The 72,089-nt window shown below is 35.6% G+C and overlaps 4 protein-coding genes and 1 pseudogene across 4 annotated transcripts; 3 read left to right on the plus strand and 2 right to left on the minus strand.

Moving 5' to 3' along the window:
* Positions 1 to 2,207: 2,207 nt before the first annotated feature.
* On the plus strand, positions 2,208 to 12,134 carry LOC143601800 (protein DETOXIFICATION 29-like). The gene is made up of 8 exons (XM_077079108.1): positions 2,208 to 2,680; positions 9,571 to 10,112; positions 10,725 to 10,811; positions 10,886 to 10,942; positions 11,020 to 11,258; positions 11,347 to 11,465; positions 11,700 to 11,786; positions 11,892 to 12,134. Exons 2-8 carry the CDS (start codon positions 9,577 to 9,579, stop codon positions 11,988 to 11,990), a joined length of 1,224 nt encoding a protein of 407 aa, XP_076935223.1. The 5' UTR covers positions 2,208 to 2,680; positions 9,571 to 9,576; the 3' UTR covers positions 11,991 to 12,134.
* A 3,833-nt stretch (positions 12,135 to 15,967) lies between these two features.
* LOC143601801 (RAF-like serine/threonine-protein kinase PRAF) lies at positions 15,968 to 17,556 on the plus strand. Its single transcript, XM_077079109.1, has 2 exons — positions 15,968 to 16,350; positions 17,098 to 17,556. The coding sequence occupies exons 1-2, from the start codon at positions 16,128 to 16,130 to the stop codon at positions 17,478 to 17,480; spliced, it is 606 nt and encodes a 201-aa protein (XP_076935224.1). The 5' UTR covers positions 15,968 to 16,127; the 3' UTR covers positions 17,481 to 17,556.
* A 3,665-nt stretch (positions 17,557 to 21,221) lies between these two features.
* Positions 21,222 to 22,858, plus strand: LOC143601796 (subtilisin-like protease pseudogene; annotated as a pseudogene).
* Positions 22,859 to 26,370: 3,512 nt separating this feature from the next.
* LOC143601799 (uncharacterized) lies at positions 26,371 to 27,186 on the minus strand. The gene has a single exon (XM_077079107.1). It carries the CDS (start codon positions 27,184 to 27,186, stop codon positions 26,371 to 26,373), a length of 816 nt encoding a protein of 271 aa, XP_076935222.1.
* A 5,190-nt stretch (positions 27,187 to 32,376) lies between these two features.
* Positions 32,377 to 34,450, minus strand: LOC143601797 (BTB/POZ domain-containing protein At1g67900-like). Its single transcript, XM_077079106.1, has 2 exons — positions 33,560 to 34,450; positions 32,377 to 32,978 (listed from the first exon to the last, which is right to left on the minus strand). The coding sequence occupies exons 1-2, from the start codon at positions 34,358 to 34,360 to the stop codon at positions 32,505 to 32,507; spliced, it is 1,275 nt and encodes a 424-aa protein (XP_076935221.1). The 5' UTR covers positions 34,361 to 34,450; the 3' UTR covers positions 32,377 to 32,504.
* Positions 34,451 to 72,089: the final 37,639 nt, after the last annotated feature.

The raw sequence follows: 72,089 nt of genomic DNA on the forward strand, positions 1-72,089 counted from the left end.
AACTTTGAGTATAAAAATAGACTTAAAAATGTCTCAAGTAGGACTATAACTTGCAACATTTTGATTGAAAATCATACCCCTTTACCACTAGACCAACCTAGTTATTGCATAATTAGAGTAAAACATTAAATATACATATTTCTTTTTCATATATATATATATATATATATATATATATATATATATATTTTGTGCCCTCGAAAATTAAGTGCCCCGGTCGGTCGCCCACGTCGCCCTATGCCCGAGCCGCCCCTGTTTTGATAATTGGATCAGACGGACAATCAATTCACCAGTTTAACCCGTCGAACTGACCGAACCCTTCTATCTAAAAATTGACGGTTAGGGCTGAAAAAAGTTTTAAAAAATATATTTTTTTCCATAACCTGTTCAACCAGTCCGATTTTCTGGTCGGACCGATTGGTTTTCTAGGAGCCGAGAGAACTACATAAAACCGAACCAGTCATTGGACCGAATCCCGGTTGGACTGGATCGATCGTCTGGTCCGATCTTAACAACGTTGTTAAAAACTCAGTGACTTGCCACTACGCTTATCATTTCTTTTCAGGAAAATGGACACAACTGATTAGTCATCTGGTAAAACTTCAATGTTCATGAACACAATTCTTTTTCCCAAATTCACTCACTATTGTTCCTAAACTACCGATAGAGTTTGCCAAATATTCCTCCTTAACCTAAAAGCATACAAATACATTCGGTAAAGTTTTGTATGGTTATCATAAATACGTGGCATCCTCTACCGCTCCAGGTGTAGCCCTATCACTCTTTCACGGGGCTTCAAATTCCAAACACGGGGATTCTCTGTTCATAATAATAACATTATTTATTTGTGGAACACGAGAAAATTATTCCAACTAAAAACTTCTCAAAATTAATGCACTCTCAACTCCACCCAATAAAATGCAATACGTGCCCACCATTGAGTATTTGTAGGGTATTGTCATAGCATTATTTGTGATACACGAGAAAGTTGGCTTGTAAATTATTATTATTATCTTCTAAACAGTAATTTTCATTCCCCGAGTAATCAGAGATCTGGAAAAAATACACCATATGTGAGAAACTCATTTGTTCAACTTGGAACCCTCTAAAATCACGAAGAATAAAATCACATATTTATTTTTAAACGACTTTCTTATGTGTTAGGCCACTCCACTCTTAAATTTGGAGTGTCTTGTTGCCTCACTCTGACCAGACTATGTTGTCTTAGCCGGACATACGCTGGTTTTAGAGTTTGGCTTGGATGTTTCATCGGGAACCATACCGCTGGTTGCCACTTGATAGCTGTTGTATCACTACAAGAGTAGAACTCTTTGGCGTAACACAAGGTATGACGAAACCCAGGTCGGCTCTGTATATGAACTAACAACCTCGCAATGCCTGGCTCAAATATTTCTTACCATAATCCACCAATATTGACACGAGGGAGGATCGAAATAAGGATTAAAAAAACCGTATTTAACTCTTATCATAATTCCTTTACAATTAAAATGAAATAAAGTCGTTTATTTTTCATAGTTTACTACCTTTCGAAAGTCCTTGTCCTTGTCCTTTCATTTTCAATATTTATTGTTTTTAATGTTGCAATTAATGACAAGTAATTTATTTTTCCTACTTATATACTTATATTAAACATTATTTTTTGGTTTTTATGTCCTTACCATAACCGGTTTTAATGTATGTGTAATTGATCTAGATGGTGATGGTTAAAGCGTGGAGGGTGGGTGTTTGTGTTTGAATTTGATAGTGGCCGATTTCCACTTTTTTATTTGGGATTTTTTCTAACCCTGATTATATAATGAAATCACTATTTCACTTTCCTAAGTTTGATAATTTACTTGAACCTTCACAAATAATTAACTTCAATTAACTTTAATTCTTAATTAAATTAATAACGAAACGTTTTCATAAGAATAATAATTAGTTGTAACAAAATGCAAGCATTCCGAGAATAGTTTGAACATAAATTTTATTCAAGTCGCTTTTATTTTCTTGCGCAAATCTATTACTACAGTGAATGAACCGAACTTATTTAATTGTTTTATAATAACAAAATTATTTATAAAATAAAATTTTAGTTATAATATTCTTGAATTGTTAAAGTAGATAAGAACACATCTCGTTTACCACGTAACAAACCGAACCAATACCGAACGAGTTCTAACCGCAATCCCAGACGCAACAAGGATTTTAACCCACCGTCACAATGTCACTTGTTAAAAAATATAATGTGACTTTAACATTTATAGTAAACGTGAAGTACACGTTTGAGGTTGATTAAAAATCACCTCAACCTCAAAGGTTCGCAATTTTCTCACATGTTAAGTTGTTAACTCACAACCCACCACCCACCTTAATGGAGACTGGGAAGCAATAGCCACTTCTCTCCGGTGACACATGTCACAACCACTACACAAACCTTAAACACTTGTCCTTTAATGGTGAAGATACTCAAATAAATGGAGTTGGAGACTTTTGTAGGGAGTTTTATATAGAGTTCAAAAGGCTGTGGTATTTAGCTGCACCGGCTATATTCACCTCCCTTTGCCAGTACACCCTTGGAGCCACAACCCAACTGTTCGCCGGACAACTTGGAACCATCGAACTTGCTGCGGTCTCTGTAGAGAACTCCATCATTGGCAGCTTCTCTTTTGCCATACTGGTATGTATATTATTAATTATATATAAGACTATAACATATAGTGTAAACAAGATCAGCCATTTACTTTTTCGTTCATAAAGTGTTTACATAAATAAAGTAATAAAAGAAAATTAATGGAAATGCAATATTTATTTCCTTTTCTTAAATTTAAAAAAATACATAAAAGAATTTTTATGTGTGTAAAATCTACATCCATAGGATCCAGGGAATTAATTTTTTCATATAAGTAGAAAACCTTTTGGGTTGGTATTCAATTGATTATTGCTATATAATTTCTTTTCTGGTGCGGTTGATTTTCGGGTTCTTTAATCGGTACATAATTATTATTTTTTTTGGTTTGGAATGGTCGTTCTAGTCAGATCGAATTGGGTTGTGTCATATATAAGAAAAAATAATTAAACAAAATATCGTATAACCAAAGGAGTTTAAGACTTTGACTCAAAACTTAGGTATAGATTAAGTGAGTATTTTGGCTTAAACTTGTATTAAAATTGTTTCTACTAAATTCAAATTTACCAAGATAAATCTATACAATTAAATAAATAAAGCTTTCCTCTAGCCACGTGTCATTCGTTTAGCCCACCCTCACTCATCCATTCCCGCCTATGTCCACAATCCATTTAGAAACCATTAACCCGGCCCGATTCTAATTGTTACCACCAGATCTTTCAAACAAACCCTAATTCATCCTTCATGTCCTCCTCACTGGTGTAATCAGGCTGTAGAATGCCTTCATCTCCGTTCGTCTCCTCTCCTGTGTTGCAGCCGCACCCACACCCGCCACCGCCATCGCCAACCCCGTTTTCTCACCGGATTCCACTTCTCCGGTGTTGCAGCACCCGCCACCGCCACCGCACCAGCCACCGCCACCGCCGGTATGCTATAGTTTTTGCTTTCTGATTTGATTCGTTGTTCTTTAACTATTAATATAAACTTTAAATCGATTTGATTATGTATTTAGGCATTAATCGATTCCACTTCTCCGGTGTTGCAGCAGCATGTTCGGACCGCCAGTATGCTATAGTTTTTGCTTTCTGATTTGATTCGTTGTTCTTTAACTATTAATATAAACCCTAAATCGATTTGATTATGTATTTAGGCATTAATCGATTCCACTTCTCCGGTGTTGCAGCAGCATGTTCAGACCGCCGGTATGTTATAGTTGTTGCTTTCTCATTTGATTCGGTCTTCGTTAATTATTTATATAAACACTAAATTGATTTCATTATGTATTTAGGCATTAATCAATTCCACTTCTCCGGTGTTGCAGCAGCATGTTCGGACCGCCGGTATGTTATAGTTGCTTTCTCATTTGATTTGGTGTACGTTAATTATTTATAGAAACACTAAATCGACTTCATTATGTACTTAGGCATTAATTGATTAATAAGTGTCATCTTCGGTGTTCGTTAGTTATTTATATAATTAAGTTAGATCAAGTTATATTACTCTGTCATCAACTCGATTACATTCGCTGTTCGTTAAATTTATTTTATATAAACACTAAACTGATTTCATTATGTATTTAGGCATTAATCGATTCCACTTCTCCGGTGTTGCAGCAGCATGTTCGGACCGCCGGTATGCTATAGTTTTTGCTTTCTGATTTGATTCGTTGTTCTTTAACTATTAATATAAACCCTAAATCGATTTGATTATGTATTTAGGCATTAATCGATTCCACTTCTCCGGTGTTGCAGCAGCATGTTCAGACCGCCGGTATGTTATGGTTGTTGCTTTCTCATTTGATTCGGTCTTCGTTAATTATTTATATAAACACTAAATTGATTTCATTATGTATTTAGGCATTAATCGATTCCACTTCTCCAGTGTTGCAGCAGCATGTTCGGACCGCCGGTATGTTATAGTTGCTTTCTCATTTGATTTGGTGTTCGTTAATTATTTATATAAACACTAAATCGACTTCATTATCTACTTAGGCATTAATTGATTAATAAGCGTCATCTTCGGTGTTCGTTAGTTATTTATATAATTAAGTTAGATCAAGTTATATTACTCTGTCATCAACTTGAATACATTCGTTGTTCGTTAAATTTATTTTATATATACAATTTGTTAACTTGATTGATTTATGCTCAATCAAATTACTATGTTAAGTCTGGACTTTTAAAAAGAGAATCTTTTTTTGTAACATGAGATACGAAAAATTTATAAAAAATAATAGACATTCAAATAAATTATAATACACATTTTTTTTTCGTAAAGACATTAAATTTATATTAGTCATGACGAAAATTGAATACTTATGCAGCTTAAAATTCGGACTAATATACGCTCATTCAATAATTCTTTAATTAGGTAAATTTATATTAAATATATAATTTTTTAGGTTGACTGATTTATGCTCAATCCATTATCTATGCTAACTTTTGACTTATATAAATATATATTTACCCCAATTTATAATTGCTTTAATTAAGGTCAAAATTTACTAACGTAAATCATGGGCACTGATTAATTTATAACTTTTAAATTTAATGTATTTTTGTTAACGTAAAAGGAATAACTAAATAAAATCATGTGACAGAATAATTTTGATACCTTACGTAAGCCTATATGAAAACGTTTAACTAACTAATTTCAACTTTAAATCTATACTATTTAATAAATAAGACTTTCGTTTGTCATGTGTCCACTCATCAGCCCTCCTCACCCTCAAAATCCCGCCTTCCACCCCACTTATTTTTACAATCAACGCTCATCCCTTACCCGGCCCAATTTTGACATTATAAGTTTATAACCGATTATCATCTACACCTGCCAGCTTTAGATTTTCAGTCTTAAACTGTCCTTTCCATCGATGCCCTAATCCTTGAATCTCTCGCATCTTTTTATTTATTATCGATCGTTTTCAATTTTCTCGCTCCCACATCGTAATTCCATAATCGATCTTTCTATCTGCGATCTGTCCTTCAACAACTTTAATACATGGTTCAACAATTTCAGTTGTGTTGTTCTACATCTTTATTCAGGTTAGGGTTTATTTGCTTTATGTTTCAAGTGTTGATTTGTTAGATATTGTTTTCTTTTTGTAATCTTCTGCAATCTTTTTATCGAAATCAAAATCTTATAAATTTGTTTGTTAATTACAAATGTATTTAGTTTTTCTTTGGCCCTGTTCATCGACCATTATTTAGGATAAAGTTAGTTGTAGATATTTAATAGGTAGAAACATTGATGTATATATGTAATGAACTAACACGGTTGAAAATAATGAATATTTTTTGTGATTTTAGAATTCCAATATGCTGTTGCGAACGGCCTCTCCCATTTTGCTTGCCATTGAACTTATATTGGGTTTAGTTTTTACTGTTTTAATTGTTTATTTTATTAATTTAAATGAAAGTAGTCAAAATTACTTTTTGTGATGCTTGATGACAGTATTATTGAGATTGGTCAATTACTCGTCGTGTGAACATTTGAGTCCATGTTTTAGTTAATATTTTTGGACACATAACTTAATGATTGAAGATTAAAGTATGCGCTATAAAGTGTAAAGTTTCTTCTGATCGAGACCAAACTTTTATACCTCACTCAGTTTGTTATGTTACTTATGTTGGTTGTAAACATTCTTAATATTGATTCATACTTCTTTTATTTGACTGGCTATTTATGCTGGAACTGGTAAATAATGGGTCAGAACTTAAATCATGAAATGGCATGGCTACTATACTTACATGTTGGTTGAAAGCTCGGGGTAAGGCATTATCCCCTGATGCTGAGATGGATACTATTGTCATGCAACCATTGTTTTAGGATGGTTCAGTGAGCATCAAAACCCGTATAGTCATTGTCTTTTTTACTTCTTTTCATACTGTTGTTATGTTAATATCTTCATGGTGATTAGGAATGTTAACTCTCTTCGCAACATGTGAATTTATAATGGCTTTTGATTTTATATTGATCTTCATTACATTTCTTTTGCAGACAAAGATAACAAAAGAATGTACTTCAATAACCTTGTGTGGCGAGGTATTCATACTTTTGATCAAAATATAGATAATACCATTATATTAGATAATTGATCAAAATCTAGAGAATTCCATGATCTTATTTTTGCGAAAACATACACATGAATTGTTATTAATAATCAAATTCATTACCAAATTTGTTTCCTAGAATTAGGGATGGGCAAATAGTACTGGGTATTTTCGTACCAATACATAAAGTTTTTAAGAAAACAGGATCTAATAATTCGGGTTCGGTACCAATCAGTATCGGTGTTGGAGTTTACTGAATTTTTGCCTACGATACCGGTACCAAACCAAGAATTTTCGGTACCCGTACCGATACCAAGTTTTTAGGAAATTCAGGATCCGGTCCGGAATGATACTGAGCTCATCCCCACCTAAAATCATTGCAATTTGCAGTCAGTTGCGTGTTATACTAAAATCATTGCAATTAGCGTTATTACCCTACTTAATTAAAATCATTCTCAAATTCATTTTTATGACTTTCTATATAATTAATATCATATATAAATAGTACAGTTTACACACCAATTATAGATCTCTAACTTTAGCAAGTTGACTCTTTTAATTTCTGTTTGAACTTTAAATGTCAACTTATCTTATTTACGGAGTATATGTTAACTGCAAATTTCGTAACGTTTTATACAAATATTTTATTCCTTGGAAAAACCATTTTCAAAAATAACAAAACTTGTCAAATTATTTAAAGCGTCAAAAGTTTTTGCCTTGTGTGTTATTCAATTAATTGATTTTTCAAATTCAAATAATGTAATCACCATCTAAATAACTGTATCTGATTTAGCAAGTTGACTCTTTTAATTTCTGCTCGAACGTTATATTTCAACTTACTTATATGGCATAGTAATATACAAATTATGAAAATTATATAACTGCAAACTTTCTGTTACAAAATTATTTGTACAAATTTTGTGTCTAAATTACATGTAATCGTTCAATTTTTTTTCAAACTTATTTATGTTTTACAAATTCCGTGACATTTTATACAAATTATGGAAATTTCGGAGAAGACAAATTCCATTTTCAGTTGTCTTACAATGACAATTAATAAATGTCAAGGTCAATTACTATAAAAAAATGGGTTGTATTAAAAACATCAGGTTTTCAGTCTTGGACAACTACATGTGACATTATCAAGACTCAAAAGCATAAAGAGAGTAAAATTATTAATATTACAGATGGTAAAGTTACAAATAGGATTCTAATGTTAGAAATTTATGATTTATATTTAATGTTTGTAAATATAAATGTAACTTGATTTATTATGATTTAATGTTATTCATCGTTTTTTATGTTTAAAAAAAAACCTTTTGACATGATTAGTTTGCATAATTTATAGTGTACATTTTATTGTGCAACAAGCCTATCAATTATTCTTTTCTTATAGCATGACCATTTAATATGATCAAATAAGTTCTCTGGTAAATCAATAATAGTTATTATAAAGTATTTATATCATAGTGTATCTAATGTTATATGGTAAAAAAGGAAATATCTCATGAAATAGTAACAAACTTTCAAAAGTGTTTCAATTATGTCACTCATATATATTTTTTTCAAATCGAGTCTTACTGATTTTTGTGTGTCAAGAAAAAAATAAAGGATAAGATGTGGGGGTTGGTATTTGCAATATATGTAGTTAAAATTTAAAAAATTTAAAAATGTTAATTATATTAAAATTCAAAAATATAAAATAAAATCTACGTCGTCACTCAACGTCAACATAAAAAAAAGATAAAAAGATTTCTTATGTGGAACATAAAAGAAAAACGCTAAAAATACATGTTAAAACATTTAATTTAATAAAATATGAAAATTTAATGACTTAATTGTAACAATTTTTAAAGTTGAGTAACCTTAATTGAAACACTTTTAAAACTTGATTACTATTCTATGAAATTGCCCCGGTAACAAATGCAATTATTTAATCAACATAGTTTTCTTCTTAGGAGTAGTAAATTCCTTACTATTATTATATGTACATATTATATAAACATAGGACATCTATGATCTATTATATGATATTGTCGATTTATGATCAATATAGAAGTCAAAAAGATATTTCAAATGTTTTGAACTTACAAAATTAAATTTGTTAAAGCCGTGTTGTACACGGGTATTTAACCTAGTTATTTTATATACATATATAATTATAATTGTAAACATGTAACTTTGTTTTTTATTAGGGCCGGTTTCGAAAAATTTCATGATATCGTTCTAGAAATTCTACAAGGGTCATTATGTTATGTTGTTCTTGAAATTTCGCTAAAATCGGTCAGGGTTTAAACACATATATACCACTAGTGTTTTTCAACATGATACGCCCGCTCTCCACCCATATGGTAAGTCCATTCCTGCCTACGTCGCAAATCATGTCTTATTCTTTTTTTAAAATATCTAATTTATCAACAAAAAAAAAGAAATTTATAACGATTAAGGTTTTTTTTTCCTTTTAATATATATATAGACACACACGTGCGTGAATGTCACTGTCACATGTAATTTTTCGATTTTTATACTTATAACATTCTTTATAGCATTGAGTATGCAATAAATAAAATATCAAAAACTCGTTCTATTGAAATCTTTGTAATAAAGAAAATTTTGATAATTAAAAACAATAATGACTCTTTACATTTAGAGAACGACAATTCATCAGTCTATATAATATTGTGAGTATATAAAATCCTAAAGAAAATAATAAAATCAGTTTTTGTGAGTAAAATCAAGAGAGATGGATCGAGACTTAGAAGTTCAAATTTTTTTATAAAAATGTGTTATTAAGTTAAATTATATAAATGGAGCAAACAAGATAAAAAATGCGTCCTTTTCTAATTCTAATTCATATCAATAATTAATAATTTATTATGGCATGCATAGTTCGGAATGGGAAGTGCTTTAGAGACACTATGTGGCCAAGCCTACGGTGCCGGCAAGATCGAACTGCTCGGCATCTACCTCCAAAGATCATGGATCGTTCTCCACGCCGCCGCAATGATCCTCATGTTCACCTTCATATTTGGTGTCTCCGTCCTCCGCCTGCTCGGCCAGACGACCACAATAGCCACAGCAGCTGGAACTTTCGCTGTTCGGATGATACCACAGTTATTCGCCTATGCAACCGTCATCCCAGTAGCCAAATTTTTACAAGCACAAAGTAGCATTATGCCTATGGCGTTTATTGCGGCTGTGGCAGCTGTGAGCCATGTGGTTTTGAGCTGGGTGACTATTATGAAGCTCGGGTGGGGACTTGTGGGTGCGGCTATGGTGCTTAATGGGTCGTGGTGGTTCATAACGTTGGCTCAGTTGGCGTATGTTTTGTGGGGCTCGTGTGGACTGGCGTGGTCTGGTTTTTCGTGGAAGGCGTTTAGTAACCTAAAGGGGTTTGTTCGCGTTTCGTTTACCTCGGCGGTAATGTTTTGGTAAGACTCCGTTTTATTGATGTCGTTTTCTGTTTGACATCTGATTCCACAACATTTCAAGACATAGGCCGGACGGCCGTTTTAAACATAAATTTTCAAAGTTGACCGTCTACGGACAGAATGGTGTTCGGATGAAGGTTGGATGGCCGTTCTGACCTATAAATTTCATAACTATGACCTTTGTTTTGTTTTGTTTTTTATTTTATTTTATTTTTTTTATGTCAAAAGACCGTATGAGTGTTTTGTGGATGGTCATTTGATGGTGTAGCGATCACATGACCCTACAAATAAATTTAATTTTTATAAAATTTATTAGCTATATGACTTATATATTTATTTTAATCTTTGTCTGAATTACTAAGTTTGGGTATATATGAGTGTTTATATTTAGGTATTTCAATTGTATAAACTGAATAGCTTTAAAAATGTTATTTTACTTTAAATGGTTTATATTGTGTTTTTAGGATTTTAGACGTTTAATTACATTTCTGAAATAATATTATCTTCCTATAGTTGATTATATTGTTATGAAATAAGATTATCTCGCTATATATAAGTTGATTTTCTGAGTGTGAAATAATAGTATAACACAATGACAATGGTGTTTGGTAGCTTAGGGTCTTGGTACATGTTGGCGCTGGTTCTCTTCGCTGGTTACATGGAAAATCCTGAAACCTCGGTCGATGCATTATCGGTGTGGTGAGATCATTATCTTCAAATATGGTCATTTAGAAACTAACCTATGTTTAACAATTGATCTCGCAATATTGCAGTGTCAACATTTTAGGATGGGTTGGCACAGTTGCCTTGGGACTAAATGTAGCCGTAAGGTTCGCACCTATATATAACCTAGCCCGATAAAACAATCACTCATGCCAAATATATAACATTTTTGTGTATGTTATAGTGTAAGGGTGTCGAATGAACTTGGATACGGAAGACCAAGAACCGCACGATTGGCAGTGATTGTGGTGGTCTTTACTTCCCTACTACTTGAACTGTTTTCCTCAACGGTACTTCTAGTGTACAAGAAACAATACCCGATATATTTTACAAGCAGTCAAGAAGTAATACGACTCGTGGAAGAGCTCACATTGTTGCTAGGAGTTAGTACTATCGGAAACAGTATGCAGTCTGTTCTTTCCGGTAAATTAGCCACCCAAAATGTCATATCTTTAGTGTGGTGTCCATGGCATAATTTTGGTAGATGTTAAATTGGAGATATATGTTTCAGGGGTGGCCATTGGAGCAGGTTGGCAGACCACAGTTGTTTACATGAACATTGCGTCGTATTTCATTGTTGGCATACCATTGGGTCTCTTGCTCGGGTTTAAGTTCAATATGGGAGTCAAGGTTAGATCTTATTTGCGAATATAGATCATAAAAATTAGGGCAAATGTCGTGATATATATGACCACATTAATTACTTTTAATTAAGAGGCTTAACCTACTCGGTTAGACCTCTTGAACGGTTCGAGTCACTCTTGTGGAATAATAGTAAAACTAGGTTACTATTTGCCTAAAACCTACCGCAAATGAAGTGATTTCCGGTTGTACTAATGTTGAAACTCTGCCTACGAAACGCAGGGAATATGGTACGGAATGGTTGTGGGAACAAGTATGCAATGTTGTTTGTTGCTTATGATGGTTGCGCGGACAAATTGGAACAATGAGGTACAAATTACAAAGCGAAGTTTGTTTCTTCATATTTATTGTGTGCTAGTGTAAATGGAATATATCCTAATGACATGAACAACTCTTGATCGCTTTGGACTTCAGGCGAACATTGCCGGAGACCGAATTCAAAATTGGGGCGGTGACACTCGAGGGAAAGTGGATGAAGAAAAAGAACAATTTAGCAAACCGTTGGTTGAATGATATTTGTGTTAATGACATGAACAACTTTAGCGTTCGATGTATAGAAAGTTGTTACTACTAGTCTTGAAGATGTTTACATAGTTAATTTGTTTTTCAAAAATGTAACATCTCGTGTTTAATAGCATATACAAATATACAATGGGCATAAAATCTGAAGTAAAGAGAATGCGGGATCAATGCATTAAAGTGGAATGGGCTTGAGCATGGGCTTATTTTTCCCTGTCAGGCTTAAGTGCTTAACTCAAAAGCTTATGTTTGTAAACGAATTGAATGTACATGGATGATGGATGGGATTTGTTTGTGTTTGTTTGTTTGACTTTAACTGAACAAACAGAAATAAACGAGCTTTTTCTTGTTCGTGTTAGTATGTATATATTTACCTTAGACTGATAATATTCTAAACAAAGATAAACCAATTAAAATGCAAACATTTGAAATTTTGAATATCCAAGTTACATGCATGGTACTTAGATGATGGTACGATTATAGGAGACGCCAACGAAGTGGCTAAAGCCCTGGATATTATTAGGTCCAAGGGGCCAAGTCTGGGGCTTGAGCTTAATATTAAAAAGACCGAAGTATATTGGCCGTCGTGCAATGGGATAAAGGCAAAAGTAGGTTTATTTCCTATCGGGATTGGGAGACCGGAGTTAGGGGTAAAACTCCTTGGAGGTGCGGTTAGCCGAGACGCTGGGTTTATCGGTAGTTTGGCCAGTACCAGAGCTTCAAGAGCTGTGGAACTAATGAGATGTCTTACTCGCCTGCGTGACCCTCAATGTGAGCTTCTCTTGCTTCGCTCATGTATGGAGGTGGCTAAGTTGTTGTTAGAACTCCGAACATGTCAGCCTATGTTTGTTAATGAAGCTGTCTCTGTTTTTGACAAAGGACTTCGAGCGGCGATTGAGGATATTGTGGTATGTGGGGGTCCGTTTTTTGGGGATTTTCAATGGAGACTAGCCTCCCTCCCTATCCATTTAGGTGGTTTAGGGTTATATTCAGTTGAGGATGTTTCCACCTATGCTTTCATAGCCTCGAGAGCACAATCTTGGAAGTTACAAGACCACATTTTGCGTGATTGTGGTGTTGATGGGTTAGATTCCGATTTTGGGTGTGCGATGGATTATTTGCACAACTCTATTCCCGATCTTGATCTTGGCGGGTTCGCTAATAAGGACACCGCCCCCCCTAAAGCCCAAAATGCTTTGACGAGTGCCCTTTATAGTAAAACCGTCCAAAGTTTGGGAGAAAAGTTTGGCATGTCCTCTCGTCAGAGAGCGGTATTAGCATGTCTTCAGGCTCCTCATGCTCAAGACTTTTTGACTGTCACCCCCATCAAAGGGTTAGGGCAGCACATGTCGGCAGTGGAGTACTGAGCCATTCTTAAATATCGTTTAATGATCCCCCTATTCCCAGTTGATGAGCCATGCCCTGTCTGTCGTAAGGCGTGTTTAGATAATTTTGGTGAACATGCGGTTCATTGCAAAGAACTCCCGGGGTTTAAATATAGACATGATCTGGTCAGGGATGTCCTTTGTGATGTGTTAAAACGGGCGGGAATCTCGGCAAGAAAAGAGGCTCTTGTGAATTTCTTGTCAGATCCGCGTGAAGGAAGGTCTACTCTCCGACCAGCGGACATTCTTGTGTTTGGATGGGCTGGGGACACCGGGTTTGTTGCTAGGCAGGCCGTGCTAAAGGCAGAAGCAGGAAAAATTGCTAAGCATGAGAAGACGTGTGCCGAGAATCAACACGCCTTCATTCTATTTGCTTTTGATACATTTGGGTCTCTTGCTCCCGATGCTGCTACATTTCTAAAAAGAGTTCAGCGGGTCGTGCACAGTAACTCAACGACGCCGAAGAACGATAATTTTATTTTCAGTAGGATCGGTTTTGTCATTCAAAAGAGGGTGGCGGCGCAGCTTATTGCCCGCTTACCGGCCTCTTTATTGTAATTAGATCCTTTTATGTGAAATGAATACTTACAATGTTCATTAACTAAAAAAAAAAATCCAAGTTCAAGTCTAAATCCATATTCAGCATATGCTTCAATGATATGATATCCAACATTAAAACGTTTTAAAATAATAAAACTAAACAGCAATGTTCAAAGTAAAGTTTACATGAATCGGGTAGTAAATTTGAAAATCTGATTGGTTCAAAAATATAAGAGGGCTGATAAGTTACGATTCCAAAATATGCAAATCAATTTGGTTCTAAATTTCTATAGCTAGTAACTTCGAATGATAATGTACAGAAACAGACATATATACATGAATGAAACGTATGTATATATTTGTCCATATGATCAAATAAACAAAAAAACAGTTTCTAAAATGCTCGTTTATTAATAATAAGCGAACATAAACAAACTTTTAGTTATATGAATTAGAATATTTGAACAAAAAAGCTCAAGAATAATTTGGTTCTAAATTTTGTTTTGCTAGTTAAATTTGAGTGAACTTGTAAACGTATATATGCACAAAATGAATGAACATAAAAACGAATATGTATAAAATATAAACGTACATGAATTAGTCAAAAATATGCTACTATTCTTGCATTTAATCAAATAAGAAAAGAATATTATTAACAAATATACATAAATAGACGAAGTCAAGAAAATACTTTTAGTTCTATGGATCGAATGTTGAATAAAATATGCGATATTTCTATATTTTCTGGTGGCATAATTTTCACTAAAAATAATTGAAAATAAGAAAAAGAAAAAGAAAAAAAAAAGCATAAAAATATTGGTGGTGTGAATATTAGAAAGAAAACGGGTGGCTCTTGCAAATTTGGAGGTAGAGAACGGCCATGGGGCGTGGAGTAGGTGAAACGTGTGATGTGAATGCCGACAAAGAAGATGACACCTGGACAAAGATGGGTTGTACGTGTGCCATTCTTCATCAGACAGGTGTTGTGTCATGTTCATGAAGAGTCATTTATACCCCAGATTTCAACTTAAAGGTTAGGCAGCCCGATTCACTTTCATGTTTCCGTGTTTCACCTATGTTTTTAGAATGACAAACATACCGGTTGAAAGGGACATTAGAACCGGTTGACCATTATAAAATATATACAACACAAAATTTTACATGTAAAATACAAATAAAATTTGGTGAAACAAATGAAAATCTGATTTGGTCACCATGTTCACCAGTCCGACCAATAATGCAAATGGAGAATGGTTATATAGGTTTAATCAGCCCATTCCAAGCCCGATTCTTATTTCAACAAGTTCATCCGGTCTGACTTGAAAACGTTGTGTTTCACCCAAAAGAAGCTAATCAGAACTAACGTAAAATTGTTAACTTTTGTTATCGATATGTTACATTCAATTATGTGTTAAATCTAGTGAGTGATTAAAGAAAACATTTTATTGTGTCACATTAATAAGCAAATCACATGCATTATAAGATGAGTACTTTTACCTGAGACTTCTTTACAAAACCTTGTTGAAAGACAGCCTCTCGGCAAAATAGAATTCCCGGGCTAACTCAAGATGCCATTGAAGGCTAATCGTATGAGACCCCTCACGTGATGAGATTAATAGTAGTTTTATTCTTAGCAGGCAACCGTTCAAATCCAATTGAAGCGATGACCTACTTGAATTTTGTAATCATTCACCGTTTCACAGCACTTGTAGCAACAAATACAGTTAGTGTTTTGATAGTTAAAATTACAATAAAACACGAGTTAAAATTACATTAATCAAACATTTGGGACTAGACATTTTTTTCTCAAATTCCCTTTATTGTTTTTCTTATTAACTACAATTTAATCCGCTCCTAATAATATTACATCAATGTCCCTGTGTCTATCAACCGAACTCGAATCCTTAACCTTTAAAAAAGAAAACACCTTATAACACATCAAAGTTCCTAAATAAAATCACTAACTCAATTTAATGTAATTAGTGAGTTTAATTTTTAAAAGAGATTCAAATTATAAGTTGATTTCTTGAAATATCAATATTCATGTTCAAAAATGTTTTGGAGTTTTGTGTAAAGCCAAAAGTGAAGGAAGAAGTTAGTTGCACGTTATTTGCATCCAATAGATGGAACAAAAACACGTAGGATACCCCACATGAACTAACTTCCTCCTCGTATTAGCAATTCAAATCTAAAGCAATCCCTATAAATGGCAACTCCATCAACCTTTAGAAAGCAACACAAACACAAACACACCTCTTGCTTTGCATCTACATCTCAAATGGAAGTTGTCACCCCTAAACCCACCGGAACCATCAAATTCCTTTGCAGTTATGGCGGTAAGATCCTCCCGCGCCATCCTGACGGCAAGCTCCGGTACTATGGCGGCGAAACTCGAGTCCTCGCCATTGATCGCTCCATTCCTTTCTCTGGTAGGTCTTTAACTCCGATCGATCGACTTTACCAACATTTTTTGTTTGTATATTGGATCGGAACGGGTAGAGAAGGGTATTAGTAGGTTTTGCATGATTTGGTTTGAGTCGGTTTTGGCTATAACCAAACCAAATACAGAATCTTATGATTTTGAATTTTTGAAAACCGCCTGGTTTAAGTTTTTTCACTTTCGTCATTTAAGTTTGATAAAATAATTTGGCTAAAATAATGAATCCGTGCATAAATCAATTTGTTAATTACTCAATTAATTAATTAAAAACTAATTACTTATTATTATATATTTGGACTAAATTTTTTTAGTTACATGTTTATTATATTTTTTTAGTTTTTTTCAGTTAAAGCTTAAGCTGAAAAAATGAATTTGGGCTTAAATAACTAATTTAAACCTATATGATTTTGGTGATTAATACTACTTAGATTATTATAATTCAAAATTTTTGAGTTGTATATTTATTAAATTTTTATGAATCACTCAACATAATAATAATAATAATAATAATAATAATAATAATAAAAGTCTATAAAATTTAGGTTGGTTTGGTTTTTTCGTTCTTTATTACATACAAAATCAAATTCTAACCGTTATTACGGTTTAGAAAACATAAAACCAAGCCTTCGTTTTTCATTCAGTTTGATTTATTTTTCAATTTTCTCTATTTTTCGGTTTCAAATCGATTTTTACGGTTTCATGCACACATATTGAAACGAGATTTTCTCTTGAACAGAATTACTGATGAAACTCGGTGAACTTTGTGGGACGCCGGTGACTCTGCGTTGTCAATTACCAACGGAAGATCTAGACGCGCTTGTTTCGATCACTTCCGACGAGGATCTAGCAAATCTCATTGAGGAATATGATCGAACACCTTCTGTGCAGTCTTCAAATCTCAAAATCAGAGCGTTTCTTTCGCTTCCAAAGAAACCCTCCCCTGCGACTTCACCTCTTACATTCTTGGCTTCTCATAATTGCACACAACAGATGTTGAAACTGAAACTGCCCGGAAAGGTACAAGTCCGGTATGATAAATCTGGCGGGAATCTGCTGCGTTATGCGTGTGAGAATTCGAGCCAAAGGTACCTTGTTCATAGTGGTGGTTACCGGCAATAGGAGTCTTGTTCGAGGACATCGAATTGGTATATATTAGTAAAATTAATTAAGAACGTATACAGTATATTTGTGTTATGTTAAGATTTGAATGAGACTGTGTTTCGGATCGGTGATTTTAGTGATCCGGTCGGTTTTGATATATGAAACAAAAGAATCCAACAAGGAGCGGAAAACATTACAAACAAATCACATAAAGTGAGAGAGGGTTTTATAACCAATAGTTCAAAGAAAAAGTTTACGGTCTTTACAATGGCGAAGCTTGGGCTTAACCACGGGAGTGACCGAAGTCACAGACTCAAAAACTTTCGGGTTAACGATTCGGTTCGTGTCAGTGATTCGGGTCTGGTCGGGTCGGATCAAACAATATGCCATTTATATATATAATTTTTCTTCATTTATTCAAACAATTGTTCTTACAATAAAAAACAAAATAATTTTTTAACCAACAAAGACCTAAAATATTCATGATGATGCGAGAGTAAGGGTGAGTAGGGATAAGCAAATTCGGTATTGATACCGGTACCGATACCGATACCGAAATCGGTACAGATTTGGTACCGTCGGTATTGAATACATACCAAGGTTTTGAGTTTTGGTACCGGTATATCTCAAATTTTACCTTCAATACCGGTATCCAACCGAATATTTGGTATCGGTACCGACACCGGTATGGTACCGATCTCATCCCTAAGGGTGAATACCTAGAAGAAGAATTGCAAAGACCTATAATATTTAAAAAAAAACAAATTTTTTACTATTCGACTACTATTTTGTAACTTTTCTTTATAAATATTGCGAGGTTTTAGAAAAAAAATTAACAAACGATGGGTTATTATATTTGGAAAAAAAATCAATAGTGACCGGTAGCATTTTGGGAAAATACATCGGGGGTGACCGCGCTTAATACCTATAAAAATTTTCGAGAAAAATCGCGAAATTTAACATGTTAACGGAGAAAACGGCAGTGGCCGGGGCCACCCCTGGTCCCCGCATAGCTTCGCCCTTGGGTCTTTATAAACATACCAAAGATAAAAGTAGTGTAAATAGAATAATAAAACTCTCTATTCCTAATTTTATTCGATTAAAAGATAAAAGTGTTTGTGTCTCCATAGCATCCACCAAGTGCAGAACCAAACTTCCTCGATAAGCTTTTTCTTCGTAGCATTAATTCTAGCACCATCAAGTAATTTCATCAAAGTATTTGGCCGAACTGCAACCATAAAATTAATGTTTAATCAATTTGCGACCAATCTCTAAGATCTCGAAGCAATATAACAAGAGCCTAAAATATGATCATTGTCTTCAACACTCGATTTGCACGGCGACTAAGATTCCATATAGTAGGCAAACGATCTAGAAGTATCCGTCAAACCAAAATGTTAACTTTTCTTGGAATAAAAGAGTTCCATCCAGTTGGAGTCGAATTAAATTGGGTGTATCAAGAGACACTTTATCAATGTATAATTTAAGATCCTTTACTGAAAATTCCGTGTTTACACTAAGAGACCAAATCCAAGCATCGGTTGAGGATAATTCAAAAGATCACCAAGTTGGGATTGTTCATTGTTTGTTGATGATTCTCGGCAAGATTATGACTATGTATGAAGTAGATTATGAATAATAATATTAATTAATTATTTTTTAGAAAAATCAACGTTGTAAGACTATACGTAGTGGGCGGCAATTGTGGGCGATTTGGAGCGATAACGGGGTGGACCCCCCCCCCCTCTCGGGCGATAAAAGGGGGGACAGAGAGAGGGGGGCGACAGGTTTTTGTTGCTGGTGTATGTTTTGTGTTTATTATTATATTATATTATGTGTGTGTAATATAATACATACATACATACAACACCACTACACCCTTAAAACAAAAATTCCTCATTTGCTGACTGGGCGTCACGCCGTCACATGACACAAATCGCATCATTTTATAGCCCTTCCACAACACATAACCTAAATGAAAGGCTACAAAAGTTTCTACCACATGCTAGCCCAGGCCCATTCAATACAAAATAAATTTAAACAAGTTGGAGACCCTGCTATGTGCTCGGGCGGCTCGAACTTGATTTGAAAAAATATCTAATGTCTACACCGATTGCCTCATCAGAAACCTGAAAGGATCTAAACCCTTTAGTTGTAGTTGCTTTGAACCTGCGCGTTGGGCAATTACGCAAAGGTAACTCGTTAGTATTGGTTTAGTTCGTTACACTACCATAAAAAAAGGTTTCTTGCCCAAATTTAAAATGCTAACAGTTTTGTATGCAAAAAGTGTAAAAACGTGAAACTTTTGTAGCTAAAATTTGAAGGAGTAATAACTTTTCAACTTTATCCATTATATTTTAGTGGCCAAAATTTATTTCCAACTTACAGTACATAAATATATCTTTATGGACCAAGTGAGCTACATGATCACATGTTATGACTTATGATCGTCAAATATAATGCAAAAAGTTGAAAGTTTATATGATTCCATAATAATAGTTTGATGCTTTAATATATAAAGGTGTGTGTTTTTCTTTTAAGACTAACTTGCATTACCTCGAATGCTACTTCGAAATCTACATATTTTGTTATTATGAAACCTAAACCTTCACAATTTAGGAATATACATCCTTTGCAACATTGTAATAGTTAGAACTCAGACATGATTATATAGTGGTCAAGTTTATCTGATTTATACATTATGTATTTAATCCACCTAACAATAAGTGTAAGAAGTTTAAATTTCTTATAACTTGGTTCACCATATTTTAATCAATCATTTAGTTTTTTTGTTTTTTGTTTTTCAATATCTAATTAAACCATAATATCCTTGTTAAAGGGTTCGTTAGTTAAAGCTCACTGTCTACATGACAGTAACGTGACGTTTTAACTAACCAAACCACCAAACATAGTCTAATAATACATTGAAACATGCCACTTTGGAGAATATTTATAAAATTTAAATTATGTGAAGGGTTCTAATTACATGATAATTTTATTTATAAATGTTAGTTATAAATGTTAAAGCTTTTCATGTATTAGTTAAGAGTTAATGATGCTAACTCCATTTTTAAAGAGTATATCTCTACGACTCTACTCGATACACATCTAAAAAGTTTCCATTCATTTAATTAATCATCAAAAACCAGCAACATATTTCTTCTAATCAGTGACAAAGCAGACTGTAAGCATTGAGCCACAATGAAGCCTCTCTGGTTCACAATGAGCATGTGACGGCCAACTTTAAGTTTGTGTCATTTTAGTTTGTCACTGACATTCAAGGCCATTTCGGATCAAACTCTAGGCGGATATATTTTGTTCACTAATGTATCATGCACAAAACAAACTCAAAGCGATTGTTTACAGTATACCAAAGCGAGCATAACGACAACTTGCTAATTAATTAAAGATAATCTTGCAAACAATGATAAACGTGATAAATTAATCTTCCTTGTCTTAAAAGCAAGATATATCACTATGAAAACTAAGTGACTTGCAGTGGGTTTAAGCCCTCTTTTAGAAGGAGAGAAACGTATAGAAATGAAGAAAAGAAGGCATTATGGAAACAACTTTCCTAATTCTAGCCAGTTAAGTGAGAGCATGATATACCATATTATGTGTTTGAAAGTAACTATAAAATTAGTGATGTTTTTCGTTAGTCGTATTCACTCGTTGGTAAGTGCAAACTAAACTCCCTCTCACCTTAATGATATATAGATACACATTAGGAATATCACTTGGCGCGCGCACACACACAAAATGTTGCCAAAAATTGGTTTTGTGTTATTTTTCACTTGCACGGCCATTTTCATTGTATTGCCTACCAAAGCCACTGAGCTAAAAACCTACATTGTTCACTTAAGTTCGCCTGAAGGCCAGGTCCTCAACATTGAAGACTGGTATAACTCGTTTTTGTTAAAAGTAGCTTTGCGATCAAATGAGAAACCGGAGATGGTGTTCAAGTATAAGCATGTGATTACAGGATTTGCTGCTAAAATGACAGCAGATGAAGCAAAGATGATGGAGAGTTTCGGTGGAGTTTTATCCGTAAGGCCTGAGTGTATCAGTTACACACAACTCGTTCACCTAACTTTCTGGGCTTGAGCCAAAACTCAAGGTTGTGGAAAGATTCAAACCATGGAAAGGGAATCATAATTGGCCTTTTCGATACTGGAATTACTCCTGGGCATCCTTCTTTTGATGACCATGGGGTCCCTCCTCCACCATCAACATGGAAAGGTAAATGTGAAGTGGCGGGGTGTAATAACAAACTCATCGGAATGAGAAGCTTTGTGAGGGGACTTTCACCGATATATAATTATGGCCACGGGACACACACTTCAAGTACCGCTGCAGGGAACTTTGTAGACAATGCAAACGTTTTCAGACTGGGGAATGGCACTGCCAATGGGATGGCTCCATTAGCGCACGTAGCCATGTATAAACTAGGTTCGTACAACACGACTCTTACGGACGATATCCTCTTGGCGGGCATGGATGCAGCTATTGAAGACGGTGTTAACGTGATGTCTCTTTCGCTAGGTCTAAATTCCTCGTCCTTTCACAATGATAGTGTAGCAATTGGCGCCTTCAGTGCCGTGCAGAAAGGGATCTTCGTGAGTTGTTCAGCAGGTAATTCTGGGCCGAAGAGTGCATCATTATCAAATGCGGCCCCATGGATCCTTACAGTTGGGGCTAGTACAATCGATAAAAGATTCAGGACAACGGTTGTTCTTGGAAACAAGAAGAAATTTCATGGTGAATCCTTGTACCAACCAATGGATTCTGACCAGAAGCTTCGGCCTCTTATTTACGGAGCATGGTGCACTAAAGCATCACTGGACAGCATTGATGTCAAGGGGAAGGTAGTGTTGTGTGATCATGGGGAAGATTTTGATACTGTTTCCAACGGAACGGTAGTTAAGGATGCAGGTGGATTTGCCATGATAATGGCTAATAGCAATGTTTATGGCCAGAGTATAATAGCAGAACCTCATGTTATACTCGCGTCAAATGTGGGTTACAAAGAAGGGGTTGAAATTAAGAAGTATTTGAACTCAACTTCTTCTCCTGTTGCAACTATCCTTCGTGGTGGAACTGTGGTCGGGCTGAAATCAGATCCACAGATGACTTATTTCTCTTCAAGAGGGCCTAACCTTGCAAGTCCTGGAATCCTAAAACCAGACGTTACGGGACCCGGTATGGACATTCTTGCAGCATGGCGTCAATCAGTCGACAACCAAACAGGAACCAAAGCAACATTTCACGTCAGCAAAGGCACATCAATGTCTTGTCCTCACCTTGCAGGCGTAAGCGCGTTGCTCAAAAGTGCGCATCCAGAATGGTCTCCTGCAGCCATCAAGTCTGCAATAATGACCACTGCGAGTCAAGTATGAAGTGTCAAGTGTGTAGAGAGTACAATGAATGAAAAGTGCATACTAGTTTCATTAATCGATTGGCATTAAATAGCCAGAAATACAACTGCTTCAACAACTACCTACTAATAAGGAAATACATAGAAATAAAAGGAAGACTTAAACAAATTAAATAACGTGCCAATTATCCCCTAAGGAACCGGCTTATTTAAAACAAACTAGAACTTGAGCCACAAGGAGAATAACGGCTCCTTTGACCCAGCTGACTTTGACCAAGCAAACCAACAAATCCTCCCCTAAACAAGAATCCTTCAAGTTTCTTGTTTAATCATGCATACTCCCATTGCCTCTCGTACCTCTTTAAATGTTTCTTCCTTGATGGGCTTTGTCATAACATCTGCCATTTGCTATTTTGTACCACAAAACTCTAACTGAATTACCTCCTTTTCAGCCAACTCCCTTAGATAGTGATAACGAACATCTATATGCTTTGTCCGCCTATGCATAACCGGATTCTTCGATAACTTAATAGTAGAAGTATTATCACATTTAATAATCACCATTCCAGTGGCTTCTCCCATTTCCTTTAACAAACCTTTCATCCACACACAATGACATGCACATAAACTTGCAGCTACATATTCCGCCTCGGTCGTTGATAGAGTCACAATCTCCTGCTTTCTAGAACACCAACATACAGCTGCGCCGCTGAACAAACACACATAACCGGATGTACTTCTCCTATCATCGTTGTCTCTCGCATAGTTACTATCCGTGTACACTCTTAGCCCCTTCTCGTCCACCTTGTCATACCTTAAACCAAAATCATATGTGCCGATTACGTACCTTAGAATTCTTTTTGCAGCAATCAAATGATCCTCCCTAGGTTTCCCCATAAACCGAGAAACAAGACTAACAACATACATAATATCGGGCCTAGTAACAGTTAAATACATAAGACTTCCCACCAGACTTTTGTACCACGATCCATCAACCTCTTCCCCTGATCCGGACTTTGTTAAAGCAAAACCGGGTACCATTGGAACTTGAACCGGATTCGCCTCTTCTAACCCGAACCTTTTGACTACCTCCCTAGCATATCTTTCTTGACTCAATGATATAGCATCTTTAGTTTGACTTACTTGCACCCCCAAAAAATACTTCATCCTCCCCAAATCCGACATATCTCACTCTTTTTTCATCGACTCCTTGAACTCGAAACATATCTTTTCATCACTTCCGGCATAGATTAAATCGTCCACATATAAGCTCACCATTAAAGTCTTACTTTGTGCCTTCTTAATAAACAACGTGTGATCATAACTACTTCTTTTGAACCCTTCCCTCTTAAAGTAAGCTTCGATTCTATGATACCATGCCCTCGGAGCTTGCTTTAATCCATATAAGGCCTTTCTTAACTTATACACTTTATCTTCCTCACCTTTTCTTACGAAACCTTCCGGTTGTTGAACGTACACAACTTCCTTCAATTCTCCATGTAAAAAGGCACTTTTTACATCAAGTTGGTACACGGTCCAGTCTCGTTTAGCAGCCACAGAAAGAAACAAACGGATAGTATCCCACCTGGCTACTGGTGCAAAAACTTCACCATAGTAAACTCCTTCCTTTTGTGCATACCCTTTTACAACTAATCTTGCTTTATATTTATCTACTTCACCCCTTTCGTTCAACTTTGTTTTAAACACCCACTTTACCCCAATTGGCTTCACACCAGCTTCAACTTTAACAAGCTCCCAGGTATTGTTTTTCTCTATCGCTTCTATCTCCAATTTCATAGCTTCAACCCATTTTTCTTATTTAACAGCTTCTTCATAAGTGGTAGGGTCTTCAATAATACTCATCATAATCATCACATCATCCTCTGCAAAGTTAGTGTGATAATCCTTTAACCAACTTGGTGCCCGCTTAGTTCTACCCGTTCTTCTTGTAAGTGTAGCAACTTCTTTTTCTTGTGAATCTTCCCCTTCTGACCCGTCTCCATCTTGAGAGTCATCTACCACTTGAGGACTCTCTTCCATTTCTCTTTCTTCATTTTCACTTATAGGATATTCCTCAAACGGCTTTCTCGGAATCTCTTCTTCTTCCACAATCAACTCTTCTTTTTCTTCCTTTCCTAAATTCCAATCCCACTTTCTTTCTTCATCAAACGTAACATCCCGGCTAATTACAATTTTCTTAGAATTAGGATCATAAAGCCGATAGGCTTTTGATTCCGTACTTACACCCACAAAGATACATTTATGACTCTTGTCATCCAACTTACTTCTTAGTTGTTTCGGTATATGAGCGTACCCAATACACCCAAAAACCTTGAAGTAATCTACACTCGGCTTCCTACCCGTCCATAACTCTTGAGGCACCTTCTTGTCAAGACTTCTACTCACACACCGATTAAGAACGTGGCACGCCCAACATATGGCTTCGGCCCAGAAGTGTTTAGGCATCTCTTTTTCGGTTAAGAGACACCTAACCATATTCATGAGTGTCCGATTACGCCTCTCGGCCACCCCATTTTGTTGGGGTGTATAGGCAGCCGTTAGTTGACGTTTAATTCCTTCTTCTTCAAAAAATAACTTAAAATCTTTTGACAAAAATTCTCCCCCTCTGTCACTTCGTAAACACTTAATGTAATTCCCAGTTTCTTTTTCAACCTCTACTTTAAACTTTCTAAACCATTCAAATGCCTCCCTTTTTTTCTCCCAAAGCATAAACCCAATTTTTTCTAGTAAAATCATCAACAAATACAAGCACATACCTCTTATTGCTCAAGGAGTTCGGTTTGACGGGTCCACATATGTCGGTATGAACGAGTTGTAACTTCTCAGATGCATGCCACTTGCTTTTCTTTGGTATTTCAATTCTATCTTGTTTACCGAGGGAACACACTTCACATGCTCGTGTTTTCTCGGTCACCTTTGAAAGGCCTTCAACCATACGGTTAAACTGCATCATTCTTAAAGCTTTATGATTAACATGCCCGAACCTCCTATGCCATAGATCTTCTCCCATGGCAGCATGCATACAATCGGCTGGGGTGTTTACGTTGACAAAGATTGGGAACATCCTGTTCTTTGTCATTGTAGAAGTCATGAACAACCCTCTCTCTTGATGGTAAGCATTCGCCTTCCCATTCTTGAATATGAACGTAACCCCTTTTTCTTGTAACTGACCCACACTAAGTAGATTTGCTGTTAGTTCTGGGGCATAATACACCTTACTCACCACCTGACACACCCCATCTACTTGCAACCGTACGTCACCAACACCTTGTACCTCGAGCCTTTTATCATTCCCTAGCTTCACCGAATGTGAAAAAGTTTCAAGTCTTGTAAATCAAGTTTTATTTCCCGTCATATGATTCGAGCAAGCCGAATCTAGAAACCAAATTCTTTCTCTCCCATTCTTCACTGAACCCGACTCAGCCATTAGAGCCTTATCTTCAAGCTCGAACTTCTCAATATCTATTTCTACCATCAAATTTAATTCTTCATTCTCGTCAAACTCTGCATAGTTTACGGCTTTCTCTCCGATGGACATTCATACTGAAAGTACCCCAGATTGTGGCACTTATAGCACTCCACACCACTCTTATCGAACGACCCGCGGCCTCTTCCTCTTCCTCTACCTCTACCAAATGAAGATCTTCCCCGTCCTCGACCCCTTCCTCCTGAAGCTTCCTGTTCGGCCCGTAGGGCCTGGTCTTCGGGTGACTTTTTCATTAGCTTTTGTTCATGGACTAAGAGAGAACTTTGCAGCTCGTCCACGGACATTGTATCGAGATCTCTGGATTCCTCTATGGAGCACACAATGAAATTGAAGTTTTCAGCGTGTGTCCGAAGAATCTTTTCTACAATCGTAACGTCCGTCATTACGTCACCACAAGACCTCATCTCATTTGCTATGACCATTACCCTTCCCAGATAATCGGTCACCGTCTCCCCCGTTTTCATCTCCAGCACTTCGAAGCTTCGTCGGAGTCGTTGTAACTGTGCTCTCTTGACACGAGCACTACCTTGATATTTAGTCTTCATCGCATCCCAGACTTGTTTAGAGGTTTCTTTTGAGGTAATAGTCTTTAGTATTGATTTATCAATTGACTGGAAAAGATAATTCAATACCTTCAAGTCTTTCAACTTGTTTTCTTCAAAGTTCTTTCTTTGAGTTGCAGTGGCTTGTTCTCCTTCTCTTATCACAGCATACCCAACATTCACATTGTTCCAACATTCTTTCGATTGGATCAAATTCTTCATGACCATACTCCAATGGTCGTAGTCCCCATTGAATTTTGGAACGTAGGTAGATTGATAATTACTTCCTCCTTCCGCCATCGCAACAGCCTTTGTTACACTTATGAATCGAGTTGTGCTCTGATACCACTTGAAGTGTCAAGTGTGTAGAGAGTACAATGAATGAAAAGTGCATACTAGTTTCATTAATCGATTGGCATTAAATAGCCAGAAATACAACTGCTTCAACAACTACCTACTAATAAGGAAATACATAGAAATAAAAGGAAGACTTAAACAAATTAAATAACGTGCCAATTATCCCCTAAGGAACCGGCTTATTTAAAACAAACTAGAACTTGAGCCACAAGGAGAATAACGGCTCCTTTGACCGAGCTGACTTTGACCAAGCAAACCAACAAAGTAAACCAAAAAGGAGAGCCCATTGTAGACGAAAGAGGTCTTCCTGCTGACGTATTCGCCATCGGCTCTGGTCACGTGAACCCACCAAAAGCCCACGATCCAGGCCTAGTATTTGACATCCAACCAGAGGACTACATTCCTTATCTTTGTGGGTTAGGCTATACGCCCAAACAAATTGAAACCATCGTTAGAAAGAAAGCTAATTGCTCAAAGACCATCCCGGAGGCCCAGCTCAATTGTCCTTCTTTCTCGGTAACTCTGAAAAGAGGTGATGGCAAAACATACTCAAGGACAGTGACTAATGTTGGTATGCCAGAGTTGGGTTACAGCATCAGGGACGTTTCTGTACCAGAGGGTGTAAGTATCAAGGTTGTGGTTCATGATGATGAGAGTGTGAGTATTGTTGATTTGCCAGACTCGGGTTACAGCATCGAGGACGTTGCTGTGCCAGAGGTTGTAAGTATTAAGTTTGTGGTTCAAAAAGTAGAGGCTGTCATGAGCTTCACAGAGTTGCATCAAAAGAGAACATATGAGGTGACGTGTACTCGAGATGTTAACGATAAGGAGAAAGGTCTGTACGGGCAAGGGCATATGACGTGGGTAGATGAATCTGGTAAGTATACCGTTAGAACTCCATTTTCATTCAAGTTTGAATGAAGATCCAAATGTTGTAGTGCCTGCGTCTTGTATACCATGATCGTCATAAATATGTAATACGATATGAGGAAAAATTACTGTTTTCATATGATTCGAATCATATTTATGGTTATTATTATAAAAGTTTCTAATTTAATAGGAGAACGGTAGAAAATTCAAAATGAGAACCAGAAACAGTGTATTGACACACTTATTTGGGCCGGATAAACAACACCTAGTATAAAAAACCAGATAAAAGTTTATAAATTTAAATACCCGAAAACAAACCAAAATGAGTCAAACAAGCTGGTCTTAAGTCCTTTTCTTTGGCTTCAAAAACCACTTCAGCTGCCTTCATCTGTGCTATTCCTTTATGCAGTAGTGCAGCCAAAGAAGAAAATTAGTTCTAGTTGGGTTTGCCTTTAGTTGATGGATTTTTGAAATAAAATTGATTCATAATCTCGCACAGGCATTTCATCGAGCAGTTGGTATGCATACATTACATAGCATACAATGAAGAAATGTAAAGTTTGATTCAATTCATTCTCAAAATTAAAAAGTTAAACAATAGTCATCATTATAAGTGATCATTCAAGGTTAAGTGAAAACTTTGCAAATTTGCATATCAAAATCCATAATAATTTCATACCTGCATTCCAGTAACCAAACCATGATGGTTTTATTACGGTTGAACAGTTTTCATGTGGCTACAATTATTGTTATCTATTTAATTGATAGTTAAGTTATTATTTGGCGAGTTAATAGGTTACGGGTTGACGGGTTGAACTATGTAACTCGAACACGACTCATATTATTATTGGTGTCAAAAATTTCAACCATAACCACATACATGAATGCGGGTCGACCGGAACACGACCCGTTCAACTCATTTATCAAAAGTAAATAAATAAATAACAAAATTAATATAATTTAAAGTCGACAGAGTAAAGGAGTAATATGTATTTTAAAAAAAAAGGCATTAAAAATCTTAAAAATAATTGGAAAATACAGGTGTATCTTTAGAAAAATGTAAACAGAAAAACGCAAAGAAAAATATAATTATAAAAGTTTGTTTTAAGTAATAAACGGGTCAACCCGAACCCAACCCGTCTTAAACGGGTTGTGTTAGTCGATCCAAATTTTGTTTTTTCTCTTGTATGGTTCAGGTTATGTCAACAACTGTCGTCCGTATTTTAAACTCATATAATAAATATGTGTGAGTGTAAGATCGTGTTTAGTAGACAACGTCTCTATTGTGTGGTGTCACATCATCATACCATAGGAACACCATACACAAAAGATGTGTGGTGAATAACTCCCTATCAATCATTACCCTATTATTATTTTATTATTATAGTTTTATTAAAAATAAAACATAAAAACACCTTCACCTATTATTCCACACTCAATTACCACCCCATAAATCAACCACCGGTTCTATGTGGGAAGTGGCCCCACATTCAAACCCTCCAAGACGCCCCAAGGGGTGTTCATGACAATTTTTTTTGTTGGGTTGGGTTGGAGGGGGGGGGGGGGGAGGGGAGGGGAGGGGGCACGCTACGCATGGTCTAAAAAAATAACAACGGCAACACCCTCTGGGTGTCTTGGAGGGTTTGGATGTGGGGCGCTCCCCACATAACGCATGTGGTGAAGGTTGTTGACTAGTGAGGTGATGATTCATACATACAATCAAGGTTTTCAAAAAGCGCTAGGCTAATCCTAGGCGGTCGACTGGGGAGTTGGGAGTACTCGGCTTTAGTCGGTGAATACTCGGCCTTGTTCGGGGATGGCTCACTGAGAACTCGGCCTAGGTGGGGATTACTCGTTGAATATCACTCGAAAAAAGCTTAACTAAACACTACAAGTTTATTCAAAAAGCTAGCTGCTCACTCGAAAAAAGCTTGACTCGAAAAAAAACCGTACGTAACAAGCTAAGCCGGCTCAGTTTGTATCGAGCTTATTCTGCCATAGATGAAGGGTTGTTCATAAGCCGAGCTAGAATAAGCTCAGATTCGGCTCGATTTTGAATGCTTTTTATTCAAGGCCTTAATTGATTGATCAATGGGGATGATGAACGGCATGTGGATATATATAAAAAGACATTTTTTAAGAAGAGGAAAGCTCAGCTAGAAAAACTATGAGATTGCTTAAAAAGTTTGTAGCCCGCGGCTCGTTTGAAGCTAGCCCGAAAAAAACTCGGATCGAAGAATACTCATATGTAAAGGAGCCTCGCTAGTGCCAGCTCAGTTTACATTCGATCCAAACACGAGCTTGTCCTTGCTCATGAACATCCCTACATCTATGGCTGAAGAAGCTTGAGATAAACCGAGATGGCTCGACTCGTTTACTTAAGATTTTTTTTTTTACTTCTTGACTAGCTGAGCCTTTTCGAACAATATTCAAATGAGATATTAGTTTTTTAAACAACCTTGTAGTTTTTTTTTCCTCAATATAGGTTTTCTCTTTATTAATTTATAAACTTTTTTATGTAGGATTGTTTCTAAAGGGTTGTTACTGTAGTTATAAAAAAATTATGAAAAACATTTTTTAATAATTAGAGGTTTTAAAACATTTTTCTAAAATTAAGAGAAACGCGAGATTAAAAAAATGATTTTTTTTTCAATTTAATTTTTGGCCCCTCCTAGTTTAGATAAAATTATAATCTGTACAAAATTTGTTTATCCAATAAAATTAGAGGTGAGAAAAATGAGATTTTCAAAAATCACATAATTTGAAAAATACTTTTGAAATCGTCCATTTTAGTAAATAGTTTTTCTATCAACCTCGTTTTAGTAAAAACTCGAAGATTTTTATCTCGAATTTAATGCACCATTAAAATGTAAATAAAAAAAAAATATAAATCAACAATATTAATGCTAAATATTAATGCTAAACAATACATTTTGAAATAATAATGATATCATTATTATTAATTAATAATTTATCATATTTTAGTAATCTTGTTTATCATATTACAATATTCCAATCAGAATGCATATATATTTCAAGCAAAAAACTTGAAACTTCTTATAATTAACCACTAATCGATAATGGTCAAGCAAATATATGCCATTATATTATGCTTATCTTTTCTTACAATGCTCATCCATCTTAATTGTAAGTGTTGACTTTAAAACTCTTTTCAATATATATTATGCCCATGCCCATGCCCATGCCCATGCCCATGTATGGCATTTATATATGAGAACGACAAACACATCCTAGCTTTTAGACTAATATATAGAAAGATTTTTTTTACGTATAGATGTTAACATTACGTGTGCCTGGATTGTCTTTTGAATTATCTCTCTTTATGTGATTCATATGATTGATTGTAAGGTTACACATATCTTGTTACATGAATGCAGGCAGTCGAGTTGCAAACGAAAAGAAATACAAAGATGAAAAGTTGGGATGGCTTATTTGCAATGCCTATGATGCTCATCCAGGATTGAAGTGGTGTTGTTGTAAAGATCAAATAGATTGCTTCAGTAGTCGGGAATTGTGTGCTGAAATGTGTGCAAAGAAGCGTCATGAATGTGATGCATAAATTCATTGTTACGAGTACCATATTATTTAGAAACTTTACTCTATAGATTCGTGTTTCTTTCATCAAAAAATAAGAAATTTATATGCCTTAAAAACTATACAACATGCTTTTTATTTGAAAAACTAATCAAAAGACCATTTCATCCATTTGAGTATCACATATTAAGAAACTTTGTTCTATAGATTGGTGTTTCTTTTATCAAAAATCAAGAAACTCACTAGCTTAAAAATTATATATGATTTTTATTTAGAGAACTAATAAACTTACCATTTTGTGAATAGGGCAACATGACATCTACCATCATCTTTATACTTGGTGCAGTGGTTGGTGTCTCACTACACCCCATCCACTTTAGCGCCCAACTTTGAATTACAACATAGTGCGCCAACAGGGTAACGAGTGCGGGGCGAGCATGGAGCTACAACCAATCCCCAAACAATGAAAATACTTTACTCACATTTTTATATAGGAAAAATTCCCAAAATAAGCGTTTATGAAAACGTTTTTCAGGTTTTAGCTGTTGTTTGCAAGAAATTCCTTAAACACTTATTTAGGCCCCTTTGGTTTTAAATTCTTAACAAACCAACCACTTTCTCTTTTCTACAACTTTAACATTCGATATTAAATCAACCGTACAATAGCTAACAACAACCAATAAAAATTGAACACGTGACAATTACATATACATGTATAAAAACACTATCACCCATGACAATTATTCTCTTCTAGCTACTGTATCAGTTTAATCTTCATATAGCAATAATAATATCTAACATAAAATTGGTGAGAATCATTTTCAACAAAGTGTTAATTACTTTTCATTTTCATTTTCATTTTCGACACGGTTCTTAGACCACAACTTACTGAACATCGTCTTTTTCGGCACAGAAGGAATCAAACAATGTTGTTTCACATTCAAAGACTCGTCCGCTGACTCATCGTGATCAGCATCTACTTTTGTCTTTAAACTAGAAACACTAGGGTTATGTGACTTGAGCCATTGGTCATGTGGTTGTGGTGTGCTCGCGGTGGTGCTTTGTGAACCAGGTGGGCTAGGTTTGGTGCCTTTGGCAGCTAATAATGCTTTGATGTTGCTGGGCAGCCCGGTCACGTGACCACCAGCCATTTCAGCCCGAGCTTGTTCAGAGAAGAGGACTTGTACAACTACCCGTAATGGAAGCAACTCGTTCTGTGCTGCGTGCATGCATGCTTCGAAAGAGAGTTTTTTGCAGTCGAGTGCTCGGCAAAGATCCTTCCTTTCACGCTTGTTTAGCTCCGGGTGCGACTGGTTGATCAAATATTCAAATTTCAAAGTCAAATGCAGACTATGATAAGTGCAAGTTATTGAATCTTATCTTGGCTTTAATAGAACTAGCCAACAGTCTCCCAAAACTACTCTAAATACATAAAACACCCCCTAAATCATTTTATTATAAGTTGAAGTATAAATCATTTTATTATAAGTTGAACTATAATTTGGTAATCATATTTAACACAAGATATTATAAAAATAAAAGGATAACTTTACATAATAGGAACCAAATTTCTCAACTATCTCACTAAAGTCATTTCAAGTTTATTTTGTTTATCTAAAGTCAACAGTCAACTTTCATTAGATGTTCCAATTCTATGTAACTTCTTATAAACTGTTTTGTAAATGTTAGAATTTTTAAAAATAAGTGAGGCAATTGAAACATAGATAAATGCCCTCTTCATTTGTCACTTCTACTAGTGATTTTAAGTTTTTATAACAAGTTTCAAGACAAAGCTAAATGCCCTCTTGCAACTAGTCAAATTCAAGATATGTGGGATAAAAATCAAGTCAAAATAAACAACGATCACTGTAACTATTTGAAACTCAATTACCTTAAGATATATATCAATAGCTCTGTAAAGATCATCATGATTCAGCCTTGCAAGTTCAGGAACAGCTTCGGTCAAAGCAATGAACTTTGACAATGGTACATTCACATCTCTAGCAATCTCTTGCAGATATCCATCTACAAGCTTTGCGACTTTAACCATCGCACCATTTAAACCCGAAGAAGAAGATCTGCAGCCCTCAGACCCACAAACATCATTTTCAGCTGACTGCATTGTCCTTTGACAACTAGTCTGTTGACTTTGACTTTGTAACACAAACTGCTCCAAAATGTTTAAAAATATGTCAACATCGTATATTGTATCGCTATCGTTCGGTACAGACGGAATCATCAAATCACAAACTTTAGCTTCATCCAGTTGAAGTGCAACCCTTCTTGCTAATTCCAATTTGGAAGAACCCGAAGCTTGAAGTATGTTAACCGCTTTTAACAATTTAAGCAGAAAGCTACAAGAAACCGCATTACTTTCAACGGGAAGTAAACTAATTATCGATTCTAAAAGCTTTCTGCTTTGTGAGCCCGAAGGATCCGATTCACTAGTCAAAGTTGACCTCTTTTCAAGATTTCTTGAAACTTTTGGAAGCCATTTTGAAGTGTAGATTTTTAAAGCATCACCAATAAGATTAGGTGGCACTTTCCGACCCGATTTTAGGGCAGCCATTGCTCTCCAATAAAGATCAATCCTTAACTCTGCAAGATCTTCGCCCCACCATCTTTTTGTTGTATGAGTTTCTTCAATTTCCCCCTTTTGACTTGACTGACTATGTGATATACTCACCTTCATAGGGTTAGAATTGACTTTTGACACAAGGGATTCGATGCACCGGCTCGTGATTCCCAACTCTTCTGATAATAACTGGAATGGTTTTGTGCTATGAAGAGTGAGGCACGGTATATATCCTGAAGATGCCACGAAACCGCGCTACGCGACCAGGTGAGGCATCCATGCCCGCGCTATGAGACGTCCCACATGTCCCAAAGGCTGCCAAGAATGTTCAGGAATCAGCTACCCCATCTATTTTGTCTTATAGTGGGCCTTGTGGGCTTGTTTTAACCTATTTTATATTAGGAAGGAGGTGTTAATACATATATATATAAAGGGATAATACCCTATGAACGAATTTAAGATAATATTTTCAGCCACCACACCTGCTCTAGAGGAGAAACCAAGGAGGACAAGCTTAAGGTTCTATATTTTATCATTCGGTTGTCGGTTTTGACTATTTTAACGTTTGTGAGTTTGTTTTTGGTTTTTAATCATTCAAACCTTTTGTAAGCAGATTTATATGAACATGTTTATCATTTATATCTATTTTATCTACTTTTCATTGATTATGATTGGCTAAACCTCTTTGTTCTACATAGGTTAGATGATTATTGTTCGGTTTTGATGAACTAAATGGATTGTTTGATCAATATGACTTGAATTGCTATTAAAAGTTTGGTTTAATGATGAATTATGTTGTTTTTAGTGGCTGTGATTTTGTTGGTTTGATCTCATAATCTCGTGCTTCGGTTAATTGAATTGGTTTTGATTGATAGTTGCATGTTCAATTCTTTACTTTGTGTTTAGAGTTTGTTTGTGGTAGGTACAACCGTAGGATTTTGTTGAGATTGTTAATTATTATAATTCAGCGGGTGAACACCTTCTTAGAGACCGAGAGGTGATAGTAAGTAAAATCGTCTCATAGCTTTTACTTGTTAGAATTAGGATTGCGCGAGAGCGGGTTCGGTTCTTGTCGGGTTTGGGTTTGTAAGTGATTAGTTGGTCTAGTTTAAGTTAAACCAAATTGTTCCTCTATCCTTGGTTGTGTAGTATTCGTTTCCATTAGGGTCGTGTGTCGGTGAGACCGAGAGGAGAGTCGACATTAGAACACCTTAGCATTCGTTTTCCGGTTTGGTCTTAAAATTAATTAAGTGTAAGTTAGGGTTTGTTAGTAAGACCGAGAGGTGATCTAGCTTTCTTGAGCGAATCTTAGTTGTGTCATCTTTAGATACCGGTGTCATGAGATCACTCAATTCATTAGCTTGTTAGACCGTCAATTTGATTCTTACCTAGGTAGACGTCTTCTCCATTGTTTCTAAATTAGGAAAGTTTTGTTTATCAGTTTCGTCAGTCTAGTTAAGTAAGTTAAGTTAATTAATTTAGTTAAAGTAATCTAGGTCATGTAGTTTAGTTTATTAAAAATTAATTAAAAATATTATTCTTAGGAAGGTATCGTCTAGGGTTTAGTGATCATAGGCGTTTTCACGTGTCCTTGTGTTCGATACTCGGACTTCTTAGTTCTATATTACTTACGATCGGTACACTTTCCGGTTGTGTGTGGTTTTATTAGGAAAATCCGTTTTAAAAATTTAAAGCTTAGTTGTGAGTTTCGTAGAATGAAACACCCTTTAGACACACATCAAGTTTTTGGCGTCGTTGCCGGGGACATGGTTGAGGCATATTGAGAACGACTCGAGTTAGGGACTTGCCTATTGTATTTCGTATTTATATTTAGATTAGATTAGTTATTTTAATTAGTTTAGTTTATTTTAGTTTAGTGTAGTTTAAGTTTAGTTTTATTATTATTATTATTATTATTGTTATTCTTAATTATTTTATCTATTTTTATCTGGTGCCCGTGATCCTTTTCTTTTGAGTGTTCTTTACAACAAAGATGTTTAGACTACAAGTTGGAGAACCATGGTGCAAAGTTTGTGGCGGAAATCATAGGGTGCATGATGCTTATGAGAGGAGAAATATAGAAGTCGAGGCACGGAAAGCTCCATGGGAATCACTTTTTGCAAAACCTCCTCCATACCGATTTGCGTATGATCAAATGGGGAACTTCTTAGGGTATAAAGATTTGTCAGGGAATATATTAGAGCCCACCCCATAATTGGAGGCAATAATGGATAATGTATTGTTTGCTATTAGAAATAATTTGGAATATATTCCACCTTTGAATCCACCTTTGTTTGAAATCCTGAGTGAGATTGAAGATACTAGAATGGAGGAGCAGAGAGTAGAGGAGTATGTTCCCTCTTGGGAGGAAGAATTTATGGATGAGTTTGGTGAAGAGTTGATGGACTTTGCCATTACGGATGAAGGCGAGTTTGACCCACTTGGTGATCTAAAGCTGCTTGAAGATTTAATATATAACAAGCCAAGTGTGAGGATCGAGAAGGAGCTTTGTAAGGAAAGCCATGAAGTAGTTAGTGATTCGGTCCTTCCGACACTTCACCTCGATTGTGAAAAACCAAAACACGAACCGCACTCAATCTCCATTCGGGACGTGTTAAGGTTAAAAAACTTGGCTAAAAGAATTAGAAGGAGGAGTTCTAGGCGAAGAAATCGTAGCGTGATGAAGAGATTGACTTCCCCGTTTCATTTCATTGAACCATTTTTGGGGGAATTTAAGAGTTGGTGGGCCGAGTTTAATTCATATGGTCGGGCCCATGAGAGTTGTGCAATTGGTTTCTTCCCGACCAATTGTAAGAGGAGAGTATTGAGGAGCATCGACAGGAAGAGGATAAAGGAGAAGCCTCCTGATTGAGGTTTTAGGAGCGAGTCCTGCTGAAGACTATTCAATAAACTTAGCGCTTCCTGGGAGGCAACCCGGTAATATCTTTCCTTATTATTTTATCTTCATTTTTATTTCCAAGTTTTGCCGGGTTTTTTCTTCTCTTACTTGCAGGTTATTCTTTGGCTGGTTGATGGCGGTTGATGAGCTGGAGTTTTAAACAAGTTTGGTGATGCAATTTGCTTAAGGATTGCCGCTTTCATTCGTTAGTGATAGCTTGATAGAGAGCAATGGAGTTTAAGCTTGCGTTCGAATAGGAGGGCGAGGAACATGTTTCACCGCACACTTGCATGATCACATATACCAGGGGAGTCTGTTCCACTTTATTTTTCTTTATATTTAGTTTTGTCATTTCCTTTTTCTCACATTGAGGACAATGTGAAATTTAAGTGTGGGGATGGGGAACTGACGTTTTCATTTTTATGAAAAATAAAAGAGTATTGAACATCTTGGGAGTTAATATTTTTAAAAAAATATTCTTTCGATGAAAATTATGTCGGTTACTCAAGTTTGATGGACATATACTTGTATATGTTTGGTCCTGTTATCTACCTGTAGACATACGGGATAGCCGTTGACCCAAAAACTGAAAGTGACCGGGATGATTGAATTTGAAAAAATAAATTGATTGCAACCTAAAAGAAAAATGTCCCAAAAATTTAATGAATATTTTTGCAAATAATGAAAGATGATAGTAAAATCAGAAATTGGTTTTTCAAACTACTAATAATATGAGATAATATAAAAGAAAACGCACTTAACTTGGGATGTGTCGGTAGGCTCAGCCTTGAGAATGAAAGGGCAATTTGATAAAATGGTAAACGGAAATCTTTTGTGGGTAAAGCGTTTTGTCCGTGGAAGATAAGTAATGAAAGGCCGGGCCATACTCAAGCCTCAATTTTTGGTATGAAATGTGAATGTTAAAAATATTATGAATTTTAAAGTTGAATACGTTATCATATGATGCTTGGGTAGGTTTAACGTTAGAGTATGTCATGTAGCCGGTGATATAAATCTTAAAGTGCTTAGTTTTAGTGTTTTACACTTCATTGGCGTATGGTTTTATAACCTTAATTCTTGTATTGATGGGATGCTTCGGGTCCGGAGACCATGGGTCTGTATGCAGTCTATTCATCTGGATATTTACAATTCCTAAGTGGGATTGTGAATATTTAAGATAAAGCTAAAAAAGAGCAAACCTGCAGTAATCTGCCACATAAGTCAAAAAACATGATCACTACGTACTAAAAGTACAAATACACTACTGACTTGATCATCCATGCTGTTAGCCATGTGGGGTCCCCTTTCTCGCGTCTCATTACCATTAAGAAAAGGACCACAAAGGACACACTACATGTAAACCCTACAGATGAAATTTTGCATGCTCACATTTGGTGATGGTTTGAGGTATTGCTTGATAACGGGGGTATGCCATGTTGTGGGGAACACTAGCTAATTAATTAATTGTACATTAATCGTATCCAATGGCTGCTTGGTAGACTTTGATGCTCAAGCTTAGGTGGATAAACAATACCCTTGATCGTCTTAACCATTCATGCAAAAAAATAAAAGAGGGCAACAAAAGTTTTAAATCTGCTAATTTTAAGGTTTAAGTCAAGTTGGGGTGGTCTGGTCCGGTAAAAGCTAAAAATAAGCGGGTCTTAATTGTGTAAATGTAACATTCGTTAACTTTCAAACCCGAAAACCCGACCCGTTTTAAATTTTCGGTTATATATATATATATATATATATATATATATTTCAAGTTCTGTTCTATGTATTCCTATTATGTTCGCCAACCGAGACATTTTGATGTCTCGATGTGTTCGTAGTTTTTTTAATTATCTATACAACATTTTCGATAATTTAATTATAATTATGACGTTTTATCATCATTATTCATTCACGTTCTATTTCGTGTAATTTATTAAGAAAGTTTATGGTTTTAACATGTTATTTAATTGAGTCCCGAACTATCCGAGAATAATACGAACATATTTCCAAATCCTTAACCTTTAATTCATTTATATAACATTTAAAAGTATAAGGTTCATTTTGTAAATTATACTTTAACTTCTTTTTTAATATAACTTGAAACATCAGGGGTTAAAATGTAAATAATTAAAAATATATAATAATAATAATAATAATAATAATAATAATAATAATAAATATGTAGGAGCAGCCACCTTATACTCACGTTTTTCGGATGAGTACTCCGGCGGCCGGAAAACGGCGCCAGAGAAAGCCGATAGTCTCGTTTACGCACCAAATCAATCCGTTAATTAACCCAAACAATTTCTCCATTAATCGTAAACATCAATACACGCTTTATTTTGTCATTTAAAAACCCATAACTCGTATTAATTGCCCGACTCATCGGATTAAACTTAAAATTTTAATAACTCGCATTTAACATTATACGCTCCAATTGCTCTTATAAATAAGCTTCTAATCTTCGCCTAAACTCGTTCCTAACATAAAACTAATCTAACTTACCCTCTGTAATCATGTTTTGCCCCTCCAAGTCCGATTCCGGCCAACCCGTGGTTCACCTTCAATCAATAACATTTCCAGATAATTAATACATGATTTGTCATTGTTTTTGGCCGTCTAATAAAACCCCTAATCTAATTTATCAAACTTGGAACATATTAACATATTTGAATCTAGGGTTTATTGAGGAAGAAGATGAACTTTAATAATTTGTATATATTTAATACATTTTCATAAATTAAACAAATATCAAACTGGTCCATTGGTTAGAACATGGTTATTTCAGCCAGAGGACCCGCGTTCGAACCCAGGTCATAGCATTTTTGCTGTTTTGTTTTGTTTTTATTTTTAAACTTTTCTTTTAATATATATATTAACCAAATAAAATTTATAAAAACTATATTAAATCAATAAAATTTTATAAAGTTAAATAAAATTAGTTTTAAACCATATTTATCACATTTCACCTAAAAACCCGACTTTCGTTTTCGTTAAGTTTCATTAGAACCCGATTTATATTATATTGATAATTATTATTTCGTTAGACATTATAACACGCCAACGTAATTATTCTCAAACTAAAATTCCGTTAAAAAAATCCATAACTCAAAAACATTATAAATCTCAAACCCGTCAAGTTCGTTTAAAAACTAGTTTAACTCATATATATAGATATATATATAGATATTAAATTAATAATTTGTTAATAATTCGTTAAAATTCGTTAATGTACAAAATAATATTATAATATCCAACTCTATAATAAAATATACAAAATACTTCAAGATCCCGACAACCCGAGTTATCTACTATTTATAAATCGTTAGTTAATATTAATTTTGTACAGTTAATTCTAGTTCGTTACGTTCAATTGCTTCATTTACGCACTTACGGTTTTATTTCAAGTTTGTCTTCAACTTCAAGGTGAGTTTCTCACACCCCCTTTTTTACCCTTTTTTATAACTATTTTAGGGGTAGCATATATTCTATCAACAATTCAATTTCGTTTATTCATTATTTACAAACTATAATTCGCTACATGGACTTGTGTGTTTACTTGTTACTTGCTACAAATGACTTGCTCATGGATTACTTCAAGATAGCATGATCATACGCCCCCCTTGCGCTCAATACATTTATTGTTATGAGTGAAAAATGGCCTCATTATCCGAGTACGTTGGTGCACAATCCCAACTGGAAAAGACCTCGCTTATCTGAGTACACTTGTGCATAATCCTAGTTGGAAAGGACATTACTTGCTCATTTACACTTGTTCATGGAATTGTATGATTTTTATGTACGTATATCAAAACTTGTGTGAACTCACCAACTATTCATTTAGTTGACTTTATTTTATATATATGTTACAGGTACAATTATTAGAGGATGAAACGGAGAAGACGCTAGAACTTAGGTTATATTAATAAATGAACAAGTTGTTAATTGTTCTTGTATTCTCCATGTATTTCTTGTTACAAACTTGTGTACTTGATGTTTAAATTAATTAATGATAATATTGTCACTTAATAGTGTCACATGTGTTTTGGGCAATCTGTACGTCACACTCGGGCGTATTCCGCTTTAGCCGGGGTGTTACAGATTGGTATAAGAGCCGTGACTATAAGATAGGACATTAGACGTAGTGTTCTAGTTAGTTATAGTTTATTTGCTTAATTGCTTAGGTTGCATAATTAGAAATTATGTGGGCCTTATGTGATTGTTCAAAGAACTTAGTTTTTACTATTATATTGATGTTTCAATTACTTCAATTACACAAGCCCACACAAGTCCAAGGCTTATGCCTAAAAAGCAAAGATTTTTCCAACATTTTAAGTTATTGATTTTCATTGTGGTGTTCCGATATTTATCCTTCTTAAAGATGGTTCTTTATGGCGGGTATGTAGTAACTGTAAGGGGGACGTGCCTGTTTTCCGAAACTCTTGACACCAAGGTTATTGAAACCTAAGGATAAGCAATGCATATAAATCCCAATCAGACGCGGGACCCGGTTGCTTACCTGGAGAGTTAGGAAAGAGCATGAACTTTATTAAGCCAAAGCATACCACTTTTAATGCCATATGAATCGAAACTTTAAGTTTTCAAACGTGACCATGTTCTCTTTGTGAAAAGAATATGGTTGCACTCCTGTATGTTTTTCAATGTGTTTTAACTGGAAGTCTGTACACGAATACCCAGCTTTCGGTTCGATTTAATTGCGCATTTTTATACGAGAATAGTTAAGTTTAAAATTTTTGTGACACGTTTTCTTTATTTATACGTTCATTTACGGCTTAAAATTATAAAAGTTCGAAAAGTAATAACCGAATTTCAAACGATTACTTTATTATTTTACTATTATGTTTTAGAATTGAAAGTTCAAAAAGTTATGGTGATACATAAATGGTTGAATTTCGATTTGATTACTATATTATTTATTCATTTACTACTACGTATTAGAATTGAAAATTCGAAAAGTCATGGTGATACATGAATGGTCAAATTTCAATTCGATTACCCTATTACTATATTCGTTTACTATTATGTTTTAGAATTGAAAAAAAAATCGAAAAATCATGTTCATGAACACTCGATTTTCAATTCGATCACTATTTATTGTTAAGTTTAATATTTTTTGTAACGTCCCGAAATTTCTAGATTAATATTTAATATAATATTTTCGTTAGGTGAATTAAATGAGTTAGTGGAATAATAATAATACTAAATAAAGAAAAGAATTATGGACTTGGGTAATTAAAATGGATCAAGATAGTGGGATGGGCTTAGAGTCCATGGGCCTTAGTAGTATAAATACCCACCCTAAAACCCTAAATCCTCATTTTCTTTCACCCAAATCTCTACACACTCAAAAAACACACACACCTACACCATAAACCTTCGGCCGAGAGAAAGAGAGGTGAGATCCGAGCAAGCACACGCGATTCAAGATAGACACAAGATGTAGAGCCCTTAAGCAAGCTAATCGAGACCGAAGAACGCATCGAGGTAAGCCGTTCGCCTTTAAAGTTTATGTTTTTAATAACGTTTAATCGTGAAACTTAGAACAAGATTAGATCGGGTGTAAATAGAATGAAAAGCTGTAAACTTGATACCAAAACGAAACTAATGAAACCATAATCATGTACGACTCGATTAAAAGAGGACCTTAAACTAGTATTGAACGTTTTAACTTAAAGGTCCAACCTTTACGCGTTTTCGGGCCGAACCTTGTTTAAAAACGGCCATGGGGATGTTCGCGAGACTGATTAACATCATCATTAAGGGTTACGGGTTGAACATGGGTGTTAATGAAGTTAAAATCAAAACCGCCGCCACCTGTTGATAACTTCACCTAAGGTTAACTTCACCTGTTGATAACTTCACCTAAGGTTAACTTTGCCTGAGGTTAACTTCGCCTAAGGTTAACTTCGCTAAGGTTAACTTCACCTGTTGATAACTTCGTCTGAGGTTAACTTCGCCTAAAGTTAACTTCGCTAAGGTTAACTTCACCTGTTGATAACTTCGCCTGAGGTTAACTTCGCCTAAGATTAACTTCGCTAAGGTTAACTTCACCTGTTGATAACTTCACCTAAGGTTAACTTCGCCTGAGGTTAACTTCACCCGAGGTTAAATTCACCTAAGCTTAACTTCACCTGAGTTTAACTTATCACTAAGTTGAAATAATCTGATACGATAGGACGAGTATTGATACGTGTAACCTATATACTGTTAGCAGAGCACAGTTAAAGAGAGGAACCACGATAAACGGAGAAAGGAACCGCATTCAGGTGAGTTTCTAGCCCCATTTATGTGTTATGTTTTCGGGGCTGTGTGCATACTCAATATGTTTGTTAATACGCTTATCCTAAGAGATAAGTGTATGCCTTATGTGAATAATGTGAAATGTACGAATGATTGCTTGATGGTACGTGAACGATCTTCGGATATTACACGTACTGTCAGGTTGTAACGCTATATATAAGGTAAGTATGATATGTATGCTTATGTGTATGAACGTGATAAAGTTAATAAAAGAAGGAAATGATGGTTGTATGGTTACGAAAAGGGTACCGAGCCCTAATAATACTCGAGGTATGATGTATGGTTGTATGGTAATGAAGAGGGAATCGAACCCTACTAATATTCGAGAACTAGGGAACCGAACCCTACTAATATTCGAGGAAAGAGGGTACCGAGCCCTAATAATACTCGAGGAAGGAGGGTACCGAGCCCTAATAATACTCGAGGAAGGAGGGTACCGAGCCCTAATAATACTCGAGGAAGGAGGGTACCGAGCCCTAATAATACTCGAGGAATGTAGGGCGTAATGCTCTTTATAACGTAAGATATGAAAGCAAGTTAGTACAAAAGAAAGTATGAAAGTATGAATGAAAGAATATAAGTTTGTGTGTATTGTATAATGTATGATTAACTAGAACTCACTCAGCGTAACTGACTTTTAGTATGCACGCAGCTCGCTTGAGGGGACACGTGGCGTTGAATAAGAGACTGGCATCGGAAGGCTCAGGGCGTGTTATGTTTTAATTACTTAGTTTTCGAAAGACAAGTTGGTTGTTTAAGACAAGTTTTGAATTGTTATGAAATGTTTTATTAAAGTTTTTATATTCCGCGAATGTTTTTAATTAACTCTGATATTTAGAACTGCGTTTATGAGTAAATCCAACACGAAAGTAGGGCTACCGGTAACGGGGCCTTACATTTTTTCCATAAGATTATTCAATAATTTATAAGGTTTTCATTTATTGAAAGATGGAAATCATGACGTTTCATGGAAATTCAAATTTCGATTTCAAATTTGTTTCATGTGATTTCTTTTCTTTACTTGTTTTCATTGATGTATCTATTAGTCGTTTTCATACTTACGCCCCAAGTCACGCAAATTCTTCACGTTTCGTATCACACCATCTCGTTTTCCTAGTTGTCGCACTCAACCAGCGAAATGACAATCCAAGTTATCAAGTAAACGGTTCCGCAATCCCGATCACCCCACATTCACCGCACCTACCTTCATCGTTGTAGTTAATTCAAATTCAAACCCAACACCATTCTTGGAAACGCAAATTAAGCCTAACCGAAAATTCTAGCACAGAAACACACCCTTTTGTATAGTATGTGTAATTCTCACCACTTTACTTCCCTGAAACGTTGATGCACTTCTATTTGTGTTAAATTCAATTACCACGTAATGCCAAAACCTACCCAAACACAACGCCACTCACCTGTCTGCAAGACCTGTACCTAACCATTTGTCTCAATCATATGTTTAACCACATGCTTTAAGCCTACTATCATCATGGTGACCCTAGCACACCTGCCATACATTGGAAGGCCTAACTTGTTTCCGCCATGCAATACCTTACCGCACATCCCTCGTCTATTCTATTCGATTTTACAGTTTTAACACTTAGATTTTACAAACCCATCAAACTCGTCTAATATTTTCTTTTACATATTTTATTTCTTTTACTAACACCTCGCGCCTAATCCCAAATCCTCAGATATTTTTAACTTTCAGTCAAATGGATTTTCTTTAAAAAAAATTATTATCTCTATTATTATTATTATTATTATTATTATTATTAAAGTTATTAATATTATCATCATTATTAATATTACTTCTGCTATAGATATTGCTATTATCATCGTCATCATTATTATTAATATTACGGTAATTATCAATATTATTATTAAAATCTTTATTATTATTATTGTTAATATTATTATTATTTTTATTATTATTATTATTAGTAATATTATTATTACTAGTATCATTGTCACTATTATTAATATAATAATATTTAAAGTAAAATATTTGATTCAAACAAGTTTTGAGCCCATTTGAAACTATTTTTTTATTACTAGTATTATCGTCACCACTAATAATAATGTAATTATTATTTTAAACCGTATTTAAAGTAATTTTTTTTGTTTCAAACAAGTCCTAAGCCCTTTGAGGCTATATTTCATTTAAAAAGTCAAGTAATCTAACAATCATTTTTTTTCCTAGGTCGTTGGCCAAAAGAAAAACATTTGTTTTTATGATTAAAATTTCATAAAATTTGCAAGTCTTTGCGATTGCTAAATTTTTATTTTTATTTGTTTTTTTTCCTAAATGAAATAAAAACATCATGATTTACAACCGATTTTCATTAATTAAAATATATATTATTTCTTCCTTTCTTTCCCCTTCGTTAACGCCAATGAGTTTCAGCTAAGAAATCATGGCATCACCTCTCACGTCAACTTTCATACCACAAAAAACCGACACTTGAGAAGACAAATGTCGCAAGCTGCATTTTCTTTTCTATAATTTCTCCTTCACGTGTTTTTCGGACTTACCCAAAGTGATTTTTATCGACTTCTTTAGAATATTGTTTATGAATTTTATTCCGATTGTTCACTGATATTTGATCCATATTCGTTTGTATTTTACGAAACTCATATTCGTACATCATTCTTAGTCACATTTTTGAATTGGTTTAGGTTTGTTATCTCGGGGTTTATTACCAATTTCCCATCAACATAACCGTTAAGTGGAAATTGGGACTATGAACATGTATGTGTACATAGTTACCTAATAGAAACCATATTTTCACTTTTATTTCTACACTTTACTATCGGTGACCGGTTCTCTCCAAACGAATTCGTTTACTTAGAACTGGAACTGTGTCCCATGTACATGCCGAGTTTATGTTATGTTATATATTTACACAAATTTTTTTGTTTATTCGTGTACTTCTCTTTCACTCGATGTTTTAATTAAACCACTTTGTTCTTCTTGATTTCATCAGTCTGGAACAAATGCTTTATTTTGATTTGGAAATTTCAATTGTTTACTTTGATAAACTCAAGGTTACTACTGGAATGTCTCTTTTCACAAACTTAATCGGTTTTAATATTATAATATTAAAATTGCGTTTATTCATTTCAATTCAAGTTAATATCAATTTACATGTTGGTAAGATATAATTGTTTATTCATCTCAACGTTGCCATTGGTCACATCGATGTTTTATTGAAGATTTTCATTTGTTATACATCATGATATTTTGATACTTAAAAGTTTCGTTTATTTAAGCTATTCTCGACCCAATGCATTATCAATTTGCATGTTCATATTTCGTTGGTTAAATGCTACGTTTACTTACCACGTTATTCTCGACCCCAGTATTTCAATTACATGTTATGATGTTCATAATTCTAAATGTTTCATTCTTTAACTTCATTACCTTGTTTATTATGTTTTTAACATCGTTTACTTGGTTTAGACACAATGACTTTATTTACTTGAGTTATTGTATTCGCGTTGTCTGTGGCCTGAACGGTCTATCAATGTGTTTTGTAAAGTTTTTACCCTTTTAACTCATTGTCTTTTTTTTTTCAACGGTGTAATGAGAATTTTATTTATTTATCTAAGGTCTATGTCTTAAAACCACACAATATAACAAGTTATATAGACCATCCGAAGATAGAGGTAATTATGGGTCGACACGTAATTATCAAAGCCCTCGCATGAAAAATATAATATGTCCGGTTGTGTGAAATAACTCGGAATTTGGAATGATTTTGGGGAACGGGACAAATACAATATGATAAGGGCATGGTGGATACGCCACTGGTACATCCTATATATAATTGTCCTTGTCATATTTCATATTTGTGGCGTTCTATTGGGTCATTCAAAGACCGACGTTATTTTATTTTAGTATATAAAATTGTTAAAATTTCTAACAACTCCGTATTTTAGTTGTTCTCTTTTAAATTTTATTTTTATTTTAATTTCGGGACGGAATTGTTAAAAGTTGTAAGTCCTGTAACATTCGTTACCTTTCAAACCCGAAAATCCGACCCGTTTTAAATTTTCGGTTATATATATATATATATATATATATTTCAAGTTCCGTTCTATGTATTCCTATTATGTTTGCCAACCGAGACATTTTGATGTCTCGATGTGTTCGTAGTTTTTTTAATTATCTATACAACATTTTCGATAATTTAATTATAATTATGACGTTTTATCATCATTATTCATTCACGTTCTATTTCGTGTAATTCATTAAGAAAGTTTATAGTTTTAACATGTTATTTAATCGAGTCCCGAACTATCCGATAATAATACGAACATATTTCCAAATCTTTAACCTTTAATTCATTTATATAACATTTAAAAGTATAAGGTTCATTTTGTAAATTATACTTTAACTTCTTTTTTAATATAACTTGAAACATCAGGGGTTAAAATGTAAATAATTAAAAATATATAATAATAATAATAATAATAATAATAATAATAATAATAATAATAATAATAATAATAATAATAATAATAATAATAATGTAGGAGCAGCCTCCTTATACTCACGTTTTTCCAATGATTACTCTGGCGGCCGGAAAACGGCGCCGGAGAAAGCCGATAATCGCGTTTACGCACCAAATCAATCCGTTAATTAACCCAAACGATTTCTCCATTAATCGTAAGCATCAATACACGCTTTATTTCGTCATTTAACAACCCATATCTCGTATTAATTGCCCGACTCATCGGATTATACTAAAATTTTTAATAACTCGCAGTTAACATTATACGCTCCAATTGCTCTTATAAATAGGCTTCTAATCTTCGCCTAAACTCGTCCCTAACATCAAACTAATCTAACTTACCCTCTGTAATCGCGTTTTGCCCCTCCAAGTCCGATTCCGGCCAACCCGTGGTTCACCTTCAATCAATAACATTTCCAGGTAATTAATACATGATTTGTCATTGTTTTTGGCCGTCTAATAAAACCCCTAATCTAATTTGATCAAACTTGGAACATATTAACATATTTGAATCTAGGGTTTATTGAGGAAGAAGATGAACTTTAATAATTTGTATATATTTAATACATTTTCATAAATTAAACAAATATCAAACTGGTCCATTGGTTAGAACATGGTTATTTCAGCCAGAGGACCCGCGTTCGAACCTGGGTCATAGCATTTTTGCTGTTTTGTTTTGTTTTTATTTTTAAACTTTTCTTTTAATATATATATTAACCAAATAAAATTTATAAAAACTATATTAAATCAATAAAATTTTATAAAGTTAAATAAAATTAGTTTTAAACCATATTTATCAAATTTCACCTAAAAACCCGACTTTCGTTTTCGTTAAGTTTCATTAGAACCCGATTTATATTATATTGATAAATATTATTTCGTTAGACATTATAACACGCCAACGTAATTATTCTCAAACTAAAATTCCGTTAAAAAAAATCCATAACTCAAAAACATTATAAATCTCAAACCCGTCAAGTTCGTTTAAAAACTAGTTTAACTCATATATATAGATATATGTTTGTATAGATATTTTCGTTTGTTAAACCTTAAAATTCGTTAACATATTCGGTTTTCAAAATAAAATATATCGTTAACACCAATATTCCGTAACCCTTAAAATATTCGAACTTGATATTAATCTTCTAATTTAAACTAATATTAAATTAATAATCTGTTAATAATTCGTTAATGTACAAAATAATATTATAATATCCAACTCTATAATAAAATATACAAAAATACTTCAAGATCATGACAACCCGAGTTATCTACTATTTATAAATTGTTAGTTAATATTAATTTTGTACTTTTAATTCTAGTTCGTGATGTTCAATTGCTTCATTTACGCATTTACGGTTTTATTTCAAGTTTGTCTTCAACTTCAAGGTGAGTTTCTCACACCCCCTTTTTTTTTAAACTATTTTGGGGGTAGCATATATATCCTATCAATAATTCCATTTCTTTTATTCATTATTTACAAACTAGAATTCGCTACATGGACTTGTGTGTTTACTTATTACTTGCTACAAATGACTTGCTCATGGATTACTTCAAGATAGTATGATCATACGCCCCCCTTTGCGCTCAATACATTTGTTGTTATGAGTGGAAAATGGCCTCTTATCCGAGTACGTTGGTGCACAATCCCAGCTGGAAAGGACCTTACTTGCGCTTATCTGAGTACGCTGGTGCACAATCCCAGTTGAAAAGGACATTACTTGCTCATTTACATTTGTTCATGTAATTGTATGATTTTTATGTACATATATCAAAACTTGTGTGAACTCACCAACTATTCATTTAGTTGACTTTAATTTATATATATGTTACAGGTACAATTATTAGAGGATGAAACAGAGAAGACACTAGAACTTAGGTTATATTAACAAATGGACAAGTTGTTAATTATTCTTGTATTCTCCTTGTATTTCTTGTTACAAACTTGTGTACTTGATGTTTAAATTAATTAATGATAATATTGTCACTTAATAGTGTCACATGTGTTTTGGGCAATCTGTACGTCACACTCGGGCGTATTCCGCTTTAGCCGGGGCGTTACAGATTGGTATAAGAGCCATGACTATAAGATAGGACATTAGACGTAGTGTTCTAGTTAGTTATAGTTTATTTGCTTAATTGCTTAGGTTGCATAATTAGAAATTATGTGGGCCTTATGTGATTATTCAAAGAACTTAGTTTTTACTATTATACTGATGATTCAATTACTTCAATTACACAAGCACACACAAGTCCAAGGCTTATGCCTAAAAAGCAAAGATTTTTCCAACATTTTAAGTTATTGATTTTCATTGTGGTGTTCCGATATTTATCCTTCTTAAAGATGGTTCTTTATGGCGGGTATGTAGTAACTGTAAGGGGGACGTGCCTGTTTTCCGAAACTCTTGACACCAAGGTTATTGAAACCTAAGGATAAGCAATGCATATAAATCCCAATCAGATGCGGGACCCGGTTGAAGAGAGCGATAAAACGAGTTTAATGAAGAAAGAATAAGCTCAAACGGGATTCGGATGAAGCCGATATGCGCATTTGAAGATAAACGAGTCAGAAAACGAAGAAACGAGCACCCAGGACCTGGCCGCGCTACGCGACCAGGTGAGGCATCCATGCCCGCGCTATGAGACGTCCCACATATCCCAAAGGCTGCCAAGAATGTTCAGGAATCAGCTATATTACTCAGCATTGTGTAGATTATAAAATTTTGTCTTTTCGATTTCTAGCTTGTAGATTTTAAAATTTTTGTTCAGATCATTGTGTATTTTTATATATCGTTTTTTGTTGTAATTGTGTCTTTTTCTAGGCATTGAGTTATATTACTCAGCATTGTGTTATAATTTATTATATTTTGCGATCAATTCTGTCTTTATACTATTTCTAAATTTAAGACATTGTGTATGATAACTTAACTCATATATCTTATTATTCCAAATTTTATCATGTCTACTTATTCTAATAAAGTAAAATAATTGTTGACACATGTCACTTGTGGTTAATCTTCACATTTTGTTCCCTTCAAAACTAATATATGTTATAGATAAATAATTATTCACTTTCCTTTTGCACACCATTTATATTTTAGATATCTATAAAATGATTAAATTATTCACTTCTAAAATCTATTTATATTATATCCATATGCTTTTATAAAAATAAATATTTAGATATTATACTACTATACGTTGTTAGAATATATTTCCCTGTATTCCCGTTTAAGAAAAATCTGGGTTTGGTAAGACCCATACTCGTGAATTCGGGTCAAACGCATGAGAAGCCTCCATTTAAATATCAAGCAAATCTGATGACCCAAAAAAAGGGGGGAGCGACCATGTCGCGACACATAGGATTTTTATGTTTTCGTTTATATTACTGGGGTTGTTTTATATTATTTGTATTTAATATTTATTTATTTTTTGAATTTTTATTTTTTGTATTGTATGAAAGTTAATAACATACTTACGGTTTGATCATAAATTGTTTCACAAATAAATGAGATGTTATAACCCGGTTTAAAAGCTATATGAGTTTGATGAGACACAAGACCCGTTTATACTTTTTACTATTAATTTGGTTTTTTAATTATAAATAATATATATCCTTTTTTTAAATAAATCAGTTATTAATTTTTAGTATAACCCTAATTTATAGGATTTTTATATAAAATATTTGGTGAGATTATTTTTTAATTTAATGAGATGTTGTAACCCGTTTAAGAAATATATGGGTAGGATGAGACCCGTACCTGTGAATTCAGGTCAAATGCATGAGAAGTCTCCATTTAAAAATAAAGTGAATCTGGTGACTCCAAAAAAACGGGGTGCGACCACATCGCGACACGTAGGATTTTTATGTTTTCGTTTATATATATTATAGATTATACTACTATATGTTGTTAGAATATATTTTACAACATACTTGGTGAAATCTAAAAATCAACAACAAACCGTGCTTGTTAAATATTAAAAAGAATATAATTTAAATGCTATCATTACCATACTATATATATTATTGAATATTGTAAATAAAAAAAAACTCTAATATGCTTTCATTTTACAAAGTTATTTTTTAATCATTAAACTAAACATATATTCTTAATATTTATTCATTTTTTTAAAAATAAATCCATTTTCTATTGGTTTTATTTACATTGTCATATAAATTTATAAATTATAAATATATGATTTAAATCTATCAATTTATTTTTTTCGGTTAATTTAGTAATATATATATATATATATATATATATATGTGTTGAATTGTAATGATAGTATATACCAATCACTTTCAAATATAATAAAGTTTATAATATGTATTTTATTGGTTTTTTTTTATTAAGGATTGTTTTGGTTTTTTTGTGGAACTTAAATTTGATTGTTACGGGTTAAAAGTTGGTAACTAGATCATTTTGTACAAATTAACCACATTTGGCTCAAATTTGTTACAGGTAAAAAAGGGTAATCTAAATATTTTATAAATTTTGGGATTGCTAATAGATTTATCACAAAACTTGTTACGGGTTCAAAGTTTTGACTTGAAAATGTAAAACAAATTAAAGTTAGAATTTTAAATGTGAATGAGCTTTGAATTTATTTTTAAGGACATTTTTGGAAATAGTCAAAAAAATCGGAATTTTGCACATTGAGTATTTTCCCATGACTATTAAAATTTAAGAAAAAATGACTAACACTTCCGACATGCCACCTCCAGGCCTATCAATGCTTTTAACTTTTATCAAATTTGAAACATTTGTGTCAGCGTTAACTTTCCTTGAATAATGATTAGAATGTTGTATGTGTAGAATGCCATACAAAATTATGCTAACGTGAAGCAAAACATTCACAAAATTGAACGGTTTAACCTATTACTTTTTTTTGTTGTCACTATGGCAAGGTCGAGAAGCCCCCTTAAACATATTTAAATCTTTTTCATGGTGTAGATGAAAACTATTATTATATGAGAATATTCCCCGAAATTGGTACATAACTAAAATTATTTCAATTATACAAATATGATACTGAGAATGAAATTTACAATAGATGAAGTGTTCTTGGGTATGTTTTTGCACATGTATTTTTTTATTAAGTTTATTTTTTTTGTAAAAAATCATTTTGTGATATATATAAAATTAATTTTGGTACAAGCATAGATGCAATACATTTTCCCATTTACATTATGTATTGCTTTATTTGTGAATTTATTATTTAGATCATCCCGTGTGTTACACGTGCTCTAAAGCTAGTTATATATTATTTAACAATTTTCATTTCCTTTTAAAAGGTTACAAATCCCAAACACTAAGAATAAATTTTAATAATTTGTTTTTATGTATAGACTAGTTTTTATTCCTCGTATTATGTGATTGTTTTACATTATTCGTTTTCAATATTTATATATTTTTGGATTTTTAATTTTAATTATTGTAAAGAATATTTCATAAATATTAGTGTTTTGATCAAAAATTGGTTTAAGGGTAATGTAATGTAAGGCCCCGTTACCGTGTAAGGCCCCGTACCCGGTAGCCCTACTTTAACGTCGGATTTATTCATAAACACAGTTCTTACAATCAGAGTTAATTAAAACTTTCGCGGAAACGTCAACTTAAATAATTCATTACAAAACATTAAATCTTTTCTTTGATACCATAACACAAAACATTATATTTAAAACGTCTTTTCTTCCATCTTCAGATGCCAGCCGTTCAATCCATGCCATGTGCCAACCTCATGCTAGTTCTTTAATCTGCTCACCTGCGTGCATACTAAAAGTCAGCTACGCTGAGTGAGTTCTAGTTAATCAAGAAACTTATCATACAACCACTACATACATCATATACATATCCGAAGACACATAACCCACTGTCTAACCCGCTACTGCTTAACCGCTTAATTACCCCTACAGCTTAGCCACTTAATTGCCCCTACAGCTTAGCCACTTATGCCACTTTATGCCACTTTAATAACGACTAACGTTATGCCACTTTTCCACTTTAATAACGAATATCGTTATGCCACTTTGCCATTTTAATAACGAAGTCACGTATAGGCTTACCCTACCACGTACTATCGTCATGTCACTAACACTCTTACTAGACCCTTACCACTTCTATCACACTCTACATCTACTTGTCTATAACCCACTTCCTAACAGGACATTATTTACACAATAAGAAAGTCACATCATAACAATCATACACACTATTAACCACTTGACAGTCTCTATCCTTGACGATACGTGCAATATCCGAAGATCGTTCACGCACCGACAAGCATTTTATAATAACTACTTTGTATAACATCTATAGCATACACTTACCACTTAAGGTAAGTGTATTCACACTTCACATCGAGTATGCACACAGCCCCGAAAACATAACAAGGAAATGGGGCTAGAAACTCACCTGAACTCGGTTACTTCTTCTGCTAATGGTTATTCCTCTCTTGAGCTGTGCGCGACTAACTGTATAACAATTATACGTATCAATTAACTATCATTACCCATAACGCGTTCCTGGTCTAATTATAACCCTCAACGAACGGGGGTTCGGGGGCAGCGCCCTTGACAGCAGGGTTCTAGGGGCGGCAGCCCCTAGCAGGGTCCAAGTGGCAGAGCCCCTGGCTGGGGTCGAGCAGCCAGGTCAGCTTGGAAAAATTTTATTTCCATTAACTGTCTTAACACATTTCTCACTAGGATTTTAATTCATGTCTCAGCGAACTTAACTTCTGGCGAACTTAATATTAAGGGAATTTAACATAAGCGAACTTATCTATATATTGCGAACTTAACATTAGCTTCTTAGCATCGGGCGAACTTATGCACGTGCGAACTTGTCCACAAGTGAACTTGTCTTCAAGCGAACTTGTCTTCAAGCGAACTTGTCCACAAGCGAACTTTTCCACAAGCGAACTTGTAAAAAACGCGAACTTCCACAGCGAAGTTATCCAGCAGCAGCGACGGGTTGATTTTTATCAATCTTAACAAGCATCTTGTGATTTTAATACTCTTGTTAAGGTTTGATATCACCCACTAACGTTTCCTACCCGTTTTCGTTCATTTTTAACCCATATATACCATAAAGCTTGGACCTTTACGCTTTAAAACGTTCAATACAAGTCGCCGTACTTAGCCATAGGTTCGTTAAGTTCGTTTTCAACGTCAAGTTTGCTACTTTATATTCCGTTTAGACCCGATTTACTTTATCTTTAAGTTTCAAGACTAACCGTTTATAAAAACATAAACTTTAAAGATAACGAACATACCTCTACGTGTTTTTAAGGTTACGGTTAGCTTGGGGACGAACTACAATCTTGTATATTGCTTTCACGCTCAAGATCTATCAAGTTATAGGCTCGGTTTTGGTCTCGGATCTCACCCTTCCTCTCTCGCCGTATATGTGTGGTGGTGTGTGTGTTTTTGAGTGTGTAGAATTAGGATGGATAAGATGGATGGAATGGAAAGGATTAGGGTTTAAGGGGGTATTTATACTCCCTTAAGCCCATGGACCTAAGGCCCATATTTCCTTTTTGGTCCATAACTAATCCTATCTAATTATCCTACTTATTCTTTCATATTATTATTTTTATTATTATTATTATTATTATTATTATTATTATTATTATTATTATTATTATTATTATTATCGTTCCGCTGACTCATTTATTTCTCCCGACGCAAATAATATATTAACTATTATTTTAGAAATTTCGGAATGTTACAAGTCTCCCCCCCTTAAAGAGGTTTCGTCACCGAAACCTAACTTATTCCTTGTAAAAGGAACAATCCTTATATTAGCACACTTATTGAATCGCCTCCGCTTATGGGTTATCCTTCTTGCTCCTGACTTGCAGTCATCAAGCGGTGATCATGTGTTCTAGCTATTAAGGCAGCTTTTCCATGAGGCCTTCGATGTACCAAGTCTCGTCCCGTCTTTCCAAGGAACCTTGTTTTATATAATAACGCTAACTCCTAAGGTGATGCTTTACCATCACACAACTGCTTATCATAACCAACATGCATTCAAGATAATTATAAGTCACTTATATAAAATCACAAGAAAACACAACTCATTCATAAAACATAAAAAGGAAATCATTTAAGCTTGCTAGACAAACATAGGTTCGTACTGTAACATAAAACACCACTTAACAGAAAACAACTATGACGAGCCACTTATTCTTTCGTAACTTCCTCAGTGACCGATAAACCATTCTTTCACGCATCTCCCCTTCTTCCCTCCACTGTCACGGCTTCTCCACATTCTCTGGCTATGTGACCTGACTTACCACACTTGTAACATTTCTGGTCCTCGGTGCATTCGCGAGAGATGTGTCCCTTCTTTCCGCATCGGTAGCACTGGTTTGGACCAGCCTTGCATTCTCCCAAGTGCATCTTCACGCAAACTTTGCATGTTTCCTTGTCCGCAATCTTTGGTGTCTTCTTCCCCGCATATTCCACGACATCTGCAGATCTTTTGGTTCCTTTCTTTCCTTCCTTTTCTTCCACCTCCACATCATCCGCCGCCAGATCATCATAAACCGTCTCTGCTAACTCAACTGCAGACTCAAAGGTAGCAGGTTTGTTAGCCCGGACTATCATGCAGACTTTCTGGGGAAGCCCCCTGACGTAGCACTTGATCCGTTTCGTCTCAGTGTTCACCATGTCGGGCACCAGCCTAGACATGCGGTTGAATTCAGTGGTATACTCCCGGTGTGTCATCTTGCCTGCCTTCAGATTCAGAAACTTCAACTCGGCCCTCTCGACCTCAGCATCAGAACAGAACCTTCTCATCACTAACTCCCTCAGGTCATTCCACCTCATTGCCTTAATCTCTTCTCGGGTCTTCCTTTGTTCCACAGTTTCCCACCAGTACATGGCCTCATCTTCAAATGACTGAGTGGCATAACCCACTGCTTGGTCAGGACGGAACTCGCTAATTTGGATAATTTTGTCCATTATGGTTATCCATTGGAGAGTAGCAATTGCGTCTCCTAGTCCAGTCAGCTTCGGCGGGTCACAACCCTTGAAGGACTTGTAGTTACACCCACCTCGGCCTTTCTTTCCATCGTCAGCTTTCACAGACCCAGCTTTACTTGAGTCACCCTTCACTCCCTTTCCACCTTTCCCACCATTCTCTCCTGATCCTTCGTCTGTTCTTTCACGGCCTCCAGCAGACCCTCCCGGCGTCATGTTCTTCACAGCAGCTGCTACAGCTTGAACAATGGCTGCTTGAACCGCAGAGTCAAGTTGAACCCCTTCGTTGTTGCTCGGGTTTCCTCCAGCTGCGCTTCCTTCGTATCCGGTGTTGGACGCGGCTTCTACCGAAGTTTGTCGGACAAGACGAGGCCTGCCACGACGTCCAGTGCGACCTCCATCTCCAGCAATTTCTCTAGCTCCAGCCATTCGTATTCTAAAAGGGAAAACACAAACTTCATCACTCAAGGAATTATTTAGCACGTGATTCATAAGGTAAGTAGCTAATGACATTGATAAAGTGTAATTAACTATTTGCATTACTCCTCAGGTTCTACATTCTTCCCTTTGTGATTTCACTTGTGCTAATTTCTACTTTTAAACAGTTAATCAATCAAACAATCAAGAAATCCTATCCCTATCGTACACGTATCCTCCCTTTAGCAATTAAGCTAACATTATCATTCATAAACTATATACTTACCGGTGCTGAGCTTGCTTGAGTGACACATGACATTCTTGAACTGGCATCCTCTTTCGTTTCTTACTTAAATCCAAATCTCTGTTCGAGTCTAAGCATGTAGGATGCTTAAATCTCTCGAACTTTGCTCTGATACCAACTTGTAAGGCCCCGTACCCGGTAGCCCTACTTTAACGTCGGATTTACTCATAAACACAGTTCTTACAATCAGAGTTAATTAAAACTTTCGCGGAAACGTCAACTTAAATAATTCATTACAAAACATTAAATCTTTTCTTTGATACCATAACACAAAACATTATATTTAAAACATCTTTTCTTCCATCTTCAGATGCCAGCCGTTCAACCCATGCCATGTGCCAACCTCATGCTAGTTCTTTAATCTGCTCACCTGCGTGCATACTAAAAGTCAGCTATGCTGAGTGAGTTCTAGTTAATCAAGCAACTTATCATACAACCACTACATACATCATATACGTATCCGAAGACACATAACCCACTGTCTAACCCGCTACTGCTTAACAGCTTAATTACCCCTACATCTTAGCCACTTAATTACCCCTACAGCTTAGCCACTTATGCCACTTTAATAACGATTAACGTTATGTCACTTTGCCACTTTAATAACGAATATCGTTATGCCACTTTGCCACTTTAATAACGAAGTCACGTATAGGCTTACCCTACCACGTACTATCGTCATGTCACTAACACTCTTACTAGACCCTTTCCACTTCTATCACACTCTACATCTACTTGTCTATAACCCACTTCCTAACAGGACATTATTTACACAATAAGAAAGTCACATCATAGCAATCATACACACTATTAACCACTTGACAGTCTCTATCCTTGACGATACGTGCAATATCCGAAGATCGTTCACGCACCGACAAGCATTATATAATAACTACTTTGTATAACATCTATAGCATACACTTACCACTTAAGGTAAGTGTATTCACACTTCACATCGAGTATGCACACAGCCCCGAAAACATAACAAGGAAATGGGGCTAGAAACTCACCTGAACTTGGTTACTTCTTCTGCTTATGGTTATTCCTCTCTTGAGCTGTGCGCGACTAACTGTATAACAATTATACGTATCAATTATCTATCATTACCCATAACGCGTTCCTGGTCTAATTATAACCCTCAACGAACAGGGGTTCGGGGGCAGCGCCCCTGACAGCAGGGTTCTAGGAGCGGCAGCCCCTAGCAGGGTCCAAAGGGCAGAACCTCTGGCTGGGGTCGAGCTGCCAGGTCAGCTTAGAAAAATTTTATTTCCATTAACTGTCTTAACACATTTCTCACTAGGATTTTAATTCATGTCTCAGCGAACTTAACTTCTGGCGAACTTAATATTAAGGGAATTTAACATAAACGAACTTATCTATATATAGCGAACTTAACATTAGCTGCTTAGCATCGGGCGAACTTATGCACGTGCGAACTTGTCCACAAGCGAACTTGTCTTCAAGCGAACTTGTCTTCAAGCGAACTTGTCCACAAGCGAACTTTTCCACAAGCCAACTTGTAAACAACGCGAACTTCCATAGCGAAGTTATCCAGCAGCAGCGACGGGTTGATTTTTATCAATCTTAACAAGCATCTTGTGATTTTAATACTTTTGTTAAGGTTCGATATCACCCACTAACGTTTCCTACCCGTTTTCGTTCATTTTTAACCCGCATATACCATAAATCTTGGACCTTTACGCTTAAAAACATCCCATACAAGTCGCCGTACTTAGCCATAGGTTCGTTAAGTTCGTTTCCAACGTCAAGTTTGCTACTTTATATTCCGTTTAGACCCGATTTACTTTATCTTTAAGTTTCAAGACTAACCGTTTATAAAAACATAAACTTTAAAGATAACGAACATACCTCTACGTGTTTTTAAGGTTACGGTTAGCTTGGGGACGAACTACAATCTTGTATATTGCTTTCACGCTCAAGATCTATCAAGTTATAGGCTCGGTTTGGTCTCGGATCTCACCCTTCCTCTCTCGCCGTATATGTGTGGTGGTGTGTGTGTTTTTGAGTGTGTAGAATTAGGATGGATAAGATGGATGGAATGGAAAAGATTAGGGTTTAAGGGGGTATTTATACTCCCTTAAGCCCATGGACCTAAGGCCCATATTTCCTTTTTGGTCCATAACTAATCCTATCTAATTATCCTACTTATTCTTTCATATTATTATTATTATTATTATTATTATTATTATTATTATTATTATTATTATTATTATTATTATCGTTCCGCTGACTCATTTATTTCTCCCGACGCAAATAATATATTAACTATTATTTTAGAAATTTCGGGATGTTACATACTGGTGCCCCACTTTGGACGTTGGATTTACTCAAAAACACAGTTCATAATATCAGAGTTAATAAAAACATTCGTAGAATATTAAAACATTCAAACCATTATATTACATAACCATCCATTCTTGTATTAATGGGCATTCAAAACATTTAATCATAAAATATTCTCTTTAAAATAACATAACATTTCTTGAGATGCCAGCTTCTTCAAGTTCATGCTATGTGCTTCCCCTTATGCAAGCTGCCTCAATCTACTCACCTGCGTGCATACTAAAAGTCAGCTACACTGAGTGAGTTCTAGTTAATCATACAACATACAATCTATTCACATACTTGCATACGTGCCCGAAGGTGTGTACATTATTCATACTTTATTTTACTTGCATAACTATCCATACTATATAAAGAGCCTTCCGCCCTATATCCTCACATATATTATAAGGGTCTGGTCCCCAACATCACAGATATTATTAGGGTCTGGTCCCTACCATCACAGATATTATAAGAGTCTGGTCCCTATCCTCACATATATTATTAGGGTCTGGTCCCTATTCTCACAGATATTATTAGGGTCTGGTCCCTTTATATTGTGCTACTGTAACATACCTGTCCTTTACATACTTTCCTTAATAACACGTGCAATATCCGAAGATCGTTCACGTACTATTTACAAACCACACATATATCATTCATGCATCATGCATGATTCATACATACATCATTCATACATCATATATATCATTCATATATTTAGCTACCACCTGACGGTCCATGCAATATCCGAAGATCGTTCATGCACCGTCAAGCAATCATCATACATAATTCATATAAGACATACACTTACCACTTAAGGTAAGTGTATTAACTATCACATCGAGTATGCACACAGACCCGAAAACATAACAAATAAGTGGGGCTAGAAACTCACATGAACTCGATTATGTTCACCGTTAATTGTTATTCCTTTCCTTAGCTGTGCTCGACTAACTGTATAACAACTACACATATCAATTTAACTATCACTACTCACATCGTGTTTCTAGTCTAGTTATAACCCTCAATGAACGGGGGTCCTGGGGCAGCGCCCATGGCAGCGGGGTATAGGGACGGCAGCCCCTAGCAGGGTCCAAGGGGCAGAGTCCCTGGCTGGGGTCCAAGCGGAAGCCCCTAGCAGGGACCATTCTGTCATTTTGTTAAACTTCTAGTTCGTTACATTGTTCTTAACTAATTGGGTTATCATAATGAACCGGTCCTTGTAACGAATTGGACCTTATAACGAACCGGTCTTTTTAACGAATTGGACCTCATAACGAACTGGTCTTTTGACGAATTGAACTTCATAGCGAATGACCCCTCTGTAACGAATTGGACCTTCTAGTTCGTTATCTCCTTTTAATGAATGACTATAATGAATTGGGGGCTAATTCGTTATCTTTTCCTTAACGAATCTGGATATAAACTAAGGCTAGTTCGTTAAGCTTCTTGTAATGAATCATCTGACGAATTGCCTCTAATTCGTTAACTCTCCGTTAACGAATTAGGGTTAGGTCAGAGAATGTAAGAAACATTCTCTGACATTCCCTTCCTCGTACCCGCCGCCTTTCCAGCGCCGTCGTCGCCGAAAAACTTCGGGTTCGCCGGAAAAACGTATTTTTGCACCATTTTTACCGTTTTTCGTCCCGTTCGATCCAGATCTGAGCTAGGGTGACCCCTAAGCTCGTCTTAGGTTCGGTTTATACCCGATTCCACTTGGATATTGTGACTTTAACTGTTTAAAGGTGTCGGCTCGTCGTTTCGCAACTAGATCTAACTGGTTTGAGCTCATACAATATCATACTATCATTACCTTGGATCGGGATCTGTTTTCCTTGGTGATTTCGGCTAGAGAGAGAGAGAGAGCAAGATGAGAGAGAGAGAGAGCTAAGTGTGTGTTTTGGTGGTGTATGGAATATGTGTAAATGAATGAAAAATGGGTAATTAAGCTTTATATAATTATGGATCATGGGCTTAAGCCCATGGTCTTTTCCTTCTTTCCTTCATGACCCAAGCCCATAACCCATATCCATTTTACCCAACACTAGCCCGACTCATAATAATCCATGTTCTCATTTTATTAACCGAAACTAGAAAATGGGATGTTACATGTAACTAAATATGAATTTGTGAGGTAGAGTGCTTGTACAATAATAATGAATATGCAGCTAAAATAAGGATGAACACATAGATTTGTTACGAGTAAAAGCCCTTGATCGGATTATGATCGTCGGCGCAAAAACCCCGGGTGATGACAAATCGTCTATCACCACTATATTAATCAAAAAAGATGTTACAAAGGTGGAGATTATGATCAGTGAATACAATGGATCTAAGTGCAAGTGAATATATCTAAAGTAATATCTGCGTATTGTCTAACGAGTGTGTTGTGTGTGTCTCCTAAACTGATCATAACTCAATTAATTATAAAAAATAACAAACTAAATCTCCTTCTAATCCGCCACTCTTCCCATAGATACGTTGCATCTCTTTTAACCACGTGCCACTCCTCTCGGGCTGCGAACTAATAGGTAGACTAAGTCTCTTATCCGTTATACATGTTTAACATAACACCATTCAAAGAAAACAATAGTTAGTGAACAATAAGTACTGAGGATCCTTGATCCTGAAAAAATCTGGAACACATATTAAAGATAATTGATCTAGAAGCCACATAAGGATAACATATCCTCATCACAAAATATATGTGCCCTAACAATTGCCCCAAAAATGGCGGTTGTAAGTAGATTATAGTTGGCATTTTGAATTCAAATCGCCTGCAAAAAGTAGATTATATGTGACAGGTTAGATATAATGATCATATATCTTGATTTACTATCTCCCGCTTATAAATGAGACCATCCTTATCCTCTTATAATCACATTACGGCAGAAATCAGGTATCCTCCTTACTCCCTTCTTCTCCTATAATTTTTCAGTTATGTCTACGGTTTCTATTTCTTTTTCTTCCGAGCAATCCGAATCAAATGACCTCCGATCTTAACACTTTCTTACCAACCCTTCGTTGGAAATATGTAAGTTCACAGATCCCGAAATCGATGATCTTCTTTCATTGTTCCCGACCGACGTGGTATCTGACCATTCGACTCATCTGCCCGAAGTGATTCCCATTCCAATACTTGGGTATGTTTCTCGACACAGCCCTTCTTGATTGGTTATTCATACCTTTTTCCGACATTTACCCAGAATTTCTTTACCTTAACCGACATATGTTATATCCAAGCGATGCCGATGCTCTGGAGGGTGTTGCATACCGTGGAGAGAATCATCAAAGAAGAAGACATTGAGTTGGCCTGTCGGAATTGGCATACCTTTACACCCTGGTCACCCATGGATCTACTCGCTTTATATTGAAATATAAGCCTCATCAGCCAATCCCTATCCATAAAGCCACCCAAAACGGCCCATTTTGGAAAAAAAAAACTAGTTCTTTTTTGTAAAAAGGGACTCTATTCTTGTTCGGTTGATCTACCCCTAAGGTGGATTAGGAAGGGTAAGATCTTGGATCCTCTGATAAGCCGGTGAGGATAACTTATCCTTCTTTTAATGAATTTATTTATGTTTTTCTTTTTTAGTGGATAACTTTGCTTTGCTTGCTGATCTTCCTGGAGTAGAAGAAAGGGTGAAGAAGTTCCTTGCATTGGATCCTGAGATTAGGACATTTCAAGCCAAAACTACTGAAGTCATTCAAGAATCAATTTCCGAGTCATTAAGCGACATGGCAAGTAAGAGTTATTAATACTTTATATCAAAGAAATATAAGAGGAAACTTATCTTTATATAATGTTTTGTAGGTGTTCACAAGTCCAGCAAATCTGCTTCCCAGTTCTCCTTGGAAGATATCGATTTCTCATTGTGAAGAAGGAGACTCCAAAGACTACTCCTGTCCATGAGCCATGTCCAGTAACTACTCGTGCCAAATCCAGAGCCTCAAAAAGGAAGAAGACTGCTGTGCCTAAAAATCCATTTGAAGCCAAAAAGTATCTCATCACCACTGTAAGGATCCTTTATCTTGTTTGTATGCTGCTGTGGATCCAATATCCTCTTGAGCTTACTTCATTATTTCATGTAGGCCATGGACTCTGCCAAAAGCTACCATGACAAGATTGTCAACGATTTGGAAGACACTCTGTCAGGGATGAGAGCTATGGCAGCTGCCAAGGAGAAGAAGCAAGCAGAGGATTATGCATCCTCAATTGAAGCTTAGCTGCAAAAATACGTGACCCGCGCTACCAACGAGCCCAAAATTTGGGCTCCTAAGTCGGTCCTTCAGATGAAGATCAAGATTGTAACTGAGGCTACTGACCCTTCATTCGACAAATCAGCATGGGATCTAGCAAAATGGAAGTAGGCTCTGGTGGCACTTAGAGGTGGCATGGACGAAGCTGGTGTGAAAACCGAGGAATGGAAGGATGCAGCAACAGAGGATGAGGATGCGAATGTGGGCAATGAAGGATAAAGAGACAAGGCCTAAGCCCACTTTTTTTAAATTTGTTTATGTTTTTGAATCATTTGATTGTTTGCAGCAAGACAATAGATAATTAGGGTAAAGGATCTGTGATCCTTAAGACAACTATTAGTGGAGGGGTAGCAAAGGTGGATGGATCCTCTTTTTTCGGGGATGAAGCTTTTGATGCCCCTCCCTTTATCTTTCCTGCACTTTATGAACTGTTAGTAACACCTGCTTAACCCGGGTGGATGGTCCATTTTTATATGGTGAAATCCAGGTTAAAATTTTTGGTACGTCCAGGTGATCTTTTATAATTACTTTATCTGTTGACTATTTGTTGTTTGTTTATTGTTAGAAAAATATAGTTGTTATAGTTTACTTTATGAAAAGTTTTTAAAGATAAATTATCCTTGTAAAAATACATTGAGGATCTTCGATCCAAGAATATAGTGATTTCAAAGATATAAACTGAATAAATAACTTGATAAGTGATGATCATACCATAGGGTCTGATTAGACCTAAGTTACCACAAATGTTTCCATAATGCTTGTTGAGGGACTTAGGATACCTGATGCAAATATCTTAGGATTTTAAGTTAAATAATCATATGATCTGGGGTTAAACCAAAGAAACTGGGGACAAGCCCAACAAAATGGGGACAAGCCCAAAGATATGCATATTATACTTAAAGAAACTGGGGACAAGCCCAAACTGGGGTCTGGCCCAAAGATACGAATGTTAAACTGGGGACTCGCCCGAACCGGGATTTAGCCTAAATGTAAGTGACCTGAAAACGCTAAAACCTTGGCTAACATGAAAATGTTAGAAACCTTAGACTTGAGCTAACATAAAAATGTTAGAAACCTTGTGTATGGTACGTCTACCATTAATTCGTATGATCCTCCATATAGCTGAAAGCAATGAAATTGTCAGCCACTAAACGTGTACTGTTCCCATTGCCTCAAACTATACTTTGGATAGCTTGCGCTACATGCGAGAGTGTATAAAATCTAATTCATGAGAAAGGTGAAAACCTTTAAACCTTAGAAGGTATAATCACGAGGATTATACCTTTAATGTGGGAGAGAGGTGGACAACCTCTTAACCGTTGAATTCCTTATTTAAATCTGCAATGTTTGCACAAACTTAATGCAACTTTAGGATCCTTGATCCTTTAAGGATCTTTGATCCTGATTATATGAAGAATTTTTTTTTTTAAGATGGATGATATTCCAGGCTCTTGGTAGTCGGTCACCTTCCATGTTAAGTAGGTGGTATGCCCCTTTTTCTGCTTCTGATTCAATCAAGTAGGCCCCCTCCCACTTGGGTGCTAACTTTCCATCTAAAAGATTAGTTGTATTTTGGAAAGCCTTCCTTATGACCAAATCTCCTTCTTGAAATATTTGGGTCGTGATGTTCTTGTTATATGCCCCATATATACTTTGTTGATATGCAGCCATTTTGATCTTTGCTAAGTCTCTGAGCTCATAAATACTGTCTAGATCCTGGATAAGACTTTCATTGTTTGCTTGAGGATCACAGATGCTTATTCTGGCAGTAGGAACCACCATCTCTGTAGGAATCACATATTCTGCTCCAAACACCAATAAGAAGGGTGTTTGACCCGTTGCATTCTTGGGCATTATTCTATTGGCCCAAAGAACATAGGGAAGCTCCTCAGCCCATTTTCTTTTATTGGATTCTAGCTTCTCCTTCAAATTGTTGATGATAGTTTTGTTTCTTGACTCTGATTGACCATTGGCTTGAGGATGAACTGGTGTAGAAGTGATCATCTTGATGCCCCAACTGTCACAAAAGTTAGTAGTTATTTTCCCAATAAATTGGGATCCATTATCACAAACAATTTCAGATGAGATACCAAATCTAGTTATAATATTTCTCTTAATGAAGGATATAACTTCCCTTTCACGGACTTGAACAAATGCTTTTGCTTCAATTTACTTTGAGAAGTAATCTGTCATAGCAAGCATAAAGACCTTTCCACCTGGTGCATTGGGTAGCTTGCCTACGATATCCATTCCCATTTCATGAAAGGCCATGAAGATGATATATGATACATAGGTTCTGCTGGTTGATGAAGAATGTTGCCATGTCTTTAGCAAGCATCACATTTACTTGAATACTCCATAGCATCTTTCTTCATTGTTGGCCAGAAATAACCTGTTCTGAGTATTCTGGAGAATTGAGCTCTACCCCCCTGTATGGTTACCACAATCACATTCGTGGAAGTCTTAAAGCACTTTTGTATTTCTGGATCTTCAATGCATCTCAAGTAGGGAGCTGTAAGAGGTTTTCTATTTACCTTTTTGTATTTCTGGATCTTCAATGCATCTCAAGTAGGGAGCTGTAAGAGATTTTCTATATACAGGATCCTGTAAAATAATAAATTGTGACACCTTAATTCTGAAAGCTTTGGGATTTTTCTCTTTAGGGATTTCTCCTTCTTGAAGGAATTTCTTGATTGGAAGGATCCATAATCCTACTTCTGGAGAGGATGATCCTTAAATTCTTCAGGACATATGTTGTTACCTCCATTGCTTTTGGTTCCCCAATTTCTGGATATAGTATGTGAATGATGGGTATCTTTATGTCATATGGGACCTTCAAAGATGATGCTAAGTTTGCTAATGCATCTGCCCCAACGTTTTCTTCTCTTGGCACCTGAATAATACTAAACATTTCGAAGGATTTTGCTAACTCCTTCACAATTTCTAAATATTTGAACATATTTTCACCTTTACAGTGTAAGAACCGTTAGAATGGTTAGTTATAAGTAAAGAGTCTATGTAAACCGGAAGATACCTGATCCTCATTTGGTTAGCTAAAAGTAAACCCGCAATAAGTGCTTCATATTCTGCCTCGTTGTTGGTGGCTTGGAATTCACAGGCTATAGACTAGGGTATTATGTCCCCCTGTTGCAGTTTTAGTAGTATGCCCAATCTTGTTCCTCTCACATTTGATGCACCATCTGTGAAGAGGATCCAAGGATCCTTGGTTTCTTCAAGTTGTCGGACCTCCATATCAACTTCCTTTTGCATGTCACTACTGAAATCAGCCACAAAGTCTGCAAGCGCTTGTGATTTAATGGTTGTTCTAGGCTCATACTGGATATCATAGGCACTCAGCTTCACAGCCCACTTGGCCATCCTTCCTGACATTTCTAGTTTTCTAAGCACATTCTTAACAGGATAGTTAGTTCTTACAACAAGAGTATGAGTTTCAAAATAATGTCTCAGCTTAGTTGAGGCCATAATTAAAGCAAGTAGTAACTTTTCAAGGTGAGAATACCTGACTTCAGCGTCTAAGAGACTTTTACTTACATAGTATACCGAATGATGTTGCCCTTCATGATCTTTACCTAGAACAAAACTAACCGCATTACTTGATATGGCTAAATACAAGGATAATGATTCACCATCCACTGGTTTCACCAGGACTGGCTCTGAGGATAGATAATCCTTAAGAGCTTTCAACGCATCTTTATGCTTCTGACTCCATTCGAATTTCTTATTCTTCCTCAGGATATCATAGAAGTCTTTGCACTTCTCTGAAGATCTGGATATGAATCTATTCAGGGCAGCATCCTTCCCGCCAGTCTTTGGACATCTTTAGCATTCACCGGAGACTTTAAATTGATGATGGCTTCAATCTGCTTAGGACTGGCTTCTATTCCTATGTTAGTCACCATATACCCTAAGACTTTTCTAGCTTTAACACCGAAGTGACATTTGGATGGGTTGAGCTTCATGTTGTATTGATCAAGGATGTTGAATGCTTCTTCAAGATCATTGAGATGATCCTCATCATTATTTGACTTCACTACCATGTCATCTGTGTAGAATTCCATGGTCTTCCCTAGCTGATCCTTGAACATCATGTTGACCATTCTTTGGTATGCTGCCCTTGCATTTCTGAGTCCGAATTGCATAGAAATATTACAATATATGCCGGTAGAAGTCATGAATGATGTATCCTCTTAATCAAATGGTTCCATCTGAATTTGTTAACATCCAGAGGAAGCATCAATAAAGGTTAGCATCTCATGTCCTACCATAGCATCCACCATGGAGTCAATGTGTGGTAAGGGGAAAGGATCCATGGGACATGCCTTGTTTAAATTAGTAAAATTGAAACATACCCTCCACTTTCCATTTTTCTTAGAAACAACCACTACATTAGCTAACCATCTTGGATACCTTAACTCTCTAATCATACTTGCCTTGAGAAGTTTTTCGACTTCTTCTTGGATAATGATATTTCTTTCAGGAGCAAATTTCCTCCGTTTCTGGTGGACAGGCCTGATAGAAGTATCTATCCCTAACTTATGCGTAATAATGTCCTTAGAGATACCTGTCATGTCAGAGTGTTTGAAAGAAAAAGCGGCCTTCCTTTGCTTGAGGAAGGATACCAGATACTCTTCAATATTGCTGAGGGTACCAGATCATATACACCTTGATGTCAGAATCCTCAGGGTCCAGGAATACTTCTTTAAGATCCTTTTCCCTGGCTTCCAGCATCTCTCTTGAATTGTGCTTTGATTGCTATGTGATGGTTTGCTTTATAGCTGGCTTCATGGATGAAGTGCAATAGTTCCTCTCCTCCGCTTAGTCACTATCAATATTCACTACTCCCCATGGGGTTGGAAGCTTGATACATTGATGGTAGGTGGAGGCTACTGCTTTCATTTCATGAATCCAGGGACCGCCAAGAATCATATTACAACATGATAGGTTATCTATAACACAAAATTTTTGGAAAGAGTTAACTCTTTCAATGTAAATATGAAGCTTGATGTCCCCAATGTATTCTTAGTTTCACCACTAAAACCAACGAGGACAGATGATCTTGGTGTGATTTCTGTTTTAGGGATGTTCATATTCTTGAGTATATCGGCCTGAATGATGTTCACTGAACTCCCTCCTTCTATGAGGATCCTGCAAACATAACGGTTAGCAATAAATAAAGTAATAATCAAACCGTCATGATGAGGATCCTGGAGGTGCATGCGATCCTCTTTTTCGAAGGTTATGACCCTTTGATCGGTTAAAGTTGTCATCCTGATGGGTCTTTCTCCATTATCCAATTTCGATTCTTTAGCATGTCGTTTTGGTGAGGAGAATGAGGTTCCACATATGTCTGAAACTCCGGAGATAAAATTGATAATCTGTGCATCCGGTGGTGGTGGAGATGCCTTATGTGGGATTTCTTCAGGATCCTGGATCCTTTATTTCTTTCTTCCCATAAGCTCTTTGAAGTGACCCTTGCTTAGGAGATACCCAATTTCTCTTCTTAGACAGACACAATCATCAGTCATGTGGCTGAAGTCTTCGTGGTATGCACACCACTTAGATTTATCCTTGAAGGATGTTGAATCTTCATTCTTCCTAGGCCACTTTGCTTTTTTCCCAAGATCTCTCATCACTACGTGAAAAATGACCTTTGGTCACACGAAAAAAGTGTGGCCGTAGGCCTTTAGCCACACACATCTGGTTCAGGTCATGTGTGACCAAGGGTCGCGACATCGTTGGTATCATATGGCCACACACAGTTTTTAGTGACCTTATGTGGTTATAAGTGTGGCTAAAGGGTACTAGCATTATTTATTGGCCATCAAGAAGCCTCTCCTTTAAGTGTGGCTAAACGGTAGAAAATGGCCACATGACTATTTACTAGGTGTGACCATTGCACGTATAGAGACACATGAATTCATGTTTCAGCCATATGAATTTTATAATAATGTGGCCAATAGGGTTGTGGTAAGCGAGCATTGTGACCTATACCGTGTGGCTATAGCAAAGCAATGGCCACATGAATTTAATAATAGTGTGGCTAATTATATCATATAGACACTGGATGTTATATTAAATGTGGCTAAAAATGTTTACCTGCCACTCAAACACTCCTTTGTAGATTATAGTGTGGCTATTGTCTTACCGTTTGTCACACATAATGTTTTTTGTAATTTAAAGTGTGGCTACTGTCAAACTTTTCGTCACACATAGTTATGTATTGTGTGGCTAATCATATCATATAGACACTAGAGGTTATTTTCAATGTGGCTAAAAATGTGAACTTGCCACCCAAACACTCTTTTGTAGTTTGTGGTGTGGCCATTGTCTTACCGTTTGTCACATATAAGGCTTTTGTAATATAAAGTGTGGCTATTGTCATACTTTTGGTCACACATAGATAAATGTGGCTAAAGGGTAGCAATGACCACATCAATTTACTGTAAGTGTGACATTTTCTATTATATAGTCACATGAATTTGTTGTAAGTGTTGCTAATGGTTAATTTTAGCCACACAAAAGTTTTTCAGTTTTAAGTGTGATTATTGTCTAACCTTTAGTCACACATAATAATTTAAGTGTGGCTGTTGTATAAGCTTTGGTCACATATCACTACTAGATAACTGGGTTGTTTCCTACGCTCCTTTCCATCGGAAACGCGTAATATAAAAAACAGATTTTTAACCTGCTAACAATGCATAATATAAATATTTCAAAGCTTAACTTTATAAATGTAACTAAACACATTAGCATAAATTCAAAACATGTTTTTTCATAAGTTTAACAAACCCAATAACATAAATTCAAAACGGGTTTACATTACCAAACCTTCACTAATAAGTTACAAATTCAAAATATTTGAAACTACTACTAATTACTACCGACCTCAAAATTTCTCATAAACTCATCAAATTGTTTTTGCCTCCTTTCTTCATTTTTCTTAAGTTCTTTTTCCATTTGTTCCATTAGTTGCACTCGTTCTTCCAACTTGTTTCTTGACTTTCTTTCATTTTCCATTTTGGCTCTAACTTTTTGAAGCTAAAATTGTTAAAATATTAGCATCATAACTAGTAAAGGGTTAATATGAGGCAAAACCACAAAGCCAAGTAGGGGTGTTCACGGTTTTTTGTCAAACCATAAACCAAACCGTTGGTAACGGTTTTTGATTTATGTAAACCAAAACCAAACAATATAACTTTTAAACCGAACCAAACCAAACCAAACCAAGCAGAACTAATATATTACCCGAAAACAAGCACACATACGAGCGATCACATTCTTTGGCACCATTCTGAATGTAGCCCAAGGTTCATCATAGTGCTCGATTTGTATTTTTATGATATTCCTATGAATCTCATGACTCAAAAACCTATAGTACTGAAATAACCAAGTAAGTATATTTGTAACTGTTTTGGACAAAAATCTACTACTACTGCTACTGCTACTGCTACTGCTACTGCTACTGCTACCACTGCTACCACTGCTACTACCACGACGATGACGACGACGACCACCACCACTACTACTACGACTACCACCACTATCACCACTACCACCACCACCACTACTACTACTTTGTTCGAGATGAACACCGTGATTTGTTACGAGGAAAAACCCCTTGATCTTGTTTAGATCAAAGGGAAAAAACCCCGGGTGATAACAACTCGTCAATCACCAATTTATTGATCACAAAAGGGTTACAAGTGTTTTGGAGATTACGATCAATGTTACAATGAACGCTAGTGTGTAGAGAGAATTATGATTTCTGCTCTAGTGTG

Source organism: Bidens hawaiensis, unplaced genomic scaffold (assembly GCF_021521415.1).
Source record: "Bidens hawaiensis isolate Kalapana, Puna unplaced genomic scaffold, B.hawaiensis_p1.1 tig00057109_1, whole genome shotgun sequence".
NCBI classification, from domain to species: domain Eukaryota; kingdom Viridiplantae; phylum Streptophyta; class Magnoliopsida; order Asterales; family Asteraceae; genus Bidens; species Bidens hawaiensis.

What these genes read in the sequence shown, in the direction of transcription:
- LOC143601800 (XM_077079108.1), top strand. Translation starts at nt 9,577, where the DNA reads ATGGGAAGTGCTTTAGAGACACTATGTGGCCAAGCCTACGGTGCCGGC. An exon ending in TATGCAGTCTGTTCTTTCCG is followed by an intron (nt 11,259 to 11,346) that starts GTAAATTAGCCA and finishes TATATGTTTCAG; the next exon opens with GGGTGGCCATTGGAGCAGGT. An exon ending in AGTTCAATATGGGAGTCAAG is followed by an intron (nt 11,466 to 11,699) that starts GTTAGATCTTAT and finishes TACGAAACGCAG; the next exon opens with GGAATATGGTACGGAATGGT.
- LOC143601799 (XM_077079107.1), bottom strand. Translation starts at nt 27,186, where the DNA reads ATGGCGGAAGGAGGAAGTAATTATCAATCTACCTACGTTCCAAAATTC.
- LOC143601797 (XM_077079106.1), bottom strand. Translation starts at nt 34,360, where the DNA reads ATGAAGGTGAGTATATCACATAGTCAGTCAAGTCAAAAGGGGGAAATT. An exon ending in CTATTGATATATATCTTAAG is followed by an intron (nt 32,979 to 33,559) that starts GTAATTGAGTTT and finishes TTGATCAACCAG; the next exon opens with TCGCACCCGGAGCTAAACAA.
- LOC143601801 (XM_077079109.1), top strand. Translation starts at nt 16,128, where the DNA reads ATGGCAACTCCATCAACCTTTAGAAAGCAACACAAACACAAACACACC. An exon ending in TCGCTCCATTCCTTTCTCTG is followed by an intron (nt 16,351 to 17,097) that starts GTAGGTCTTTAA and finishes TCTCTTGAACAG; the next exon opens with AATTACTGATGAAACTCGGT.